At 40.2% G+C, this 72,089-nt stretch overlaps 4 protein-coding genes and 1 long non-coding RNA gene across 8 annotated transcripts; 1 reads left to right on the forward strand and 4 right to left on the reverse strand.

The window, feature by feature from the left end:
* The first annotated feature begins 30,900 nt into the window (after positions 1–30,900).
* Positions 30,901–36,976, forward strand: LOC121970471. The gene is made up of 2 exons (XR_006108930.1): positions 30,901–31,162; positions 36,623–36,976. It is a non-coding gene; the product is annotated as an uncharacterized LOC121970471 (long non-coding RNA).
* On the reverse strand, positions 31,817–36,782 carry LOC121970468 (G-type lectin S-receptor-like serine/threonine-protein kinase RKS1). 4 transcript variants are annotated; one of them, XM_042521220.1, is made up of 8 exons: positions 36,660–36,782; positions 34,399–35,580; positions 33,628–33,768; positions 33,415–33,545; positions 33,101–33,311; positions 32,635–32,872; positions 32,376–32,526; positions 31,817–32,273 (listed from the first exon to the last, which is right to left on the reverse strand). In XM_042521220.1, exons 2-8 carry the CDS (start codon positions 35,573–35,575, stop codon positions 31,932–31,934), a joined length of 2,391 nt encoding a protein of 796 aa, XP_042377154.1. In that variant the 5' UTR covers positions 35,576–35,580; positions 36,660–36,782; the 3' UTR covers positions 31,817–31,931. The 4 variants fall into 4 exon arrangements, with proteins under 4 accessions (XP_042377154.1, XP_042377153.1, XP_042377152.1 ...); XM_042521219.1 differs by having other exon boundaries at positions 33,628–33,714; positions 36,620–36,774; XM_042521218.1 differs by having other exon boundaries at positions 36,620–36,774.
* A 2,656-nt stretch (positions 36,977–39,632) lies between the features above and the next one.
* Positions 39,633–44,834, reverse strand: LOC121972586 (putative receptor-like protein kinase At4g00960). Its single transcript, XM_042524238.1, has 8 exons — positions 44,641–44,834; positions 41,665–42,874; positions 41,317–41,457; positions 41,103–41,233; positions 40,798–41,008; positions 40,336–40,573; positions 40,077–40,227; positions 39,633–39,974 (listed from the first exon to the last, which is right to left on the reverse strand). Exons 2-8 carry the CDS (start codon positions 42,194–42,196, stop codon positions 39,633–39,635), a joined length of 1,746 nt encoding a protein of 581 aa, XP_042380172.1. The 5' UTR covers positions 42,197–42,874; positions 44,641–44,834.
* LOC121972587 (G-type lectin S-receptor-like serine/threonine-protein kinase At1g11280) lies at positions 42,210–42,866 on the reverse strand. Its single transcript, XM_042524239.1, has one exon. It carries the CDS (start codon positions 42,864–42,866, stop codon positions 42,210–42,212), a length of 657 nt encoding a protein of 218 aa, XP_042380173.1.
* Positions 44,835–55,343: 10,509 nt separating the features above from the next.
* Positions 55,344–59,820, reverse strand: LOC121970472 (G-type lectin S-receptor-like serine/threonine-protein kinase At4g27290). Its single transcript, XM_042521226.1, has 8 exons — positions 59,686–59,820; positions 57,533–58,741; positions 57,192–57,332; positions 56,973–57,103; positions 56,669–56,879; positions 56,207–56,444; positions 55,973–56,123; positions 55,344–55,871 (listed from the first exon to the last, which is right to left on the reverse strand). The coding sequence occupies exons 1-8, from the start codon at positions 59,771–59,773 to the stop codon at positions 55,530–55,532; spliced, it is 2,511 nt and encodes an 836-aa protein (XP_042377160.1). The 5' UTR covers positions 59,774–59,820; the 3' UTR covers positions 55,344–55,529.
* Between the last annotated feature and the right edge of the window lie 12,269 nt (positions 59,821–72,089).

A 72,089-nucleotide genomic window follows, 5' to 3' on the forward strand; every position in this document is an offset into this window, starting at 1 on the left:
AATTAAAATATTTTCCATTGGCGAACAACTATCTTTGATAGTCTCGACATACTCAAAAGCACTCGGGTCATGCTTGGTTGATTTTATTTGTTTAGCTTTCGAAGTTTTGGGTCGACCATGAGTGTGAGTGTTTACCTCTGGCACTTGCAGTGAGGTTGTTGTTGGATTAACAATCTCTCTCAAGCTCTTTAACATTAACAATCTCTGTGTGTAAAATACGGCAACAAAATAATAATTAAAAATAAGGTTATTTGACAAATAATCTTATTGGAATTTTTAGAAATTTTTTGAGGATTTTTCGGAACTTGTATGGCGTATTTTGAGGGGATAAAATTATAGGCTTTCTAAAAGGTCTATTTGGAATACCCAAATATGGGACTTGATTGAGAAATAAACATAGGTCTTAATTTTTCTTAATGTCACGCCCCAGAGGAGTCCCTGTCCGAGAAAATTTCGGCAGCATCTCCCCTGTATGGCGAACAATCTGAAACTTTTCTACATCCTCACATACCTCAACCACAGGCGGCTGGAATAATAACAATAAATATAACACACATATATATAACCATCACACGCAGTTAATAATAAACACACTATAACAATGAACATATGACTCAAAAATAACCCTACTCAACTACACTCGTAAATCTCAAATCCAACGATAAGATTAACTTACCTCTTCTGCCGTCCAGGCAGGCATGTAGTAGAACAAATCCAAACCATACAAAAATCCATCGATCATATGAATCCATACAATATCCAAATCCTCAAATAGAATAAGTCTAACACAGTCTAAATAAGAAACCCAAAAGATAAATACAGCTTGAGATCTGCAGGGGACTAGCAACTGGAACTCTCTCCTGACAGCATTAACCTGAAAAATAATAACAATGGAGGCGGGGTGAGTCCAACACTCAACAGGTACAGTTGATATGCAAAGTAAAGAAATAACACCTAGCACTAATCATGCGTACAGTCTCCTGATAAAAATAAAGATAAATGCAAACTGAAGTAGACAGGAGAGAATCTGTACTAACCAGGACCCGGTATAAGGACAAACAGTCCGAAAGGTATAGAAGACCTGTATGCATGTCAAACATAGGTATCCAAACAATATGCAGCATATAAATGCAGCAAACACAATCACAAACAATAAATGCATCATGCATATGATGCCAATGTCATGGTCACCCCTGACGCCAGTCAGCCAACTCACAACAAAAGTGGGACCAAGTGGGTAGGGCTGTGACAACCGTGCACTCTGCATCACTACCCCTGATGAGTGACCGAGTGGACGGGATGCTGTCGGAGTACACACGTACTCCTACCCCAAATCATAAATGGGGGAGCGCAATGCTCTCATCTCCCGGTACACTATGACGGGGAGGAATCTCTAACGTGCTACACGCTGCGTCACACTACCCATGAGCGGATCAACGGAGCACCGGAAGAGTCAAACTGACGTGCTACCAAGCTGTGTCACGCTACCCATGAGCGTCGCAACGGAGCACCGAACAGTGATGAAAACTGGCAAAGTGCTCGACAATAATGGAGCAATCTCTCACACAGCATGCAATCATGCGAATGGTGCATGTCACTAAGCATGGTAATATGCTAAATCAATCTCTGGACATATGATAATGTGCATCAAAGTAAATAAATCATATTAAGGTATACTGATCAATTAAGGTATCAAACCTAGGTCCTGACATGGTAAAACATGGTTATATCACTACCCATGAGCATGTGAAATCAGATAGGTATCAATACGAGATGCAAACAAACAATCAATCAAGCAGGCAACATGTATCGGGCAGTGATTAACCGAACAAATGAGAAAACACAATTAATGCAAATTGTTAATTTCATTACTAAGCATATCAAAGACAATAAGTCAAAAGTACCCGCCTCCGATAAGAAATGGTCCAATCCAATAATCGAGATACTCGTCTCGCGTCAAAATCCTGTGGTATCAAACATATCCGGATTTAGCTAATTACTATATGTATTCAGTAGCTAAATCAAATTCCTATTAAATCATGAACCCTAATTATCGATCAACCTTAACTGATCATCGATTAACTTATCCACATCAAGACCTAAATCCACAAACGTTAAACAAGAACATTACCTTTCATTGATCTTTGGTTCTGTCCGTATCACCAACACCTACAAGTATTCCAACCATCACAAGTATTCTAGTCGGAGCTACAAGGATCAGACAACAAGAGATTAAATCGAAGTTTTACCCTGACTCCGACAGTGAAGAGGAAGAGATCGTGGACTCCTCTTGTGTGAGATCTACAAATTCTTCCCGACTCCATAGAAAAGGGAAGGTTGGCCTAATCCCTTAAGCGATGCCCCTTCTCCTTACGATGACAGCACTGATCAACAGCGACAGTAACTGGACGATGGCCTTGCTGTGGCAAGGGAAACTAGGGCACTGGGCGACCTCTCCAATCACCTTCAGTCTAATTACGGCTAGAATGTGGCACCACCTGTCCTCCACGCTACGACCTCTCTGTGAAAAAGGGGCAGCCGACGCTAGGGCTAGCCCGTGAGTTGCTATGGTGGCGTCGGCTAGGGAAAAAATGATGGAGGAAGAGGAAAGAAGGACCGGCGCTAGGGCAGAGGCGACAGCGGCCACAGCGGCACTGGGTCGAACCGGTGACCGGCACAGAGGAGACAGCCGACGATATCACGAACCCAGGGAGGAGGAAGCAGGGTTGCGGCTTCGAGCGGCGGCGCGATGAAGAAGATGATGAGGGGAAGAATCGGGCTGAGGCAACTAGAGAAAGTGAGGAGAAGAAATGGGAAGTGATCGGGCGCGAGGGAAAGAAAAGAAAAAGGGAAGAGGCGCCGGTTAGGGCTCGGAGGAGAATCGAGCACGCGACGACTTTCGGCGAAGAAGAGAAGAAGAAAACAAATAAAGGAATAAAGCAAAAGAAATATAAAAGGAAAAGGAAATATAAACATTTCCTCACTTAAATAGGGTAGCCTAAACAGGCTTTTCCGGGTCCCGTTCTTGTCCCCGTTAACTCGTCCATACGAGCTCCGAAAAATTCCCGAAAAATTTCCAAAAATTCCGAAAAATTTCGAAAAATTCCCTTATTAATATTCACCTATTTTCCGGTATTTTACATTCTCCCCCACTAATAAAAATTTGGTCCCCAAATTTCATTATCTACCATCAGCAAGTACCAACAACAGATATAAAGCATAAATGCTGAACGGTAAACAAATCACATACCTCAAGTGAAAAGATGGGGATATCGAGCTCGGATAGTATCTTCGAGCTCCCAAGTAGCCTCCTCGTCCGAATGATGCTGCCATCCGACTTTAACAAGCCGGATAGTCTTGTTCCACAACTGACTCTCCTTCCGGTCTAAAATCTGTATCGGAATCTCCTCATAAGTGACGCCCGGCTGTACTGAAACTGAGATATCTGTCAGCACATGTGTCGGTTCGGGTACGTATCTCCTCAGCATAGATACGTGGAATACATCGTGCACTCCTGCCAAGGACGGTGGTAGTGCCAATCGGTAAGCTACCGCTCCAATCCTTTCCGAGATCTAGAAAGGTCCAATGTATCGTGGAGCTAGCTTACCTTTGAAGCCAAATCTCTTCACCCCTTTCGTGGGTGAAACTCGCAGAAATACATGGTCGCAAATAGAGAACTCTAAGAGTCTCCGACTCCGGTCAGCATAACTCTTCTGGCAGTCTTATCCCTCTGACATCCTCTGTCTGATAGTACGGACCAACTCTGCCTCATGCTGAGCTCTATGAGGTTCCAACAACTGGGCCTCCCCAACCTCATCCCAGAGGGTGGGTGTTCGACAAGGCCTACCATACAACGCTTCAAAACGGTGTCATCTGGATAACCGAATGAAAGCCGTTGTTGTAAGCGAACTGTACCAATGGCAAATAGTCCTCCCAACTGCCTCCAAAATCCAATTCACAAGGTCTCAACAAGTCCTCTAGAGTCTAAATGGTCCGCTCTGACTATTTATCTGTCTGAGGATGGAAAGCTGTATTGAATCGGAGCGGGGTGCTCAAGGCCTGCTGCAGACTCTGCCAGAAATGAGACGTGAACCGGGGGTCTCTATCTGAAATAATAGTCAACGAACCACCACGTGATATGATGATCTCCCGGCAAAACAGATCTACCAATCGATCCAGGAAATCAGTCTTCCGGATCGCTAACGAGTGCGCGGATTTGGTTAATCGGTCAATGATTACCCAAATCGCGTCATGGCATCGTCGTGTCCTCGGCAAACCTACCACAAAGTTCATGGTAATGTGATCCCACTTCCACTCAGGAATAGGAATCCACTGAAGTAATCCTGCAGGTCTCTGGTGTTCAGCCTTCACCTGCTGACAGACAAGACATCTAGCTACAAAATCCGCGATGTTTTTCTTCATGTCGTTCCACCAGTAGGAACGCCTCAAGTCTCGATACATACGGGTCCCGCCTGGATGAATCGCAAATCGAGAACGGTGTGCCTCCTGTAGTAGCTCCTGTAAGATCGGGTGAGACTGAGGTACGCATAATCTGTCTTGGAAGTATATAATACCCTCCTCGTCGCGTGTAAACTCGGTCTGCTGCCCAGAAGCTATCTGACTGCCAATAAATTGCAAATACTGATCACTGGCCTGGGCCTCTCGGATCTTCGTCCTGATCGACGACTGAGCAACCATGGTAACCAGAATACCCTGCTCTGTCGGTCCCTGCTCCTCAAGATCTAACTCAGAGAAACCCTGAATCAAGTCCGTGACTACAACTAGGTGGCAAGCTAAAGTCCCTCCGGACTTCCTGCTAAGCGTATCAGCAACCACATTAGCTCTCCCCGGGTGATAGCTAATGGTACAATCATAATCCTTCAGGAACTCCATCCATCTCCTCTGTTGGATATTAAGTTCCTTCTAAGTAAACAAATATTCGAGACTCTTATGGTCAGTGAGAATCTCAAATGTAACGCCATATGAATAATGTCGCCAAATCTTCATGGCAAAAATAATGGCGACTTACTCCAGATCATATACAAGTAGTTCTTCTCATGATCCTTCAACCGACGAGAAGCATAGGAGACTACTATATCGTGCTGCATCAGAACAGCGCTTAAACCCTGAATAGATGCGTCGGTGTAGAGGACATATCCGTCCTCTCCAGAAGGTAAAAATTCAAAATCGGAGCCGACACTAGTCTCCGCTTCAGCTCCTAGAAGCTGGTCTTGTCATCCTCAGTCCAAGTGAACTTCACGCCTTTCCAGGTCAGGCGTGTCAATGACATAGCTATCCGAGAGAAACCCTTAATGTATCTCCGGAAATATCGAGCCAAACAAAGGAAGTTGCGAGCCTCTTCTATAGACTCAGTCTACTTCCAACGGTAACAACCTCAATCACCTGTGAAACCACGGTATACTCCTACTGGTGACCGTGTGTCTCAAACATCTCACAGAAGACAATCAAAATACGCGCTACTGATCTTCACATCTAAACGTTTCCATCGAAACATCTCTAAAACTATGCAAAGATGATGTGCGTGATACACCTCAGATCAGGAATAAAACACCACGTCGTCAATAACGATAACGAATTCTGATCCAATATCATAGGGATACCCAAATCATCTAGTCCATGAAAACATCTAAGGCTCCACAAGCCCTAATGGTAAAACCAATACACATAATGTTCGTATCACAAATATTTCTAACCACAAGATCCTTGACAATAAGTCTGAAATATGATCACCAACAATACAAATCACCAAGAATAGATCCACCCGTGTGAGAGCAACGCTCCATCACAGAAAACACCACATATGTGGGAGCAACGCTCTACCACAAGAAATCCTCAATATGTAGGAATAACACTCCACTACAATAATCCATAACATGTATCTGCAGTAGATATGGGAGCAATGCTCCATCACAATCCAAAATATGTATATGTGGGAGCTCCGCTCCACCACAAACGATCCATAAGTGTCCAAGGCACCTAACTATCCAACAAGAGGCTGCACGAGATCACTCAACCACATATCACTGTGGGCAGCCAAAGGTATAAACAACCTAGTAAACAAATCAAATCCATAGTCAACTCTATCATCATCCTAGTGGGTTGGTCACCCACTAATAGGAGAATTAGTTGACAGGGTTATACGACCAATAACATAATGTAGACACTCAGCATTCTACATTCAACATAGGTAGAATCATCATGATGCTACCCACCATACACCTGGTACACATGCACACACAACATATGTATAATCGACATAATCCTCCAATTTGTACACACCAAACACACTCATAGCACAGGTATAAATCGGTGTGATACCTCCAACAATACCTATCAAACTCGTGTGCATATATCAACATAGGTATAATCAACAATACACCTCAACAACACTCACATGACATATGTACACCTATGCCAAGAGTATAATCAACGTAATACTTCCAACAAATCATAATCGACACGAGTATACTCTCAAAACAATCATATAATAAACATGATACCTCAAATATTACACCCAACACATCTGCACATATCACAACTCAGATTAGATCGATAAGATACATCCAATAAAACACTCAAACATATGTGCACATTCCACAACATAGTTTTTAATTGACAAATACCTCCAATAAACAATCAGACATGTATGTCTATCCACTCGGGTATAATCTACTAGAAACCCACAATAATCATATGTATAAATGTGTACGACCCAAAAGATAAAGTCAGAATTCAAGAACATCAAGACACTCTCATTTTTTATCCTCAAAAATATCAGCCCACATAATGTCAGATGAATAAGTCTCTACTCCTCATGAGAGCAAATTAATACTTCAAACATCAAATCATTATTTATCCACATAGTTCAATATCAGATGAAACAAATATCAATTTTAATCATCCTGTTATCTAACCACAACTAACCAAATTTATTAAAATTCATAGGCACACTCAACCGTAAATTCTCTAGCACCTGATCTATATCTGATCACCAACTATAATCATCAAATCTGTGAATATCATACATGACACTTACTATATCACCATCAATGACAACCCAAATAATAGATCATCATAATAGTTATCCACTAATAAATCATCAAAATAATATCTAGTAATAGATCATCCGACAACCACATAACATTTACTCTCATAAATAATTAGAAATCAACATATCACAATAACTGATCTCACAATATCCCTCAACCTCAAACCTTTCTCAACAATGATCAAACATGGTAACTCCCAATGAAACAATTTTCATCGTATCAGGTACCCTAATATCCAAAAGATATGAGTATAAAAACTCTACTGGCTAAGTCAACAGGAATATATAGGTATCATCCACTACCCATCAAACAATATCAGAGGTTGGTATGTGCCTCCATCTCCTACTAGTAGTAATAGAAGCTAAAACTACTACTGGTATGATATGAAAAATCACCAGAGACTATAATCCTTGATCTCTCTTAAGGTCAATCATGCTCAATGGCTAACCTATCACACGTAATGTGTGTTACAACAACTAGACAAGTACTAAAGATAAAGTGCTAATACATGTCATAACTATCATAAAATAAACATCATACCTATATGTCGTCCGAAGATGTTCCATCGCTGTCCAGTCCCCAACTTCTGACCTCAAAATTCCGAACGAGAAAATCGCTGGAAATCCATATAAATCTGAAACGCAAGTCCGAAACATAACATAACGGAAATCCGAAAATGCCCAGTTTGACTCGCAAACCTGGCTAACCCAAATATCCAGAATACCAACAACAGGTATCCGATAAATCTCCAGAATACCAAAAGCAGGTATCATAACCTGCTCTGATACTAATAAATTGGTATCAGATAAATCTCGAAAATCCATAATACAAAAATCCAACAAGTATCGCCAAACTTGGCGCTCTGATACCAAGTAAATAAATTGATATCAGGTTATCCCAAACATCCAAAATACGAAAACAAAAGATCGTATAACTGTGCTCTGATACCACTAAATTGTCACGCCCCAGAGGAGTCCCTGTCCGAGAAAATTTCGACAGCATCTCCCCTGTACGGCGGACAATCTGAAACTTTTCTACATCCTCACATACCTCAGCCACAGGCGGCTGGAATAATAACAATAAATATAACACACATATATATAACCATCACACGCAGTTAATAATAAACACACTATAACAATGAACATATGACTCAAAAACAACCCTACCCAACTACACTCGTAAATCTCAAATCCAACGATAAGATTAACTTACCTCTTTTGCCGTCCAGGCAGGCATGTAGTAGAACAAATCCAAACCATACAAAAATCCATCGATCATATGAATCCATACAATATCCAAATCCTCAAATAGAATAAGTCTAACACAGTCTAAATAAGAAACCCAAAAGATAAATACAACTTGAGATCTGCAGGGGACTAGCAACTGGAACTCTCTCCTGACAGCATTAACCTGAAAAATAATAACAATGGAGGCGGGGTGAGTCCAACACTCAGCAGGTACAGTTGATATGCAAAGTAAAGAAATAACACCTAGCACTAATCATGCGTACAGTCTCCTGATAAAAATAAAGATAAATGCAAACCGAAGTAGACAGGAGAGAATCTGTACTAACCAGGACCCGGTATAAGGACAAACAGTCCGAAAGGTATAGAAGACCTGTATGCATGTCAAACATAGGTATCCAAACAATATGCAGCATATAAATGCAGCAAACACAATCACAAACAATAAATGCATCATGCATATGATGCCAATGTCATGGTCACCCCTGATGCTAGTCAGCCAACTCACAACAAAAGTGGGACCAAGTGGGTAGGGCTGTGACAACCGTGCACTCTGCATCACTACCCCTGATGAGTGACCGAGTAGACGGGATGCTGTCGGAGTACACACGTACTCCTACCCCAAATCATAAATGGGGGAGCGCAATGCTCTCATCTCCCGGTACACTATGACGGGGAGGAATCTCTAACGTGCTACACGCTGCGTCACACTACCCATGAGCGGATCAACGGAGCACCGGAAGAATCAAACTGACGTGCTACCAAGCTGTGTCACGCTACCCATGAGCGTCGCAACGGAGCACCGAACAGTGATGAAAACTGGCAAAGTGCTCGACAATAATGGAGCAATCTCTCACACAGCATGCAATCATGCGAATGGTGCATGTCACTAAGCATGGTAATATGCTAAATCAATCTCTGGACATATGATAATGTGCACCAAAGTAAATAAATCATATCAAGGTATACTGATCAATTAAGGTATCAAACCTAGGTCCTGACATGGTAAAACATGGTTATATCACTACCCATGAGCATGTGAAATCAGATAGGTATCAATACGAGATGCAAACAAATAATCAATCAAGCAGACAACATGTATCGGGCAGTGATTAACCGAACAAATGAGAAAACACAATTAATGCAAATTGTTAATTTCATTACTAAGCATATCAAAGACAATAAGTCAAAAGTACCCGCCTCCGATAAGAAATGGTCCAATCCAATAATCGAGATACTCGTCTCGCGTCAAAATCCTATGGTATCAAACATATCCGGATTTAGCTAATTACTATATGTATTCAGTAGCTAAATCAAATTCCTATTAAATCATGAACCATAATTATCGATCAACCTTAACTGATCATCGATTAACTTATCCACATCAAGACCTAAATCCACAAACGTTAAACAAGAACATTACCTTTCATTGATCTCTGGTTGTGTCCGTATCACCAACACCTACAAGTATTCCAACCATCACAAGTATTCTAGTCGGAGCTACAAGGATCAGACAACAAGAGATTAAATCGAAGTTTTACCTTGACTCCGACAGTGAAGAGGAAGAGATCGTGGACTCCTCTTGTGTGAGATCTGCAAATTCTTCTCGACTCCACAGAAAAGGGAAGGTTGGCCTAATCCCTTAAGCGATGCCCCTTCTCCTTACGATGACAGTACTGATCAACAGCGACAGTAACTGGACGATGGCCTTGCTGTGGCAAGGGAAACTAGGGCACTGGGCGGCCTCTCCAATCATCTTCAGTCTAATTGCGGCTAGAATGTCGCACCACCTGTCCTCCACGCTACGACCTCTCTGTGAAAAAGGGGCAGCCGGCGCTAGGGCTCGCCCGTGAGTTGCTGTGGTGGCGTCCGCTAGGGCAAAAATGATGGAGGAAGAGGAAAGAAGGACAGGCGCTAGGGCAGAGGCGACAGCGACCACAGCGGCACTGGGTCGAACCGGTGACCGGCACAGAGGAGACAGCCGGCGATATCACAAACCCAGGGAGGAGGAAGCAGGGTTGCGACGTCGAGCGGCGGCACGATGAAGAAGATGATGAGGGGAAGAATCGGGCGGAGGCAACTAGAGAAAGTGAGGAGAAGAAATGGGAAGTGATCGGGCGCGAGGGAAAGAAAAGAAAAAGGGAAGAGGCGCCGGTTAGGGCTCGGAGGAGAATCGAGCACGCGAGGACTTTCGGCGAAGAAGAGAAGAAGAAAACAAATAAAGGAATAAAGCAATAGAAATATAAAAGGAAAAGGAAATATAAACATTTCCTCACTTAAATAGGGTAGCCTAAACAGGCTTTTCCGGGTCCCGTTCTTGTCCCCGTTAACTCGTCCATAAGAGCTCCGAAAAATTCCCGAAAAATTTCCAAAAATGCCGAAAAATTTCCTTATTAATATTCACCTATTTTCCGGTATTTTACACTTAAAGCTAAGTTTCGGTTATAAAAATCTAACCTAACCCTCCACTCCTCTCCGCCCCAATTACGCCGAATTCATCTCCTCCTCTCACGGCGCCGCACTCACCTTCTTCCCCTACCTTCCTCTCTTGCTCTTGACACCAACCTGCCGATCTCCTTCTTTCGTCTCCCTCTCACGTGTTCCCGCAACCGGAGCTGCCGGCCTCTTCTTCCTCTCGAGCCACAGTCGCCTGCAATCCTCCTCGCGCGGGCACCACAGCGACGCCGTTCCTGCCCTAGCGCCGGCCAGCCGAACCCTAGTTGTACTCGACACTGATCGCCACAGAGAGACCGCCGGCAGTAGTTTTCTTTCTGCCCTAGCTTCTTCCCTAGTCGCTGCATTCGTGCGCTACAGCTCCGGCCATGACTGCCTGCGCTGTTGTCCAACCGTTGGCCGAGACTTTCTCTCGATCCAGCAAGATGCTGCCCCGAATTGGTCGATCCCCTCTGTACCACCACCGATCCTCTTCTCTCCGTGTTGTGTCCTAGCTGATCTCGCAGGTAGTTTCCCCTTTTGTAGGTATGGATGAGCGTTTCTAGGGATTCAGATGTTATTCCTAGTTTTACCCGAAAGTGTGCTTGATTTTCTGTTTTATCGTGAGAAGTTTAATCGGGTTCTTAGATGTGGATAGAATGAGGTTTGATCGAAATGTTGCTCTGTTCGTCTTTAGGAATCAAGTTTTCTGGACGGAATCTCTTGACAATACTGTTCTTTTCTGCTTATTGAATTTCAGAATTTTGGTACAAGTTTTCAGTAGATACGGCTAGTTTGGATGATGTTTTTTCTTCTTCCTCCTAGTTTTGAAGGTTTGAACAGAGTAATGGGGTGTTAAGCTTTGACAAAGCTACTTTACTCTCCTGTCGTTATGGAATTGCTGAATTGAATTGATTAGTTGTGATTCCTCTTACTAGAAGTCTAGTTTCTCCATGACTGAATTCAGTATTGGTTTTCTAGGTTGGTTTGGTTCAATTAGGGTTTTATGTTTGAATTGGGTTTAGGTAACAAGTTGAGGTATGAGGGGTTTTGGTTGTAATCATATGATTTGTTGCAGGACACTGCTACGAGCCAAGTGTTCCGAAGTGGAGACAGCCTAGCACGATCGACAAGTAAAGGTGGGTACTTCTTGCTTTGTTTTCTTTTAGTACTTTGACCTTAGTGCATGAATTATTTTGGATAATGACTGTTTACCTTGACTCCACTCTTACTTTCCTGCGCTTGATACTTCCACGCAATCTTTGAGAAATTCGTTCCATATCTATACAGTCTCTTGTTGTTGTCCATGATCAGTAGCAGACACTAGATACCATGTTTGTATGCTTTGGCTGTTGTTTATTTATGTATTATATTGAGCATGCTGGCTTCATGTAGTAAACCTGTTTCTGTTTATATATATATATGATGACTGTTGTATTGTTCGCATCATATCATTGCATGCATGCCGCATCCTCGGCCACTCGAGAGAGTGGTAGCTGGAGTTGATGCCGCTTGTCCTGTCATGCCGCACTCGGCCACTCGTGTGAGTGGTAGCTGGAGTACAAGCAGCAGGGACCCTGTCGCAGATATATCTAGTTAGCTACTATGCAACTGTCCCCTCGACCACTCATGTGAGTGGTAGCTAGAGTGGTGTACAGTCTGTCACTGACCCGGCCTCTCGACCATATAGGGGTCATGGTGCAGAGAGGTGGGCGGTGTTAGGACCTTCGGATGGCTAGAGAGGGGGGGTGTGAATAGCCTCCACTAAAAACTCAATCAATTCCTCACAAAAATTTGTTAGCACAGCGGAAATAAACAAAAAGAACACTGATGCAAGGAAAGAAACACAACCCACATCTTACACAAATATGTACGAGGTTCGGGGATAACTTGCCCCTACTCCTCGGCGTGTCCGTAAGGTGGACGATCCCTTGATCGTTCGGTAGATCACACCCCGAACAAATTCCGGCTAAGTATTTCTCCTTCTCGGTGGAATAACCTCTCCACAAAAATCCCAGAATAGATTTGAAAATAAAGCACAATGACTTACAGAGTTCAGTGGCTAAAGGATTGAACAAATGAACTTACAGCCACGAAGCAAAATGCAAAGACAGAAGGAAGCCAAGAGCTCAACAACACAGCCTCTTGCTTGATCGAACGAGAGTTTTTTTTTTCAGAACCTTAGCAAGCCTCTCTTCTTCCTTCTTCTTATTCTGCTTTCCCACTGTCCCGAATCGCTGTCACTTGTATTGAATCACTGCAACCAACTCAGGCGTCGCCAATCACTCTTGCTCCTTATCTGGTTCTCTGAACTCACACCAATACCATCCATGGTCTCCTCTGGTGTCTCTGAGGTCGAACCAATGAGCAAGAGTCAAGCTGTTGCCACTGATCGCAACCAGTGAACGTTGATGCTTCAAATGCACCATTTGCAGTGAAACATAGAGAAAGATCACTTAGTCTTATTCTTCTGATGGAGTTTAATTTGAAATTAACCATTGGCACGACATCTGCAACCTGTAACTTAAAGATCTCACAGCAGATGATTTGATCAGTGAATCAAAAATCACAGAGAAACAACAGAAGACAAACGACATCGTTGTGGATCGGTCATCAGACCAATCCATAGCCTTCCGGACCGATCAGGACATATCCTGATCGGTCTGGCATGATTCTGATCGGTCTGTGGACCGATCAGCCTATAGGTGGATCGGTCCACAGACCGATCTCCCTATGGTTCTGAGTCTTCGTCGCTTGTTACTGATCGGTCACCAGACCGATCAGATAACCCACAGAAATCTTCTGTGTGGTTACTGATCGGTCCACCGACCGATCAGATACCTAAGGTATCACTGGATCGGTCGACAGAACCGATCCATACAACCAGAGTATCACTAGATCGGTCAACAGACCGATCCAATGCCTCTGTGTTAGTTTTAGAACTTCCTAGCCCTAAACCCTAACGTCTTCCTGGTCCAGAGAACGGGCTACCAAGCCCTCTCTGACCTAGTCTGGAGAACAAGCTACCGAGCTCTCTCTGACCTAGTCCGGAGAACGAGCTACCGAGCCCTCTCCTACTTCGTCCGATCCAGAGAACGAGCTACCGAGCCCTCTCCGACTTCGTCCGGTCCAGAGAACGAGCTACCGAGCCCTCTCTGACCTAGTCCGGAGAACGAGCTACCGAGCCCTCTCCGACTTCGTCCGATCCAGAGAACGAGCTACCGAGCCCTCTCTGACCTTGCGTGCCAAGTATCCGTACTTGGACTTTTCCTCTCCACATGATCAACCTTGATCATTAATCAGTCTGAGTTTAATTAATATCTGATACAAACTTAAATCAGTGTCAACATCAAAACAACAGCCAGGTCAGACTGTATCAACAATCTCCCCCTTTTTGTTGTTTGACAACACGATTTAAGTTTAGATCAGAAATGTTCATATTTCAATTTTAGGGGAATCAAGATCCTCCCCATAAAGTCAAACTTTCATTTATCTCTAAACTTAGTTATCTTCTCCCCCTTTGTCAAACACCGAAAATGTGCGAATTAGGTAAGAGAACGTTAAAGGACTCCCCCTCAACCCATACTGTCTTTTTCTTAATTCACCTAGAATGCCCTCTAATGTATTATAAGATAGTGAAAAAGAAATAAGAGACATACAAGACATGACATATGAACAACATATTAAAAGCCAATAAGAAGTGAAACAGAAAGAAAAACAAGAAAATGAACAGTATAAATAGATGAAATCAGTAAGTATCCAGGTCAAACATAAATATCCAACAAACAGTATCCAAAACATAGATACTCAAAATGACATCATAGAATAATGTGTATCAATCAGCCTCCTCATCATGAGGAGCATCAGCATCATCAACGGGAGGAGTGGGTCCCTGAGGTGGCATGCCGCTGCTCGAGGATGGATAGCCCGGGAAATCCTGCGGAGGTGGGTATCTGGCCATCCATCCCATAATCGCCTGATGTGTCGCCAACTGCTGACTGCGTAACTCATCGTAGCACTGGTCAATCCGGACGCGCAGCCCGTGGAGCTCAGCAACCAGCAGCTCATCGTGCCGATCAAAGTGACTCTCCAGCTCGGTGATCTGCCAGCGCAGATCAGGATCTGCCTCTCCATCGTCAGCAGCAGCAGTAGGAGGAGCAGCAACAGGAGCAGCGGCAACCTGTCGTGGAGGTCCCCGTGGTAACTCACCTAGAGCTCTCCCATCCTTCCACCGAACATCCCCATTTTGTCCTACGATGCCAGACTTGGAAAATGCCCGTTTCCCAAGTCTGCAATCCTACCTGACCATCTTGACTATTCTACCCTTGGAGACATCAATCTGAAGGGTCTCGAGCCAATCTGTAATTATATGCCCATAAGGCATATAAACAGTGAAGCTGTTTGGCTCGCTATAAGAGATGATCGAAGAATAGATGCTAGACATGATGTCAAAGTCGAGACGCCGACGCAGTCCATAAAGCATCAGGCAATGATATGGTCGGATCTCAGATAAGGGTTTAGATGTGATTGGTAGAAGGCAGTTTGTGACAATCTTAAAGAGAATGTAGTCTTGAGCAGATAATCTCAAGGCTGCAAAAGTAGGAAAATCAACATCTAATTCATTTAGCCCACCCGATCTAGGATGTCTGAAGAAATACTCATTAATAGAGTCAGGTGTGACATCAAAAGGTGAGGGTAAGGGATCTGGTAAGTCAGGATATATTGAGAAGACATTTCCGGAACATCTCCGGCAACCTAGACAGTCAAAGAAAGCTGAGAAACTGAAATCAAGAGTCTGCTTAGCAACTTTTGTTTTATAACTTACATCATTAGTTTGATGAAGATTATTATAAAACTTAGATACTAAGTCATAGTTGATATCTTGTTCTAAATAAACAAGTGAATCAAGTTTGTAGTAGGCAATGATTTCTGACTCTGTTGGACAAAATTCGTCCATGAATTTACGATCCACAGACCTACAAGGGAGTAATTTAAAGGTTCTTTGTTTAAAGGCTTCCTCAAAATGATGGTTTGGAAATCTCCCAGAGAAAGATGGTTGAGGTCGGGAGGGAGCCTTAGACTTAGACTTCTCAAGTGTCTTAGAGGTCCCCTCACCCACTTGTTTCTTCCTAAGGTGTAACAATGTGTCCAATAGGGCAAGTAAGTGAGCACTGGAGCCACCAACACCCGAAACAAAAAGCACAGATATGGTGAGAAATGAAACTGAAATGCCAAGTTCAAGAGAAGTATGGAGTTACCTTGGTGCCATTGAAGTATCTTTTGGCTAGGGCTTTGGCTAGGGTTTAGAGCTTCAGCGTCCAAAGAGAAGAGAGGAGTTGAGGTGTAGGGAAGAGTCGGCTAGGGCTTCCGCGTGAAAGGGGAAAAGAAAGGATCAGGAAGATTTAAGGGAGATGGGTGTACAGGTGTTGAAATGATCGGACGGCTGTCCGATCAGGAGGTATCAGGAATCTCCTGATCGGTCCCTAGACCGATCCAGGAACACCCTGATCGGTCTGTAGATCGATTAGGAGATGATCAGCAGTCGCTGATCGGTCCCTGGACCGATCAGGGAACCTTCTGATCGGTCTGTAGACCCATCAGAAGGCGATCAGTAGCCCTCTGTGTACCAGATTGACTTGATCGGTCCCCGGACCGATAAGGGAACTACCTGATCGGTCTGTAGACCGATCAGAAAATGATCAGTAGCGGGCTCTGCGTGCCAGGCTGACCTGATCAGTCCCCGGACCGATCAGATTACACACAGAAGGGTGGAGAGATCGGTCCGTAGACCGATCAGTGTCTGATACTTAAATTTTTCAGTAATTTCAGTAACTGAAGTTCGTAGAGATGTTCGATAATTCGTAGAAGTGTCTCCAGGAAAACTTCCAAGTTCAGTACCTAGAACCTGGAGGATCTACAAGCATAACTATTTCCTAAAAATTATGGTCTGAAATTGTTTATAGCCCGAAAATTTCAGACATTTAGAAAACAGGCAACTTAAGGCCTGAAAACTGAAATTTTCGACTTGTTATGTTCAGTTTCAAGTTTGTCAAAATATAACCAACTTGCTATCATTCTTTCAAGGACTTGTCCTAGTTTCAATCAAAATCATGAAAAGTATCGTTCAAATGTATCAAACAGTCCATCAACCAAAATTACATTATTTCTAGATAAAGGTCCAACCAAGTTTCCTTGGTTGGAATATATGAGTACGATCTAGGAACCAAATACACATGAATTATGTAATGGTCTTCCCCATACTCAATTTATGTCTCTTCAACCTAATTATTCAAGGGATGCATGATACATTTTGAATAATTCGGCTGATCCTAGCATCTCACCCCATTTCTAGCTAACAAAAATCATTTGTTAATCCTATAGTTTGTGTGAGATGTCCCCAAGTTGCCCAAATTAATTTCCCAATTTCTCTTGTTGTTTTAATTGTCCTTATTGATCATGATGGGGTCATAATGGCTTATTGAGCCAAACACATCCCCAATTCTCTCCTCAAATGACTAAATTCATTTTCCGAAAGAGGTTTGGTGAAAATATCGGCTAGGTTTGACTTGGACTCAACATATGTGAGTGCAATGTCTCCCCTAGCTACGTGATCTCTAATGAAGTGATGACACACTTCAATATGTTTGGTCCTTGAATGATGGACTGGATTTTTTGTTAGGTTTATTGTGCTGATGTTGTCACACAACACTTGCACTCTCTTATACGAAAGCCCATAATCTTCTAGGGTGTGTATCATCCACAACAATTGTGATACACTCTCTCCCATGGCAATGTATTCAGCCTCGGTTGTGGAGAGAGCAACGCAATGTTGCTTCGGACTTGACCAACTAACCAATGATGAATCTAAAAATTGGCAACCTCCACTAGTGCTTTTCCGATCCAATTTGCACCCAGCATAATCGGAGTCGGTATAGCCTATCAAGTCAAAAGACTCCGTACGAGGGTACCATAGACCTACTCGAATTGTGCCCTTAAGATATCTCAGAATCCTTTTAACTGCAATTAAATGAGATTCCTTGGCACATACTTGATATCTAGCGCATATGCCCACAGCAAAAAGTATGTCTGGTCGACTAGCTGTGAGATATAGAAGACTACCAATCATGCTTCTATATTGCGTTAAATCAACTGGTTTTCCATTCTCATCATTGTCAAGGCGAGTGTTAGTCGCCATTGGAGTGGATACTTCCTTAGAGTCACTCATTTTGAATTTCTTGAGCATCTCTTGAGTGTATTTTGTCTGATGGACATAAATGCCATCTCGAGTTTGTTTGATTTCAAGTCCAAGGAAAAATGTCAATTCTCCCACCAGACTCATTTCAAACTCATTTTCCATGTGAGTGATAAATTCATTCAAATAGCCCTTGTTATTCGAGCCACAAATTATGTCATCGACATACACCTGGGCTACAAATATGTTTTCACCATCTCTACGCAGAAATAGTGTTGGGTCTATTTGACCTCTTACAAAATCCTTTTCTAGTAAGTAAGTTGACAACCTTTCGTACTATGCTCGAGGTGCTTGTTTAAGCCCATAAAGAGCTTTCTTGAGCTTGTACACGTGGTTTGGAGCTTTGGTATTCACAAACCCCGGTGGTTGTTCAACATAGACCTCTTCTTTAATGAAACCATTTAAGAAGGCCGATTTAACGTCCATTTGATAGATCTTGAAGCCTCTATGTGCAGCAAAATCTAGCATTAAACTAATGGACTCTAATCGAGCCACGGGAGCATAAGTCTCATCATAATCGAGGCCTTCGACTTGACTATAGCCCTTGGCTACAAGTCTTGCCTTGTTTCTTATGACTTCTCCCTTTTGGTTTAACTTATTTTTGAAGACCCATTTGGTTCCAATAATGGTGGTCTTCTTAGTTCTAGGAACTAAGTCTCACACTTGGCTCCTTTCAAATTGACCTAACTCATCTTGCATAGCTATGATCCAATCAGGATCGTGCAATGCCTCATCAACTAATTTTGGTTCGATTTCTGAGATCAAAGCGACCTCATTAGACTCATTCCTAAAAAATGATCTAGTCCTAACCCCTTGTTGAATGTCTCCCACAATCTGGTCTTGGGGATGACTAGAGGCTATCCTAGATTGTCTTGGTGTTGGCGGTGCCTCATGAGTGATCTCACTAGACACAGGCAAGGGCTCAGTATCAGGTAAAGGATCAGATTGAGCCCTCTCTTGCCTTTGCTCATCGTCATCGGAGTCAACTTCGACTCTTTCTATGTTTTGATAATTTAAACTTAGATTTCTAAGTTCAAATTGAATTTCTCCTACATCCCTTGATTGATCATTTGATTTAGGAATTTCTTCAAATGCTACATCCGAGGACTCTTCAATCAATTTAATCCTATTGTTGTAGACTCGATAGGCTTTGCTGGTGAGAGAGTATCCGACTAGTATCCCTTCGTCAGCCTTAGCCGTGAACTTTCCAAGATGATCCTTGGTGTTCAAGATAAACACCTTACAACCAAACACCCTAAGATGTTTAATTGTAGGGGGTTTCGCAAACCAGAGTTCATGGGGAGTCTTTCCTAAAAACCTATGTATCAAGACTCGGTTTTGCACATAGCAAGCGGTATTTACCGCTTCAACCCATAAGTAGCTCGGTAGTGAGTACTCATTGACCATGCTTCGTGCAGCCTCTTGCAAGACTCGGTTCTTTCTCTCCACAACCCCATTTTGTTGTGGGGTCCTTGGAGTAGAGAACTCATGCCTATATCCTTTTTCTTGACAAAATTCTAAAAATCTATGGTTTTGAAATTCTCCACCATGATCACTTCTAATTGTTTTAATTATTGTTGATTTTTCATTTTCAGTTCTTCTAAAAAAGAAACAAAAACATCTATGGTTTGATCCTTATTTTTCAAAAAGAAAGTCCATGTATATCTAGTAAAATCATCAATGATCACTAAACAGTATCTACTCCCATTCAATGAAATAACATTACTACAATCAAACAAATCCATATGCAATAAATCTAAAGCAGTAGATGTACTTACAGCGCTTTTACCTTTATGAGACGCTTTAGTTTGCTTACCCTTTTGACATGCATCACATAATTTTGTCTTTTGATACTTGATGCTTGGTAAGTCTCGCACTAATCCTTTGTTGGCCAGCTTTCGAATATTCTTCATGTTTACGTGGGCCAACCTTCTATGCCACAACCATGATTCTTCTTCTTTTGACATGAAACACTTAGCAGAGGCATAGTAGCACTTTTAAAAGATACTTGGTAAATGTTATCTACCCTTGTGCCTACTAGTACCGTGTCAAGTGTGTCAATGTGTTTGACCAGACATTGACTTGAATGAAACTCAATTGTGTAACCCGTATTACACAATTGGCTGACACTTAGGAGATTAAAAGTCATCCCCTTGACTAGAAGAACATTTTTGATTTGGAGACATTCGGGTATTTGAATATCTCCAACTCCTATAACCTTAAGGCTACCATTATTACCAAAGGACACATTACCTCTATTTTTGTTTTGAAGGGTAGTAAAGAGTGACTTGTCCCCGGTCATGTGCTTGGAGCATCCACTATCAACAAACCAAGTTGATAGATGCTCCCCCTTGACAAATGCCTACAAGACACGAAAGATAGATATTTTAGGTACCCAAATCTTGGGACCTAATGCATCTACAATGAAAGACCTAGGAACCCATGCCTTGGTCACACCCTTCCTAGTTTCATGAACCCTAGAAGCATGTGATCTATGAAATTGGGTTCTAGACACTAAGGAAATGAAACTAGACTCCTTAGGTTGATATCCTAATCCAGCCTTGTTGTAGACCGCCCTTTGGGCATTTAGAATCATATCTAAGGTTTTAGAGCTAGTTGAGAATTTCTCAAGCATTTTCTTGAGTTTCTCAACTTCACTCTTTAAGGCTTTGTTTTCATCCTCAAGAAGCTCTTGATGAAGGTCATCAACCTCATCTTCCCTAAGAATCTTCAAGTGTTCTACTTCTTCTTTTAATGATTTGATTTCAGTTTTTGATTTCTTAAGCAAAGTTGATAAATGTGCAATAGTTTTATAGCATTTTTCTAAATGTGGAGAAGTTACCTCTTCATCATCCGAAGATGATGAAGCTGCGGCTGATGTATCACTTCCGGAATCCGATTCCTCCCTTGCCATGAGCGCTAATTGGCGAGTGCTTTTCTCCTTCTCTTCCTCCGATGAGCTTGAGGAGGATTCATCCCAAGAAGCTTTGAGAGCTTTCTTCTTCTTGGCCCTTTCTTCCTTCTTCTTGAGTTTTGGACACTCGCTCCGATAGTGTCCTTTCTTGCTACACTCATAACATGTAATATTAGTCTTATCAATATTTTGATCAATAGACTTACCTTTCCCTTTGTATCTCCGGCTCCTTCTTATGATTCTTCTCACGAAATTGGCCATCTCGCTTGATGATGATCCACCTTCATCATCGGACTCGGAGGAGGATGAGGATGTAAGAATTTCTTTCTCCTTCTTCTTTTCTTTCTTCCTTCTTCCATCCTTGCTCTTTTCTCCTGCAACTAAAGCAATACCTTTCTCTTTTTGACCCTTGTTAGCAAGTTCATGAAGTTCCATTTCACAAAAGAATTCATCTAACTTAACAATTGAAAGGTCCTTGGAGACCTTGTAGGCATCTACCATAGATGACCACAAGGCATTCCTCGGAAAGGCTTTGAGAGCATACCTTACAAGATCGCGATTTTCTACGCGTTCATCTACGGAGTGAAGACCATTGATGATCTCTTTGAACCTTCCGTGTAGTTCACTTACCATTTCGCTCTCCTTCATGGTGAGATTTTGTAGTTGGTTTAGGAACAAGTCTCTCTTGGCGATCCGAGAGTCTCGAGTTCCTTCTTGGAGCTCGATGAGCTTGTTCCACAAATCCTTTGCACTCACAAATGGACCTACCTTGACAAGTTGATCTTTGGCTATCCCACATTGTAGGGTGACCACCGCCTTGGCATCTGCTTGTCCTTTGCGAGTTTGCTCGGCGGACCACCTTGACGACTCTAGTTCCTTACCTTCTTCATCCTTCGGAGGTGTGAAACCTTCCTTGACCGAGAACTACATGGAGATGTCGGTCTTGAGATAATACTCCATACGGCTCTTCCAATATTGAAAGTCCGCTCCGTCGAAGTAGGGTGGATGATTGGTGCTAAAACCTTCCTTCATAGTCATCTTCTTGCTCTTTAGGGTGTTAATCCGGATGAAGAGCGCCTCGCTCTGATACCACTTGTTAGGACCTTCGGATGGCTAGAGAGGGGGGGTGTGAATAGCCTCCACTAAAAACTCAATCAATTCCTCACAAAAATTTGTTAGCACAGCGGAAATAAACAAAAAGAACACTGATGCAAGGAAAGAAACACAACCCACAGCTTACACAAGTATGTACGAGGTTTGGGGATAACTTGCCCCTACTCCTCGGCGTGTCCGTAAGGTGGACGATCCCTTGATCGTTCGGTAGATCACACCCCGGACAAATTCCGGCTAAGTATTTCTCCTTCTCGGTGGAGTAACCTCTCCACAAAAATCACAGAATAGATTTAAAAATAAAGTACAATGACTTACAGAGTTCAGTGGCTAAAGGATTGAACAAATGAACTTACAGCCACGAAGCAAAATGCAAAGACAGAAGGAAGCCAAGAGCTCAACAACACAGCCTCTTGCTTGATCGAACGAGAGTTTTTTTTTCAGAACCTTAGCAAGCCTCTCTTCTTCCTTCTTCTTATTTTGCTTTCCCACTGTCCCGAATCACTGCCACTTGTATCGAATCACTGCAACCAACTCAGGCGTCGCCAATCACTCTTGCTCCTCATCTGGTTCTCTGAACTCACACCAATACCATCCATGGTCTCCTCTGGTGTCTCTGAGCTCGAACCAATGAGCAAGAGTCAAGCTGTTGCCACTGATTGCAGCCAGTGAACGTTGATGCTTCAAATGCACCATTTACAGCGAAACACAGAGAAAGATCACTTGGTCTTATTCTTCTGATGGAGTTTAATTTGAAATTAACCATTGGCACGACACCTGCAACCTGTAACTTAAAGATCTCATAGCAGATGATTTGATCATTGAATCAGAAATCAAAGAGAAATAGCAGAAGACAAACGACATCGTTGTGGATCGGTCATCAGACCGATCCATAGCCTTCCGGACCGATCAGGACATATCCTGATCGGTCTGGCATGATTCTGATCGGTCTGTGGACCGATCAGCCTATAGGTGGATCGGTCCACAGACCGATCCCCCTATGGTTCTGAGTCTTCGTCGCTTGTTATTGATCGGTCACCAGACCGATCAGATAACCCACAGAAATCTTCTGTGTGGTTACTGATCAGTCCACCGACAGATCAGATACCTAAGGTATCACTGGATCGGTCGACAGACCGATCCATACAACCAGAGTATCACTGGATCGGTCAACAGACCGATCCAATGCCTCTGTGTTAGTTTTAGAACTTCCCAGCCCTAAACCCTAACGTCTTCCTGGTCCAGAGAACGAGCTACCAAGCCCTCTCTGACCTAGTCTGGAGAACAAGCTACCGAGCCCTCTCTGACCTAGTCCGGAGAACGAGCTACCGAGCCCTCTCTAACTTCGTCCGGTCCAGAGAACGAGCTACCGAGCCCTCTTTGACTTAGTCCGGAGAACGAGCTACCGAGCCCTCTCCGACTTCGTCCGGTCCAGAGAACGAGCTACCGAGCCCTCTCTGACCTTGCGTGCCAAGTATCCGTACTTGGACGTTTCCTCTCCACATGATCAACCTTGATCATTAATCAGTCTAAGTTTAATTAATATCTAATACAAACTTAAATCAGTGTCAACATCAAAACAACAGCCAGGTCAGACTGTATCAACAGGCGAGAGTGACCATCTGTGCATACGCTGTTATTATTATATTTGTTTTGGCTGCTGCTGTCTATATATTTTGTTATTGCTTACTTACTACTGTTGTTTACGTATGCTGATATGCTTACTTGTGTTGAGATATATTCTTATGGTAGATGTTTAGTCATTGGAAATTTGTATATACCTTGCTTATTACCTCTGTAGTTATGAGAAGTACTGTAGCAGATTAGTACCAGTTCTAACCTACTATACCTAGCCTAGGATATGGTTTCAGGTATGAGCATTTGTTTGGACTCTATTTTAGTATCTGCTATTTCTTCTTATGAGACTGTATACTTTTGGCACTTTCTATCTGTATATTATGTTCATGCACTATCTTATCTTTATCTGCTGAGTTCCAATACTCACCACCCCACAAAATGATTTTCTTTCGCCAAGTAACAGGTAGATGAGTCATGGATGCTTGGAGAGATGTCGGCCGCCAGTCCTGGGTCCCACGTCACACTCGAGAATAGTTCTTGTTTTTTTGGGTTTTGTTATCGTTTGGGTGGTATGTTGATTTTGTGTATTTTTGCTTTTCAATAAGTCGATGTGAACTTTGGAGTCAAGTCTGGTGATTTCAGGTATTTTTTGTTAGTGTCGTTGTTGGTTTTACGTTCGTATTATTTTGTGTCTTCCGTTGTGCATGTTTCCAGCCGTGTGAGCTATTGTTAACTGTGTGGTTGTTTTTATTCATTTATGTCCAGCCGAGTAGGCTGTGTATATCAATTGCGTGGTTATATTATTTCTATTGTGTATATATTCCAACTGAGTGTGGCTGATGTATATTTTGTATGTATTAATGTTTCAGATTGTCACCCGTACAGGGGAGATGCTGTCGAAATTTCTTCAGACAGGCACTCCTCTGGGGTGTGACAGTCTAGTGGTATCAGAGCCAGGTTCGATCTTGTTTTGATTTATGATTTTTGAGTTAATCTGATACCAATTTAGTGGTATCAGAGCCAGGTTCGATCTTATTTTGATTTATGATTTTTGAGTTAATCTGATACCAATTTAGTGGTATCAGAGCCAGGTTCGATCTTGTTTTGATTTATGATTTTTGAGTTAATCTGATACCAATTTAGTGGTATCAGAGTAGGTTCGATCTTGTTTTGATTTATGATTTTTGAGTTAATCTGATACCAATTTAGTGGTATCATAGCAGTTTCGATCTTGTTTCGATTTATGATTATTTTCGAGTTAATCTGATACCAATTTTATGGTATCAGAGCCATAGGTTTATGAGTCTCATTTTCAGTGTTTCAGATTTTGATCTTGTTCGATTTATGATTTTCGGTGTTCCGATTGTTTTGTTCTCCCTTTGTAAGTGACCTCTTGATGTGATTCTCGAGTTGTGGAACCGGGCAGCGGCAGGATATCTCCGAGCTATAGGAAGTAAGGTATATCTCTAGTTTGTTATATCTTTTGGATTCATTACTTAGTGTAGGTTATTGTTAGCAAGTTGAATGTCATAGTAATTAAGATTTGTGTAAATAACTTCTAATCTGATGATTTTGGGTTCTGTTTGATTTATGGTACTAAGTAATTCTTTTCTTAGCTACCCTAAATTTGAATATATTTAGTAACTTTAAAGTACAAGAGATTTACAAAGGTGTAGATATTGTAGATATCGTAGTTAGATGTAACTTAATTAAATACTCATGACAAGTTGATTGATCATATCCGTTCAGAAGTAGAAAATTTGATGGACTTTAATGGTTTCTTGGGAGAAATAAGTTTTTTAATTGCCGTCACAATTCTAGAATTTAATTACATATTTTATGACGATTCTCTTCTTGAGAAATAATTATGCGTTTTTGATACATAGAAAAAAAAAATCCCTTTGAACCTTGGCATTCCAACGTATGACTATTTCTTTGCCAATTTATCTTATTGAAGATAAGAAGGAATTGCAACACAATGAAAAGGAACGTTTTGTGTAGGGAATGAGTAATCTTGGTACCTTCAACATAGAACAATAGTGTGTATTTATCATGACAGATCTGGTGCCTTTGTCACCTTCATGTAGGAGTATGGGTTTCTGAGGTAAGAAGGGATATGTAGCAATCGTTTTGATTTAGTAAATAATAAGTGGCAATTTATTGTCAACCTTATCTACATTTAGTGAGTCCTCTGCAGTGTCACTTTCTTTTCTTCCCTCTGGGTTTTTCTTTGTTGGTTAGTGCAGGGTTGTGCCTCACTCAGTTCTACTAAGTCTAGTTGTTCTTTTCCCATAATTGGTGGATTATATGATGCCTTGATATTTATGGAGTTGGTGATTTTAGTTAAATATTAGATTACATACTTTGTGCCAGTGATATTATTTTTGGGTATGTTTGTTGTACGGACATGAGGAGTCCTTGTTATTACTATTTAGGTTTACAGCGCCCTAGATATTTTTATGGACCCGATGTATAGAGTATTGATTTACTCGCATTGGTTTGGTTAGTAGAGGATTGATTTACTCTTATTAGCTTGATTAGTAGGAGATCGACTTACCTTTTCATAGGTCTAAGGCTCCTTGTATATATAGCAATTATGGAAAGGGAAAATGCAGAGGATGATATTGTGAACTTTGAAGTCTGATTCTCTGTGTGTCAACAAGTGAAGGCAGAATATCAGAGTGGTGCAATGGAAGCAAGATGAGTCCATAACCCACAGAAGCATCCTTTTCGGTTAAGGATTTGATCATGAGACTATGATGGACTAGTATATGGGTGTGTTATTTGGTTGTTATCCTTAGATGAGGATTCCTAAGTTAGTAGTAAATTTGGGGACCAAATTTTTATTAGTGGGGGAGAATGTAAAATACGGCAACAAAATAATAATTAAAAATAGGGTTATTTGACAAATAATCATATTGGAATTTTTTGGAATTTTTAAAAATTTTTTGAGGATTTTTCGGAACTTGTATGGCGTATTTTGAGGGGATAAAATTATAGGCTTTGTAAAAGGTCTATTTGGAATACCCAAATATGGGAGTTGATTGAGAAATAAACTTAGGTCTTAATTTTTCTTAAAGCTAAGTTTCGGTTATAAAAATCTAACCTAACCCTCCACTCCTCTCCGCCCCAATTATGCCAAATTCATCTCCTCCCCTCACGACGCCGAACTCACCTTCTTCCCCTACCTTCCTCTCTTGCTCTCGACACCAACCTGCCGATCTCCTTCTTTCGTCTCCTTGTCACGTGTTCCTGCAACCGGAGCTGCCGGCCTCTTCTTCCTCTCGAGCCACAGTCGCCTGCAATCCTCCTCACGCGGCACCACAGCGCCGCCGTTCCTGCCCTAGCGTCGGCCAGTCGAACCCTAGTTGTACTCAACACTGATCGCCACAGAGAGACCGCCGGCAGCCGTTTTCTTTCTGCCCTAGCTTCTTCCCTAGTCGCTGCATTCGTGCGCTACAGCTCCGGCCACGACTGCCTGCGCTGTTGTCCAACCGTTGGCCGAGACTTTCTCTCGATCCAGCAAGATGCTGCCCCGAATTGGCCGATCCCCTCTATACCACCACCGATCCTCTTCTCTCCATGTCGTGCCCTAGCTGATCTCGCAGGTAGTTTCCCCTTTTGTAGGTATGGATGAGCGTTTCTAGGGATTCAGATGTTATTCCTAGTTTTACCCGAAAGTGTGCTTGATTTTCTGTTTTATCGCGAGAAGTTTAATCGGGTTCTTAGATGTGGATAGAATGAGGTTTGATCGAAATGTTGCTCTGTTCGTCTTTAGGAATCAAGTTTTCTGGACGGAATCTCTTGACAGTACTGTTCTTTTCTGCTTATTGAATTTCAGAATTTTGGTACAAGTTTTTAGTAGATACGGCTAGTTTGGATGATGTTTTTTCTTCTTCCTCCTAGTTTTGAAGGTTTGAACAGAGTAATGGGGTGTTAAGCTTTGACAAAGGTACTTTACTCTCCTGTCGTTATGGAATTGCTGAATTGAATTGATTAGTTGTGATTCCTCTAACTAGAAGTCTAGTTTCTCCATGACTGAATTCAGTATTGGTTTTCTAGGTTGGTTTGGTTCAATTAGGGTTTTATGTTTGAATTGGGTTTAGGTAACAAGTTGAGGTATGAGGGGTTTTGGTTGTAATCATATGATTTGTTGCAGGACACTGCTACGAGCCAAGTGTTCCGAAGTGGAGACAGCATAGCACGATCGACAAGTAAAGGCGGGTACTTCTTGCTTTGTTTTCTTTTAGTACTTTGACCTTAGTGCATGAATTATTTTGGATAAGGACTGTTTACCTTGACTCCACTCTTACTTTCCTGCACTTGATACTTCCACGCAATGTTTGAGAAATTCATTCCATATCTATACAATCTCTTGTTGTTGTCCATGATCAGTAGCAGACACTAGATACCATGTTTGTATGCTTTGGCTGTTGTTTATTTATGTACTATATTGAGCATGCTGGCTTCATGTAGTAAACCTGTTTCTGTTTATATATATAGATGATGACTGTTGCATTGTTCGCATCATATCATTGCATGCATGCCGCATCCTCGGCCACTCGAGAGAGTGGTAGCTGGAGTTGATGGTGCTTGTCCTGTCGTGCCGCACTCGGCCACTCATGTGAGTGGTAGCTGGAGTACGAGCAGCAGGGACCCTATCATAGATGTAGCTAGTTAGCTACTATGCAACTGTCCCCTCGGCCACTCGTGTGAGTGGTAGCTGGAGTGGTGTACAGTCTGTCACTGACCTGACCTCTCGACCATACAGGGGTCATGGTGCGGAGAGGTGGGCGGGAGTGACCATCTGTGCATACGCTGTTATTATTATATTTGTTTTGGCTGCTGCTGTCTATATATTTTGTTATTGCTTACTTACTACTGTTGTTCACGTATGCTGATATGCTTACTTGTGTTGAGATATATTCTCATGGTAGATGTTTAGTCATTGGAAATTTGTATATACCTTGCTTATTACCTCTGTAGTTATGAGCAGTACTGTAGCAGATTAGTACCAGTTCTAACCTACTATACCTAGCCTAGGATATGGTTTCAGGTATGAGCATTTGTTTGGACTCTATTTTAGTATCTGCTATTTTTTCTTATGAGACTGTATACTTTTGGCACTTTCTATCTGTATATTATGTTCATGCACTATCTTATCTTTATCCGCTGAGTTCCAATACTCACCACCCCACAAAATAGTTTTCTTTCGCCAGGTAACAGGTAGATGAGTCATGGATGCTTGGAGAGATGTCGGCCGCCAGTCCTGGGTCCCACGTCACACTCGAGAATAGTTCTTGTTTTTTTGGGTTTTGTTATCGTTTGGATGGTATGTTGATTTTGTGTATTTTTGCTTTTCAATAAGTCGATGTGAACTTTGGAGTCAAGTCTGGTGATTTCAGGTATTTTTTTTTAGTGCCGTTGTTGGTTTTACGTTCGTATTATTTTGTGTCTTCCGCTGTGCATGTTTCCAGCCGTGTGAGCTGTTGTTAACTGTGTGGTTGTTTTTATTCATTTATGTCCAGCCGTGTAGGCTGTGTATATCAATTGCGTGGTTATATTATTTCTATTGTGTATATATTTCAGCCGAGTGTGGCTGATGTATATTTTGTATGTAGTAATGTTTCAGATTGTCACTCGTACAGGGGAGATGTTGTCGAAATTTCTTCAGACAGGCACTCATCTGGGGCGTGACACTGTGAATCATTCGCCATTGAAAAAATCATGTTAACATCACCAACCGCCTCAGACTATCGACTACCAATGTCATCCCTAACATCAATCACCTTACTCACATCCATATCTAGCTTTCTCCAAAACTTGTCAACACTATCTAATGGGATTGGCATGCCCACTCGAATATATTCAGCAAGCTCATTTGCACAAGGTAAACCACATGTCTTCCCCAATACACAACCACACAACAAAGGATTTATGCCAATCGCACTTATACCCTTCATTTCATCAAAAATCTTGCCCAAAGCTGTAATTGAAACTACACCTCGCAAAAACTTGAACACGGATGGTTTGTATCGATGTTGGACTACATTAATACTCTTTTCAAATGAATCTTTGATTGCGGTGTGAGATAACTCAAGTAAAGAGTGGATTTTAGTCCAACGTGTCTTAAAATTACCCTAGCTCGATCCAAGTTGCCTCTTCAATTTTACATGTGCACTCTCGACCATATTTGTTGTTGTGTTGACAAAATGCATGACATTATTTGTTGAATAAGACACAAATCATTCTTTGAAAGGATGAATCCATTGATTTGTTATATATTGAACAACATCTGAATGGTCTGAATAATCTTGTTGGAATATCCTAAGCAACTCATAAAATGTAGTTTCATTTTCAGCAAACATCAATACATTCCACGAAGATATAAAAGAATTCCATTTCTCCTTGGTGCGAAATCCTTTTTTGCAATTTGCCAATATATTCCTATTTATATGTCACCGACACAATAAATGTTTTGAAGTGGGAAAAGTACTTTCGATCACGTTCATCAATTCAATCTCTCGATCGGTTATAATTACGTTGGGTAAAGATGAGTCATCCATCAACGACCTCAAGATATGCAATGACCATAAATAGTTATCTTCACACTCAACCATAAATAGTTATCTTCACACTCAGACTCCAAATACACGCAAGCAACGAAAAATGTCAAGTCTGTTGACGTCACACCAACTATTTCAAATAGTGGTAACCTATATCGATTTGTCTTGTCTGTACAATCCATCAACAATGCACTTGGAAAAGCACGCAACAGGTCAATACTTTTCGGGTGAGTAGAGAAAATATCTTTCACCGTATTAATTTTCTCGCACCGCCTGTGATGGTAGAAATAGTTATACTCCTTTAACTTTACCATAAGGTATTGTATTTGTGATCGACCTCTATGCTCGATTATTTTCTGCTTTTGTCGTGCATTGTAAATAGTCTTCATTGTCGACTTATTTTCAGAAAATCTCTCATTTAACACGCTCAATATGTCTTTCAATTGACTGTGGCTCTCTGACAAGTCAACCACCAACTCCTCCTCAGCACATGATAAACGTTCAACAAATGAGTGACCTTCTAAATATAACATGCAAGGATGATTATGCACGCTGTAAATAACATTCAAAACTCATGGCCTATCAATAGATATTTGCATGGGATCCATGGGATATGGATAGTTGCTTCCAATTGTATATAAAGAGAAATACTTTATACAATTTTTAAAAAACATACACAATTTCTTTATAGAGTTTGTTTAAAAAAATTGTATAAAAAGAAATACTTTTCTCTTCGTGTAGTGGAAAGAAAGGGAGGCGTGTTAGTCTTCCCTAGAACCCTAGAAGAAAAAGGTGTGATTTTTTCTGCAGCCGTTCGTCGAGAAGGATCATTTCGTGCACATGTATTTCCTCCCACAGGAGTACGCTATGTTGTTTCCTGTATTTGCTGGTGTTCTGACCAGTTTCTTGTGCGTGTTCGTTGGGTGCGTCTTCATTGGGTTCATGTCCAACAACAAGAAGAAATCTGCTTGAAGGAATGCCAAAGAGGTCAGGTTCGTGCTGCTATTTGGGGCGATCTTTTCTCTTGCCGTAATCTGTTTTGATGTTTAATTATCTTCTTTTTATTTTGTTTCTGCTACATTGAAATATATGCTCTGCTGTTTTTCCTACTGGCCTCCTGATGAAAGTCAAAGAACATTTCCTTGATTTCTTGTACAACCCAATCACAAAAAAACAAGTATACCTATCTGCCCTGTGGAGATTTTGTTGTTGCTTAATACTAAGCTTATGGGGTGCTCTTGATCATTCAACAGGATCCAGTTATCAAAAAGTTAAACAATGGACAGATAAGATAATATCTCTTGTCAAAGCTGCAAAACTAATATTCTTTATCATGATTAATCAAGTGCATGACTCAATCAATGGCAGCTGATCACTTCACTGATAGACTTTCAAAGTGCCTTCTCCTCCTGCAGAAATGACGCTGTTGAAATCAGAATGCAAATATCCTGCCTTTGAGGTCGAGATCATTTATAAAATAGGGTTAATCCTCCTTATTGGTTGATTCCTTAACATTGAGAATATCTTTGGTCGACTCCTTAGCTACCTGATGTGCCCTTGTGTTGGATTCTGATGCAATCTAGGCATTAGTTTAAGCAAGCAACATAGTTTCTTCTGGCCTTTTAACGACGAATCACTCCATAAACTAGATCAAATACATATTAGAATAAACCTGAAGCTAAACATTCAGTTAAACTTTACATAAATAGGCATATATATATATATATATATATATATATAAACATGAAATGAACTTTCCTACTACCTAGGCTCTAATGCAGAGATTGAAACATTATTGTCAGAAATTTTCATTAGAATTCCCTTGCTTCCGTTGGAGCTCTCTCTCCGTGGAACATCATTTGCTTCACTGGTGGGATTACGATTACTGAGAAATGCTGGTGCTGAAGGAGTGGGAAGGCTGATAAAGAGGTTGTTGAGCATAAGCACAACATTGGCCATGGTGGGTCTTTGAATTGGATCTTCTTGCACGCACAGTAACCCTATATGTATGCACCTTAATATTTGGGGAGCTTGACATTGTTCAACTAGATCATGATCAATCACTTGCAGGGCACTTCCTTGAGCCCAATGGCGCCAGACCACCTTAAGTGAGATGATAGCATGTGTAGTTAAGAACTTTACTTTATTTGAAAAAAATGTGTATCAAATTCCTAACAATCAATCCAAGAGAGGATTAATACTTACATGAGTAACAAGTTCAATTGGATATTCGGATCCTCGGTGACAAATATTCTTCTGACTAGTTAGGATCTCTAAGACTAACACACCATAGCTATACACATCTGATTTAACTGAGAAGAGCCCATGAAGGGCATATTCCGGTGCCATATATCCACTGTCATTAATAAGAAAAACACATTGAGACTTTCGCTATTATTTGAAACTTTCTATTCATTTGAAGTGGTAAATTTGGTCAACAATGTTAAATAGAGTGTTTGCTTACAATGTTCCGGCAATTCTTCTAGTGTTTCCTTGGGTTTCATCTACACCAAAAAGCTTCGCAAGACCGAAATCTGAAATTTTGGGATCCATGTTTGCATCTAACAAGATGTTACTGGCTTTTAAGTCCCGATGAATGATCTTCAATGGTGAATCTTCATGAAGATAAAGAAGTCCTCGACTAATGCCCTCAATGATCTTAAACCTTCTTGCCCAATCCAACTGCTTTCTTTTTGAATTATCTGCACCATCCATATGTAATTTTTGGTTACTAATTTTGACGATGTTGGTGTGTGCAATAGAGGACCAAACTATTCATGTAATCTTATACATAACCAATCTTGGAACATATATTCGAGAATGGAATTGAACAAGTACAGTACTAAATACTGTATTAGATTAGCAAACTACTAGATAATCAATTCCATGGATTGAGGATGTTGTCATGCAAAATGAAGACCGAACTATACCAAACAAAAACTTGTCAAGACTTGTATTAGCAAGGTAATTGTAAATGAGTAGTTTCTCCTCTGAATCTAAGCAACAGCCCAATAGCCGCACAAGGTTTCTGTGTTGAAGTTTGGCAACCAGAAACACTTCATTCTTCAACTCATCTAGTCCTTGCCCTGAGCTTTTTGAAAGTCTTTTTACTGCTACATGCTCTCCGTTTTCCAGTGTTCCCTGTTGTCAAGTGTCACTAGAATTAATGCTCATTTATCAAGTTTTATCAAGTGGAAGAATCATCTACAGTTATATAATACATTTCTCAAATCTTAGGATTGACCTTATAAACAGTCCCAAATCCTCCTTCTCCCAGCTTGTTTCTATTAGAGAAGTTGTCCGTAGCTATTCTAATAGCCTCCAGATCAAACAATAGAGATTCTGCACCTCTTATTTCATATTGATCTTTATTGTCTGTTCAAAAGATAATTTTCCTAGTAAAAATAAGCACGTTTATATGTTCAAATACCATATAATAATAGTTCAGTAGCCATACTGAATTTTGCTGCAAGTGGGTTCCCTCTTCGTATCGTTGCTTTTTTTCTTCGACGGTAAATAAAAATGGCACAAAGGAATAACAATGCTGCAGCAATAGAGACGACAATAAATAGGATTCTTCTCCCAGTGCTGTTTTTTCCTAAGAAAACATGAAAATAATATACAAATTTCATTGGATGTTTCAAAGAGAAATTGTAACATGGTACGAGTTATTGCAGATAATAAAGCATAATCTTATTTGATTCATCTTGCAAAAGAAAAATAACTGATTATTAAGGAATTGAATTGAATTTCATTATGAATTGAATTCCATAAGGAATTGAATTCAATTCTCATGTTTGGAATGAATTACAACTTAAGTTATGGAATTCTTATGTTTTATCATTTTATCCTTCTCTCTTTTTTTTTTTTCTTTTTTTACAAAGAAAAGAAAATGAGGGCACAATGGACATAATATGGAGAATTGAATTCCCTATCTAAAATCACACATAAAGAGGTGTGATTTACTTTTGTCTTATTTGATGGAATTGGAATTGAATTCCATATCAATCCTTAGTTAAAAAATCATTCCAAAGTATGGAATTCAATTCCAAAATTCAATTCCAATTCTAAAAGGAATTGAATTCCATATTATTCCAAACAAGCTGTAAGTGCTAAAGGGTTAGTGAAAAAACAAGTTCAAGGATAAATTGGATTAATTAGTGAAAAAAAGGCAGATGTTCGATTAATTGTACTTTGTTAATCCAATTCTGTGGATAATTTAGATTACCTGCGAGCCGAACGTATAAATCCTCTCCTTCATCGACAAAAGTTCTGAGATCCAACAGATCACCACGCCAAGTTACGCATTCAGAAGCCCCTTTGATGCCCGCATACGCCACGCAGGAGCAATCATTCAAGCACAAATTCTTGCAGTCATCGAGACTTATGTTTCCTCGTGGTGTAGCGTTCTCAGTGTCGGGCAACTTCACGTTCGGCACCTTGGAAAACTGGTTTGACGAGCAATTCAAAGGCTTCTCCCTCTTGCACCCGTCCTCGCTTCCATTCTCCACAATCTTTACGAACCCGTCCAAGCAATTGCAGTTCTCCACAACCACGTTCCAGGTGCACACCTTGTTGCGGCCGCAGCGATTGTACTTATCGCACTCGTCCGCCGGAATCGACCACAGAAGTTGCCACTCTCTCTTGTCACCCCTGTCAAGCAACCAACCCTGGAAGGTTCCATTGGCCCACAATATTGACCGTATCAGCACCGGCGTCGGCCAGGCTGTGTAATTAACCGTAGCATAGCTCTCATTCTCATTGGACACAAACATGCCATTTAGTGGGTTGGCCTCCAGACTGCTGCTCGCCATCGATGGATAGCTGACCAACCGATATCCGTTCCATAGGCCGATGCGATGGTATTTGGTGGATCCCTTCAACGTGACAAAATCCGGTATAGGTAGAACACGAATCATCTGGATGCATTCTCCCGGAGAAGGATCCGTGGAGTTTTTCCATGACACTCGCCGCCATGAAGTGTTGGTTTGTTTGTTAAATCCGAGCTTCATGCCAGGGACACTCGTGCCGCTGCCATTCGGGGAGTCAAAGCTCTGCCATAGAATCCAGTCGCCGACAGTCAGCACGAGGTTTCCAGAATCTAAAAGTTGCAAGCGTGCAGAATTGAGTCCTGTGGATCTCGTTCCCGTCGACCAAACATTTCTGTCTTCCTCAAATAAGATTAGATTTCCATCGGAAGTGAGGTTGAAGGATGCCATGGATGTGTTGACAGACTTGTTCCGATTGGCGATCCATATTATAGTGCCTTCCTGTGGTGTGAAATTGCAGTACCAGATTCCTAAGTATCCCTTCGCTGGACTATTATCTAGACTGAAGAAGCCCAACTGGAAGTCTCGTGTCGATGTCAACGTCTGGCCATTCGTAAGTGAGCTGTTCTGGATCATTGTATCTTTGCACAAGCCATAAATTTATAAATACAATATTTTACTAAAGGTTGCTACTAATTTCACAAAGAAAAATTTACCATAAGATATTGTTAGTTTCTAGAATCCCCATCCGCCATTTGTTATCCACCCTAGCCGGTGGTCTACCAACAGCTCTAAAAGTCTTAGATTCGTGTAGTAATATTGGACTTCTAGTGTTCTAAGTTTGTCTATATTTATTTTTTTGTTTTTGTTTTACAATTCTTGGATTCAAATTAAACACCATTGCATTTGTATTATTCCCCTAAAGTATGTTCATAATTATTTTTCATGATTTTAAACACTTATCTGCCAAAGTGTCTGATGACTCTTTTTTGTGTCGAATAAATATCATTATTCTCCTAGTATTTTCCTGAGTTAATCATATTTATTTTTCTTGATTTAAAGTTTCAGAACCGTTTAAACATTTTTTTCTGTTAAAAATAACTCGAGTGCTTCTAATTTATTGGAATAACATATAGTCCAATGAAATCACATTCACTGTTGGCCATTAAATACTTTTAATGAAAAATGAGTATCGTTGCACTCTTAAGCTCTTTTGAATATATTTTGTACATGTCCATTTTTTCTGATTTTAAGTTTTATAAGATCATCAAACACTTTTTTTTTTATTTTATTCAAAAGTGTTTCAGGACACTAGAAGTCTCATACTCATGCCCAATGTGCAATATCACAATTTTAATATTCTCTTGATCTATCCATGCTATTTTTTCTTAATTTTTTTATCCTATACAACTGTTAAACACTATTAGATAAAAGATTTTGACAATTATTAATTGATTTTAATCTACTGAAATTATTTTTAGGCAACTGACTAATTAACTGCGGATTTGAGTGATAACAAGTCAAAAGAAGCAGCTAGTTGAGCAAAAAAAAATCATTTTTTGGATGTATTTTTTAAATCTTTAATAAAATTAAATGCATAAATTATGGAAAAAAAATAAATTAATCAATCTTATGGTGTTATAATTTATTTCTGGACTAAGATTTCTTTTTTAAACGTACCAGAAGAAGATGAGGATGGAACAAGAAGGAAAAGCGTTACTGCTATTGTTTCCAGGAATAGAGAAAGAAAGAGCTGCATCTGTCCAGTGGAAGCTTAAGCTCTCAATAATTTGCGCTGCTTGCACCTGCACTCCAATCTGCTACTGTATTGCCTTTTAAAAATCTCAATTTAACACCTTTAACAAATTTGATGGCAGAGCAGCAAGTCTAATCGACGTTCTTGTCTGTATTAGAAAGATTCGAAGAATTGTGTGTAGGTAATTAATTTGGAGACTGCAGGATGACTGACTTTAAGTCCACAGTTTGGCAATATCGGATTAGAATATGGAGTCACTGTCGATTGATTTCATTCATTAATAGTGGGCACAAAAATTCATTTCTTTTTTATTTGGATGAATCCAGTATATGAGAATAACAGGTGCTGCTGCTAGCGTTTCTAGGAACTGAAAGACTTCATCTCCGCCATCTGTTTTTCCTCGCTTGCTCCTGCATTCTTATCTACAGCTACCTTTTTTTTCTGCGTCAACATCTTAATTTAACACCTTAATTTGTTTCGGCAGAAAAACAGTTTTCTGATGGTAGAACAGGAAATCTAGTCAATGGACTTGGCTGTGTTTGGAAGATTGAGAGGATTGCGTCTGCGTGACTAAGTGGGAGAGATGGGAATGATTGACTAATTTAACAAATTGTCGACATCGGATAAGAAAAATAAATGAAAACAATATGGCGTCGACGAACCAGTTCCCGTAACGCCGATAATAACTGGTTTAATTAAAATATTTTTATGGAGAAAAAACACACTTAAAAAAAAAGACTTTTCATCGGCCAACCCTTCAGCTACCCCTACAAAAGTACCCTTATTATTTTTAATGAAATTATTAAATTTTCTTCCTCTTGTTCTTTTATCTCCTCTTAGAACTCTGTTTTAGATCAAATTATTATATTTTCTTCTCGCAGCTCTTCTTCTTTAGCTCTTTAAAGGTTTTGGAGAACACGTCTTGTCACAAAGCAGCAATTCCTCCCTTCTGTGGAACTAATAATGTTAAGTTTGCTTTGGAAAGCCAAATCAAAACCAATTGAAAACCGTATTAATTTGGTCAAAAGTAATTACATCAAATTATTGGTACAAGTTGATTTTTTTGGTGTAACTGAATATTAAACACCCTAACTTTAAATGATAGTATTTGAGTCGACATGATTGATTTATCTATTTACTAGAGAAGTTTATACCAAATTGCATCGGCATTGTAAAAAAATTTCAAACCCAAGTTGATCCGAACCAAAATTGATAAGCTTTCAAACCAAACTTGAAATGAAAATAATATATATATATATATATGTTTTTTTTATACCAAAGACTCATCAAATAATATATTAGTTTTACCATTTTTAAATATATGGCCGTATGATCTAAAATGGAAACAAAATCCAAGAAATCATTTTTTTTTCATATCTCTTTTGTTTGATTTGATTTAATTATGTTTGTCTTTTCTATTCTTTTTCTGGATGATCAACCCTAGATATTATTAAATATTCTAGTTTTGAAGAATGGTTAACTCTAACCATTTTAACTATAACACACTTATTCGCGAATCCAGGAAATTATACAAGCAAATTTTGTGAGCATTGCATAATTATTGAAAGGGATTGAAAATAATTTTGTGCCTTTTCAGTTCCATTTTTTTCAATCTGATAATAGATATTGTTGACTTTTTTATTTCTAAAGAAAGTCAACAACCTGTGAAAAAATGCTACCGACTTAAGAATTCTATTTCCACATTAGTTACGTAGAACAGGGACAAGTTTGTGACTTAGAGACTTCTTTATAGAACTTGAGCAACTTTGTGAAACAAACCCAGAAGTAGATTGTGTTGGATTCAAATGCGATTTGAGAAATTTATGGCATTAAGAATCCAAATATATTAAGTGATCTAATTTGGATTTTGACTATTCACAAGTAGAATTTTATTGATAGAGTAATCAATTTTGATTATAAAATTAATACACTTAATATTATTTTAGACTTCATACGTTAACATGGCTCCAATAAAATAATAAATTTACTTCACAATATTTATTGTATAAAATAATAAATTTTAAAATAAAATTTATAATTTTAAATACTGAAATAATAAATTCAAATCATTTAAAATATTTATTTCTTCAAAAAATAAATTAAACCGGTTAATATTTTTCCACCCGCGACTTTGCTACTTTTCCCCGACGCACTTTACTGATCGAGCGCCTCTTTTTTCAGCCCCATCGAGGAATCCCGTCGAGGATTCTCCCACTCGGTTCATTTTCCAGCCATGATTGCCATCGCTGCCCGCTCGTATTCTCCTCTATGTCCGATTTCTTCCATTGGCGTTCTTCATCTTCCTCGAGACTAGGTGGAAGCCCACTCGATTCATGCCCGTGCGCGATCTCAACCATCTGCCAAGAATGCCTACTCACTCATGGTTAGCTTCTCACAATATTTTTGGTCAAGTAGATGCGATTTCTGGCTTTGGTCTCGAATATGGTATCTTTTGCATCATTCGTACCCAATCCATCAAGAAAATTCGATTTTGGATTTTTTATGATTCCATGACCTAAGCTATTTAGTGAAAAGAATGATGAACTTGCTCATGTATGGGTACCAACTGTTACTCATGTACTTAGGGCCGTTTTCATCCTTCCATGACAAATTTTGGTATCTACAAATGTTTTGTTGTTAATCGAAGCTATCTGATGTGTCTTTGTGCTCGATTCTTTTACAATATAGGCATTTGGATGCTAACATTTGTCTTTTATTTTTGTCCCTTGATCCTCAATTACTTTAAGCAAGCAAAATAGTTTCGTCTGGCCTTTTAACTACAAATCACTTCATAAACTAGATCAAATACATATTAGAAGCTAAACATTCAGTTAAACTTTATATATATAGGCATAAACTTAAAACATAATATTGTCAATTCAATCAAGACTTTTATATATCTATATCTATATCTATAAATATAAGTGAACTTTCCTACTATCTAGGTTCCAATGCAGAAATTGAAAGATTATTTTCAGAATTTTTCATGAAAATTCCCATGCTTCTTTTGGAGTTCCCTCGCTTTGAAATGCCATTCGATTCACTGGTGGTATTATGAATATTGAGAAATGCTGGTGCTGAAGGAGTGGGAAGGCCGACAAAATGACTATTAAGCATAAGAACAACATGGGCCATGGTGGGTCTTTGAGTAGGAACTTCTTGAACGCATAGTAACCCTATATGTATGCACCTTAATACTTGTTGAGCTTGACATTGTTCAACTAGATCTTGATCGATCACTTGCAGGGCTCTTCCTTGGGTCCAATGGCGCCAGACCACCTAAAGTGAGATGATAGCGTGTGTAGTTAAGAACATTACTTCATTTGAATAAAATGTGTATTAAATTCATATTACTCAATAAATGGGAGGATTAATACTTACATGAGTAACAAGTTCAATTGGATATTCGGATCCTCGGTGACCACTATTCTTCTGACCAGTTAGGATTTCCAAGACTAACACACCATAGCTATACACATCTGATTTAATTGAAAAAAGCCCTTGAAAGACATATTCAGGTGACATATATCCACTGCAATTAATAAGAAAAACACTTTGAGACTTTCTCTATTCTTCAAAACTTCCTATTCATTTGAAGTGTAAAATTTGGCTAGCAATGATAAATAGAATGTTTGCATACAATGTTCCGGCAATTCTTTTAGTGTTTCCTTGGGTTTCATCTGCACCAAAAAGCTTTGCAAGACCAAAATCTGAAATTTTGGGATTCATATTTGCATCTAACAAGATGTTACTTGCTTTTAAGTCCCGATGAATGATCTTCAATGGTGAATCTTCATGAAGATAAAGAACTCCTCGACTGATGCCCTCAATGATCTTAAACCTTCTTGTCCAATCCAATTGCTTTCTCTTTGAATTATCTGCATCATCCATATATAATATTTGGTTACAAATTTTGATGATCATGGTGTGTGCAATGAAGGACAAAACTATTCATGTAATCTTAAACCATTGTATATAGCACAATCAATCTCAGAACATATATTGGAGAATGGATTTGAATAAAACTGTATTAGATTAGCAAACTACTAGATAACCATCAATTGAGGACGTTGTCATGCAAAAACAGAGACTGAAACTATACCAAACAAAAACTTGTCAAGGCTTGTATTAGCAAGATAATTGTAAACAAGTAGTTTCTCCTCTGATTCCAAGCAACAGCCCAACAACCTCACAAGGTTTCTGTGCCGAAGTTTGGCTACCAGGAACACTTCATTTTTCAACTCATCTAGTCCTTGTCCTGAGCTTCTTGAAAGTCTTTTTACTGCTACATGCTCTCCATTCTCCAGTGTTCCCTATTTTCAATTGTCACCAAAATTATTACTCATTTTATCAAGTCGAAGAATCATCCACAGTTATATATAACATTCCTCAAATCTTAAGATTGACCTTATAAACAGGCCCAAATCCTCCTTCTCCTAGCTTGTTTCTATCAGAGAAGTTGTCCGTAGCTATCCTAATAGCCTCCAGATCAAATAATAGAGATTCTGTACCTGTTATTTCATGCTGATCTTTGTGATCTGTTCAAAAGATATTTTTCGTAGTAAAGAATAAGCAGGTATACATGTTCAAACACCATATAATAATAGTTCAGTAGTCATCCCGAATGTTTTTGCAAGTCGTTTCCGTCTTGGTCTTGTTCCTGTTGTTCTTCGACGGTAAATAAAAATGGCACAAAGAAATAATAGTGCTGCAGCAATAGAGATGACAATAAATAGAATTCTTCTCCCAGTGCTGTTTTTTCCTATGCCAACATGAAAAAAATATACAAATTTCATTGGAGGTCTCAAAGAGAAATTGTAACATGGTACGAGTAAATAGCAGATAATAAAGCAAATTTCTTATTTGATTTGTCTTGCAAAAGGGGGAAAAAAGAAAAAAAAAACTGACTGGTAAGTGCTAAAGGTTAGATAAAGTAGTGAAAAAAAGCCAGATGTTTGATTAATCATACTTGGGTGATCCAATTCTCCTGCGATCCGAACGTATAAATCATCTCCTTCATCGACCAAAGTTCTGAGATCCAACAGATCACCAGGCCAAGTTATGCATCCATAAGATCCACTGATTACCGCATACGCCATGCAGGAGCAATCATTCAAGCACAAATTCTTGCAGTCATCGAGACTCAAGTTTCCTCGTGCTGTAGCATTCTCAGTGTCTGGCACCTTCACGTTCTGCACCTTGGAAAACTGGTTCGACGAGCAATTCAAAGGCTTCTTCCTCTCGCATCCAACCTCGCTTCCCTTCTCCGTAATATTTATGAACCCGTCCAAGCACTGGCACTCGACAGCAACGTATATCTTGGTGCACACTCTGTTGCGGCCGCAGCGATTGTACTCATCGCACTCGTCGGCCGGAGTGGACGACAGATATTGCCACTCTCTCTTGCCAGCCCTATCAAGAAACCAACGCTGGAAGGTTCCATAGGCCCACAACACTGAACGTATCAGCACCGGCGTCGGCGAAGTTTTGTAATTAGTCATAAAATAGCTCTCATTATCGTTGGACACAAACGTGATAGTTACTGAGTTGGCCACCTGGCTGCTTATCGTCAACGGATGGCCGACGAACCAATATCCGTTCCATAGGCCACCGCGATGGTATTTGGCGGATCCTTTCAACGTGACCAAATCTGGTATAGGTAGAGCACGAATCCTTTGGATGTAGTCTCCCGGAGAAGGATCCGCGGAGTTTTTCCACGACACTTGCCGCCATGAAGTGTTGGTACTTGGTATGGTTGACAAATCCGAACTTCATGCCAGGAAGCTGCGTGTCGCTGTCATTCGATTGCTCAAAGCTCTGCCATAGAATCGATTTGCTGTCGTTCAGCACGAGGTTTCCAGAATCTAAAAGCTGCAAGCGTGCAGAATTGAGTTTAATGGATCTCGTTTCCGTCGACCAAACGACTTTGTCTTCCTCGAATAAGATTAGATTTCCATCGGAAGTGAGATTGAAGGATGCCATGGATGTGCTGACAGGTGGGTTCCTATTGGCGATCCATACTACAGTGCCTTCTTGCGGTGTGAGATTGCAATACCAGATTCCTAAGTATCCCTTGGCTGAACTATTATCCAGATTGAAGAAGCCCAGTTGGAACAAGTCTCCTGTCGATGCCAAGGTCTGGCCATTTATAAGCGAGATGTTCTGGTACATTGTATCTCCTATACCAAAGTCATGAATGAATGAATGAATAAATAAATAAATAAATTTGATTGAAGGATGCAACAACATTTAAATTTTAAAATTTACTAAACAATTTTATTTCTCAAAATGCTTATTCGCCCAGCTTTGCTCGAGATATTATTGCTAACTGGCCAGTCAACGTATATTTCAAATGAGTAGCATTGTAGAGACCTCAGATTTGTATCAAATGGAAAGCTATTCCTCTAAATATGTTCACATTCATTTGTAACCTTGTATTCTTTATGGCTGTCAAGTAGTTTTATTCTATAAAGGTAAAATTTATCATCTTGATGGCCCTCCCCATGACTGTTACACTATTAGGAAAGAGTAAATCAGGAAATCGAAGTAAACCACCATGTGAGAGAATATTTCTATGGATTTAGAGAATTAACCTTTGCTCAATTTTGTAAATCTACCACGTGATGATAAGCTCGGCTATACCCTGAGGCGACTGTCAAGTAGCTTTAGCTAAAAGATTTTGATGACTATCAATTGGTTGTCAAATCATTTAACTAAATCCATAAATCCTTGTCGTCGTAAAAATATCATAAATTTAGATTTGGGATGATCTTTTTTTTGCAAATCTTTGAAATATTTTTTTTTGGGAGGAATCCAGATTCGTCCCAAATTTGGGGCGAATCTGAATTCTTCCCAAATTTGGGACGAATTGTTAGAGATTTGGGACAAAATATGTTTTCGTTGTAAATCTGTGAAGATAATTTTTTAGCCGAGCTTCTTCGCACATTTTTGTTGACTAAAATTTAGATTTGAATTCAAATTCGTCGTAGATTTGCCACGAATCTAGAATTTTGTCACAAATCTATGATGAAAAATGAGCTTTTTGCTTGCATATATTTGCAATTATGCAATGTTTTTTGAGATGAAAAAAAATTATCAATATGCGACGAAAATATATGTTTATCACATATTTAAGATTATGAAATTTACAATGAATTATTTTTCATTGCATATTTGCAACGAAATCTGTGACAAAGAGTAAAATTTGTCGTAAAATTTTGTGATGATTTTTCATATTTTCATCGCAAAAGTTTGCAATGACAGTTTAGTAACAAATTTTTTTTTGTCGCAAAATTTTTTACAACGAATTTTTTTTAAAAAAATTGTCCTAGAAATCCTATTTTTTTAGTGAATAAAAAAGATATATTATCATCATCATTAAAAGAGTGTATTAAAACAACACAACCAATAATCTTTTGCCAAAAATCTTAATTTATATCTTTTAACTTGAGCTATTTTTGACCAAAATAGTTTTACCTTAAAATTATTGAGAGCTATCTTAAAATTGTTTTGGCAATCAAAATTTCATCTTTGAATTTTTTTGACTCAGCTTCTATCTAAATTGTTTCAAACAAACTTGCTAGAAGTCTCATATTCATGCCCAATGTGAAATATCACAATTTCAATATTCTCTTAATTTTATCCATGCTATTTTTTCTTAATTTTTTTATCCTATACAATTGTTAAACACTATTAGATAAAAGTTTTTCACAAATATTAATTGATTCTAATCTATTGAAATTATTTTTAGGCAACTGGCTAATTAACTGCGGATTTGAGTGATAACAAGTCAAACGAAGCAGCTGGTTGAGCAAAAAAGCATTTTTTGGATGTATTTTTTAAATCTTTAATAAAATTAAATGCATAAATTATCAAAAAAAATAAATTAATCAATCCTATGATGCTATAATTTATTTCTGGACTAAGACTTCTTTTTTAAACGTACCAGAAAATGAGGATTGGACAAGAACGAAGAGCGTCACTAGTATTATTTCCAGGAATAGAGAAAGAAAGAGCTGCATCTGTCTAGTGGAAGCTTAAGCTCTCAATAATTTGTGCTGCTTGCACCTGCACTCTAATCTGCTGCTGTATTGCCTTTTAAAAGTCTAAAGTTGTTGATGGCAGAGTAGGAAGTCTAATCGACGTTCTTGTCTGAATTAGAAAGATTCAAAGAATTGTGTGTATGTAATTAATTTGGAGACGGCAGCATGACTGACTTCAAGTCCACAGTTTGGCAATATCGGATTAGAATATGGAGTCACTGTGATTGATTTCATTCATTAATAGTATATGATCTGTGATATTAAAAAATGCAAAGAAAAGTAGCTCTTATGTTCTAAAAAATATCTAAATAAGCTACGTTATATTTTTATTTATTTTTATATAACTAAGGTTCATTATTTACATATAATCCAGTATAAGAATAATAGGTGCTGCTGCTGCTAGCGTTTCTAGGAACTGAAAGACTTCATCTCCGGCATCTTTTTTTCCTCGCTTGCTCCTGCATTCTTATCTACAGCTACCTTTTTTTTCTGCGTCAACATATTAATTTAACACCTTAATTTGTTTTGGCAGAAAAGCAGTTTTAAAATTAAATCTGATGGTAGAACAGGAAGTCTAGTCAATGGAGTGGGCTGTGTTTGGAAGATTGAAAGGATGCGTGTGCGTGACTAAGTGAGAGTGATGAGAATGATTGACTAATTTAACAAATCGTCAACATCGGATTATAAATATAAAATGAAAACAAAATACAAGAAATCATTTTTTTCATATCTCTTTTGTTTGATTTGATTTAGTTCTATTTGCCTTTTCTATTTTTTTCCTGGATGATCAACCCTAGATGTTATTGAATATTCTAGTTTTGAATGATTAACTCTGAACCATTTTAACTATAACACACTTATTCTTGTCTTTGATCTTGCTATGCTATCGCGAATCCAGGAAATTACACCAGCATGATTTTGTGAGCATTGCATAATTATTGAAAGGGATTGAAAATAATTTTATGCCTTTTAAGTTCCATTTTTTTCAATCTGATAATAGATATTGACATATTGTTGATTTTTTTTTAATTTCTAAAGAAAGTCAACAACATGTGAAAAAATGCTATCGACTTAAGAATTCTATTTCCACATTAGTTACGTAAAACAGAGACAAGTTTGTGGATTAGAGACTTCTTAATAGAACTTGAGCAACTTTGTGAAACAAATGCAGAAGTAGATTGTGTTGGATTCACATGCGATTTGAGATGTGCGAATTTATGCCAAGTGATCTAACTTGAGTTAATTTGGATTTTGACTATGGACTAGTAGAATTTTATGGATAGACTTCGCTGAGATTACTTCGATGATTATTAATTATGAAATTATATATGATAATCAACTTCAATTATAAAACTAATACAGTAAATATCATTTTAGATTTCATATATTAAAAAACTAGGACTTCACTTTTAATTTTGAGCGACAATTTACTTTGTAATACTTATTTTATAAAATAATAAATTTCAAAATAAAATTTATAATTTTAAATATGGAAGTAATAAATATAAATTGGTTAAAATATTTATTTATTCAATAATAAACTCGTGAGGATTCTTCCCTTTGTGATCTGATGAAGGTGGACGCCCACTCGGTTCAATTTGTAGCCATAATTGCCTACATCAAGTTTGACCCTGAGGCATGTCACCGAGAGCGACGACCTTGGGCCCCCGATTTTTGGGGCTCCAAATTTGACACATATATATAATATATATTATATATAATTAGATTGGTTTAATAAAAAAACCTCAAAAAATATATTTTATTGGATTGATTTAATAAATGCCCAAAATATATATATTGTGTTAGGACGCTCGGCGGCCTGCTAGAGGGGGACCTTTCTCGGACAAATAACTTGATTAAAAAAACACTTGCATATAAAAAATAATAAAGAAATTGAAAGGAAGAGGCACAGAGATTTTACTTGGTTACAATCGGAGAGGTCGTTAATCCAAGGAAGTTATAGCGCGCTAAAATTCTCCTTCAAGAGAAGAAGTCTCTTACAACATTCAAAGCTCACAAGATAAAGCTAAACAATAACTAGGAAGTGTACAAGTGTTATTTCAAACTATTCTTCGTTCTTCTTTGCTTCTGGGAGCAGGGTTGTTTATATAGCCCTGCTCGTGGCGCCTGGAAGGGTTCCAAGCACTTGGAATGGGATAGAATTCTATCCCCAACACAATAGTCAAACACCACGTCGAAATGACTAAAACTTGGGTTCTAAGAGCTTGGAAGGGTTTCGGACGCCCGGACTGCTTTGGTCACCCCGGACTTGGTCCGGGTGCCTCGAGCAGGTCCGGGCGCCTGGACCACTAAAAGTCAGCCTTTTGTTGACTTTTGGTCTAGGCCTCCTTCTTCAGTTTTGCTCGCCTCGGTCTGGGTCTTCCGCTCCAGCTCCGCTCGCTTGGGTGATTTCGGCCATTCGAAATAGGGCTCACCCGAACCCAACTTCCGGCCTTCTCGAGCAGGCTTCCACTCTAGCTTCTCGTCCCTCAGAATCGTCACGTGCTTCCTTCTCGTCCGCCAATGTACTCATCCGCAGCTCTTCGTCCCTCGGACGCACCGAGCCCGTCAACTCTCTCCTGTGCCGACCTTCTCGCTAGCTGCATCTCTTGCTCCTCGAGCAATCTTCCGCTCCGTCTTCTCGTCCCTCGGAAACACCGCACGCTTCCTTCTCGTCCGCCGATGTACTCTTCCGCAACGCCTTGTCCCTCAGATGCACCAAGCCTGTCGGCTCTCTCCCGTGTCGTCCTTCTCGCTAGCTGCGTCTTCCGCTCGACTTTCTGTGCTCCTAAGCTCCTGCACACTTAGACACAAGTTAAAATACCACAAGACCTAACTTAACTTGTTGATCACACCAAAACAATCTTAGGGTTCCAACACCTTGGGGTACCAAAAATCTCCCTCTTTTTGATGTGAGCAACCTAAGTTAAGTTAGGGTAAACTAACATAAAGTAAAAGCAATAAATTTGCAATTAAGGTGCAAAAATTGAAAATCCACCTCAAGAAGAGGTGACTAGTCCAAGGATCCACACACGACGACACTCACTCCACTATGAAAATACTCCTCAATGACTACCGGAGGTGGAGAAACCTCTTACAAACTCACACAACAAGATACAACTCTAAGCAAGAAGTAAATACTAAAGTGTACAAAACAAAAACCTCTTCTTGCTTGATCTCTTGTAGATGAAGATCTCTCTGGACTGGCTGGAAAGTGCAACAACACTTATCTTCCACCCTCGAACTCTAGCGAACAGTAGCAGTAAAGGATCGTGAGAGTTGGAGAAGAAGAGTTGCAACATTTGAACGCTTTGTTGCCTTTATATCTGCGCTTCTAGGGCTTCCAATCAATTGGGGCTCCTCCCAATCGGTTGCCATGTCAGATCCCAGTGATCTCGACCGTCCAAAACCTGCATCCTACGCAACGGTCGTATCCCAATCGATTGGGGAGGCTTGAATCGATCGACTAATCGATTCAGAACACTTCTGTGCTCTCGCTGGAAAAGCCTGAATCATTCAGCTGATCGATTCAGCCTTTATCGTGACGCGCGTGATTTCCAGCCCCCAATTGATCGGCTGATCGATTGGCGGTGCTCAATCGATCGACTGATCAATTGAGACCGTTCTATGCTCGCGATTCAAGCGCCTAATCGATCGGATGATCGATTGAGCTGCTATTTATCGTAACACTGTGCCTAATCGATCAATTGATCGATTGGGCTTGGTCAAATTTGATCACTTGATCAATTTAACCAACCCTAGCTCGCCCGAGTCACATCTAGGGCTCCCAAACCCAACATCCAGTCAACTGTAACCTGTTGGGACTCCTCGTGCCTAGCATCCGGTCAACCTTGACCTTCTGGGACTTCTTCACCAAGTGTCCAGTCAATCCTTTGCACTTAGACTTTTCTCCTCATGCCAAGTGTCCAGTCAACCTTGACCCACTTGGATTTACCGTCTCGTGACAAGTGTCCGGTCCACCATGACCCACTTGGACTTCTTTCTGTTGGAGCAATCCCAATGGTCCGCGGGACCATGTGTTTTGGTGTTTGGGCAAAGGGTTTAAGTTAGGTTTACCCTTGTTATTTGATATGTGTACTTGAGTTGTGCAGGACTGCAGGTGACACATGTGACTCAGGTTGACAGCTTCAGGTCCGGTGAAGGATGGAGCATCCAAGGGACCGTGGACAAGGCAGCAAGGACAATGGCCGAGGGAAGCGACTTCGAGGCATACGCGAAGGATGGCATTGGAGACAAGCCGCGGGCTTGGATGCATCCGAGGGACGAGAGCCAAAGGAAGTAGGCTTGAAGGTAAGAGGTCAAGGCTGCAAAGAAGAGTCAAATGAGTCGTGAGGGTACGAGTGCATGAGAGATTGTACTCGGAGTAAAATCCTAGTTTTAGGATTTTACTGTAGCGGCACTGTAGCAGTTACTGTAGCGCAGACTGATGCACTGTAGCAGAGAGCCGTTGAGATAGCCGTTGGGCTGGCATCAGTCGACTGGTGCATGGACCAGTCGACTGGTAACGGGCAAATCAGGTTCTGATTTGTTCCAAGCTCTATAAGAAGGAGCTTGGTATGGCCGGCCAAGGCGACGAAATTAGACTTGGTTAAGGTCTAATTAGTAGTCTACAAGTGCTCAAGTGTTTGTGGAATCCAAGAGGTCTTGGTGTGTTGTGGTGAGGTTTCTCCACCCACAAGGAGCGACTTGAGATAGCCGGAGTTTCCGGGGGCTAATCCACCGAAGGATCGGGATCGTCCACCTTACGGACAGCCGTGGAGTAGGAGCATCATCTCCGAACCACGTTAAACGAACGTGTATTGGTTTGCTAGTTCTTTTCTTTCTTTAGCTTTCGTATTCATTGCTTTAGTATTTGTATTTCCGCTGCGCAAGCTAACAATAGTGTAGCAAGCTAACGATTTGGGGGTGCCGTCTATCCAACCCCCCTTCAAGCCGGCCACCGATCCTCCAACAAGTGGTATCAGAGCGAGGACGCTCTCCGTTGGACTAACTGCCAAAGAAGCATAAGATGGCCGGGTTGATTGTCCCTCCAAAATTTGATGGAGGAAGCCTTGGGGACATCACCTATTGGATGAAGAAGATGGAGATCTTCTTCAACACGGATTGGGACACCATGATGGTGGTAAATGAACCGTTCAAAGTCCCAAAGGACAAGAAAGGAAAGAAGCTCCGAACACGACGTTGGACGGAGGAGCAAACCTCACGATCGGAGGCAAACTCAAAGGTAATAGCAATTTTAATTGATTTATTGCCTCCTAATGTGATAAGTGGTGCAAGTAAATATGAGAACGCCCATGAATTGTGGAGCAAAGTGAAGAAATTTCCATGGGAAGAATTCATGCCTACACAAGAAGAAAGAAAATCCGAAGAAAGTGATGAAGTGGTCCAAGAGGAGAAGAAGGACCAATCGGATGTGGAGCCCATTGAGATGGGTCTAGTTGCTCAAGTTGAAGAGGAGCAAACGGAAGTTGAGCCATGCTCAACATCCGAGGAGGATAAGGAAGATGAGACATCCTCTACAAAGGTTGAAGAACAATCCAAGACAAGTGAAGAAGAAGTCTTGGAGGTCAACCTAGTGAGCACCTCCACCGAAGCTAAGTCAAAGGACCACATTGTATGCTTCGGGTGCAATGAGAAGGGACACTACAAGAGTAGGTGTCCATTGGATAAGAAGAAGGTAACTCCTAAGCCCACTCAAATTATTTTAGATACTAATTTGGGTTGTAGGAATGATGGTGCCAAGAAGAAGAACGAGAAGAAGCACATTAGATGCTTCACTTGTGGTGAAATAGGGCACTACCACACCAAATGCCCAAGGAAGAGAGAGCTCAAAAGGTTGGGGCATTTAAGGATGTGGGAAAAGAAGTGGAGGAAGAATGGAGGCTCATGTCAAGGGGGAGCTCCAAAGGTAAAGGGTAAGGTAAACCCTAATTTAAATTTGAAGTCAAATTTAAATTCTTCCATGCATGCTAGGAAAAATAATGTTAATCATTATATGCCCATGCAAAATTTTGGTTTCAAATATCATGATCGGAATAGGGTAAATGTGGATCATAACCCTAGGAAATCTATGCATGATAAATTTAGAAATGGTAGACCTAAGGAGACTCAAGGCATTAATCCCAAGAAGGGGAGACATGTGCCTAGAAAGGGTAGGTCTAGGAATGTCCAAGGTGGACATGTTGACTCTAGGTTTAGGAACCTAGAAAGGGAGAATCAAGCTTTGAAGGCAAAGCTTGATGTTTTAGAGAAATTCCTTAAGAGATTCACTATTGGATCTAAGGGATTGAGTATGGTGCTGGGTAGCCAAAAACCCAACAATGATAGATCGGGCTTGGGATACCGATCTAATATCTCCAATGCTAAGGGAAAGTCTTATGCTAGGGTTGCATATGACTATAGCAAGGAGAAGCCAATAAATGGCAAGGGAAAGCCATTTAATGGTAAGGAGAAATTAACCAAGGACAAAGTGTCCAAGGTTAAGAAAGTTACGTTTGTAGGCCAAGTGTCACCGGGGGTGGACCGATGTGGCCTAGCCATTGTGGATGAGTCACCTAGGGAGGTGACTAAGGTTAAGAGCTCTAGGGGGAGCTCAAAGAGTCAATTTGGGACCCATGGCCAATGGATCTCAGGTGGGTTCTACTTGGGGGTCTAGAGGAGCCATGGAGTGTGCCAAGTGGTTTAGAGATGGACTTGAGTCTCAAGCCTAGGGATTTGGCACACATGGTTTGTGTTTCATGCAAGAAATATGACATTTGGGGTCATATAGCATGATAATTGGTTTTGGATGTATAGATGTCATATAAACCAATTCTAGGGATGCATTGTGGGTTGGTATGGGCAAATACATCAAAAGGAAGCCAAAACTAGGACTTTAGGTCAAGTTTCAATTGAACCATTTAGCTAGTTTTGGATTTTGTGTCAATCTTGGGATTGGTAATAGATACATTTTGTAATGTATTTTTCCCAAGTAGACACTGGTACAATAGACCTCTCCACAAAATTTGGGAATTTTTGGAGGTCTAGGGAATTATTGGTGCATTTCTGAAGTTGGCCTGAAAAGGCTGATTTTTTCAGAAATAGGGTACCAGTCGACTGGTACAGATACCAGTGTTTTTCGACCACAGAATGCTTCTGTAAGGTTGTGTCGAAGGGGGCAGTCGACTGGCACTTAGGGCAGTCGACTGATACCAGTCTGAAATTGTTTTCAGCATTGGTTTGTGACCATGTCAACTTGCTTAGATGTATGGGATCCAAGGGGGATTAATACATGAGTTTAGGGTCAGTTTGGATGATAAATTTTCAACAATTGGGATATTGTTGGAGAACTTTTTGGATGTTAGGCAAAGGGGGAGAATTAAGGTTTAGTTGGGAAAACCTTTAGTGTCTTTGCATAGGGGGAGCCTTGGGATAGGTTCTTAAAAAGCCCTGTGATAAAATCCTAGCTCAATGGGGAGCATAGGTGTAGGGGGAGCCTTATGATAGGTTCCAATACATGTTTATATTTTGTTTCGGCGGTTGCCAAGTGTGTAGCCTTGGCTACGTAAGTCCATTCGGCGGTTGCCAAGTGTGTAGCCTTGGCAATGTAAGTCCATTCGGCGGTTGCCAAGTATGTAGCCTTGGCAACGTAAGTCCATTCGACGGTTACCAAGTGTGTAGCCTTGGCAACGTAAGTCCATTCGGCGGTTGCCAAGTGTGTAGCCTTGGCAACGTAAGTCCATTCGGCGGTTGCCAAGTGTGTAGCCTTGGCAACGTAAGTCCATTCGGCGGAGTAAGTCCAAGTGTGTAGCCTTGGCATCGTAAGTCCATTGTTTTAGCATATTGTTTTGCTATTTGTTTTCCCTAACTTAAACGTATTGCCAAACACCAAAAAGGGGGAGATTGTTGGAGCAATCCCAATGGTCCGCGGGACCATGTGTTTTGGTGTTTGGGCAAAGGGTTTAAGTTAGGTTTACCCTTGTTATTTGATATGTGTACTTGAGTTGTGCAGGACTGCAGGTGACACATGTGACTCAGGTTGACAGCTTCAGGTCCGGTGAAGGATGGAGCATCCGTGGACAAGGCAGCAAGGACAATGGCCGAGGGAAGCGACTTTGAGGCATACGCGAAGGATGGAATTGGAGACAAGCCGCGGGCTTGGATGCATCCGAGGGACGAGAGCCAAAGGAAGTAGGCTTGAAGGCAAGAGGTCAAGGCTGCAAAGAAGAGTCAAATGAGTCGTGAGGGTACGAGTGCATGAGAGATTGTACTCGGAGTAAAATCCTAGTTTTAGGATTTTACTGTAGCAGCACTGTAGCAGTCGACTGGTGTATGGACCAGTCGACTGATGCATTGTAGCAGATAGCCGTTGGGCTGACATCAGTCGACTGGTGCAAGGACCAGTCGACTGGTAACGGGCAAATCAGGTTCTGATTTGTTCCAAGCTCTATAAGAAGGAGCTTGGTATGGCCGGCCAAGGCGACGAAATTAGACTTGGTTAAGGTCTAATTAGTAGTCTACAAGTGCTCAAGTGTTTGTGGAATCCAAGAGGTCTTGGTGTGTTGTGGTGAGGTTTCTCCACCCACAAGGAGCGACTTGAGATAGCCGGAGTTTCCGGGGGCTAATCCACCGAAGGATCGGGATCGTCCACCTTACGGACAGCCGTGGAGTAGGAGCATCATCTCCGAACCACGTTAAACGAACGTGTATTGGTTTGCTAGTTCTTTTCTTTCTTTAGCTTTCGTATTCATTGCTTTAGTATTTGTATTTTCGCTGCGCAAGCTAACAATAGTGCAGCAAGCTAACGATTTGGGGGTGCCGTCTATCCAACCCCCCTTCAAGCCGGCCACCGATCCTCCAACACTTCCCACCAGATGTCCGGTCACTCTTGACCCATCTAGATTTCCTTATGCTAAGTATCTAGTCACTCCTTTGACCTACTTGGACTTCCCAACACCAGGTGTCCGGTCAACTTTGACTCTCTTGGATCTCCACGTGTCCGGCTTCACTCATCATGACTTTTCATCTGCCTAGCTTCACTCACTAGGGCTTTCTATCTGCCTGGCTTCACTCACCAGGACTTCTCATCTGCCTAGCTTCACTCACTAGGACTTTCCTCTGCCTGACTTTACTCACTAAGACTTTCCATCTGCCTAGCTTCACTCACTAGGACTTTCCTTCGTCTGACTTCACTCACTAGGATTTTCACCTAGTTTCACTCACTAGGATTTTCACCTAGTTTCACTCACTAGGATTTTCACCTAGTTTCACTCACCAGGATTTTTTCATTGCCCGGCTTTACTCACTGGGACTTTCATATGCCTGGCCTCCAGTTAAGACTTTCCCCAGTCAAGTATTCGGTCAACCCTTTGACCTACTTGACTCTTCTTCATATCTAACTGGTCAGACCTTGACCAGAGGAGAATTACACCAACAATCTCCCCAAATAGACGATTGCATCTGCAATCTCCATATATATATTGTCAAACATCGAAATCCAAACATCAAGACTCAAATTTGAGCCAACTCAAGCTTAGTCAACCCTTTGACCTACTTTACTCTTTTTCACATATAACTGGTCAGACCTTGACCAGAGGGGAATTACACCAACAATCTCTCCAAATAGATGATTGCATCTGCAATCTCCATATATTGTCAAATATTGAAACCCAAACATCAAGACTCAAACTTGAGCCAACTCAAACTTAGTCAACCTGGTCAACCTTGACCCAAAGGATATTGCACCAACATAGTCTTCTCCTTTATTACTTCGCATGACTGATGTCGGTGCCATATCCGACCGGGCGGGTGGTCTGCTCGAACTGATTTCCCATCGGCTGGGCAACATCATTCCGATCGGCTGATGTTGTTACTCCTGCTCGGATTAGCCTTGCTTGAACCTTGGTGTTGACCGCTTTGACCTTTGACCGACACTGTGGCTATTGACCTACATCACGTAAGCTCTTATCATCACATCAATATATTTGTTCAATTTTGATGGTAACAAATGCAGTAATATATTGTCAGTGCCAGCAACGCAGATCATTAAACTTCATTGGCCAAGATGCAGCTCTTTCTTTTCGTGTTGCTGGAAATAAAAGCAGCAACAGCTTGGGTTGTTCTTGGTCAGTCTTCATCTGGTATGTATCGAAAGAAATCTTAATTAATCCATAATTAAACTATAAAAATGATAGGATCTTTCTAGCTTGCCATTTTCATTTATTTGGTTTGAGTCATTCAACACAATCCAGTTATTAGAACTTTAAACAAAGGACAGATCAGATAATCTCTAGTCAAATAAAGCTAGAAAACTAGTATTCTTTATCATGACTACTCAAGTACATTACTCAATCAAAGGCAGCTGATCACTTCACTGATAGCTATTCAAAGTGGCTTCTCCTCCCCTTCAGATATGACCTTACCTGCCTTCGAGGTGGAGATCATGTATAAAATAGGGTTAATCTTTCTTATTGGTTGGTTCCATAACATTGAGAATATCTTTGGTCGACTCCTTAGCTACCTGATGTGTCCTTGTGCTGGATTCTTATGCAATCTAGGCATTTCAATGCAGACATTTGATCCTCAACAAGTTTAAGTAAGCAAAATAGTTTCTTTTGGCCTTTTAACTGCGAATCACTACATAAACTAGATAGAATACATTTTAGAATAAACCTGAAGCTGAACATTCAGTTAAACTTTACATAAATAAGCATAAACTTGAAACATAATATTGGCAATTCAATCCAGATTCAGTTATATATATATATATATAAACATGAAGTGAACTTTCCTACTATCTAGGCTCCAACGTAGAGATTGAGACATTATTTTCAGAAATTTTCATTAGAATTCCCTTTCTTCTACTGGAATTCTCTCTCCTTGGAACGCCATTTGATTCAATGGTGGTATTACAATTACTGAGAAATGCTGGTGCTAAAGGTGTGGGAAGGCCGACAAAGTGATTGTTGAGCATAAGCACAACATTGGCCATGGTGGGTCTTTGAATTGGATCATCTTGCACACATAGTAACCCTATATGTATGCACCTTAATATTTGTTGAGTTTGACATTGTTCAATTAGATCTTGATCAATCACTTGAAAGACACTTCCTTGAGTCCAATGGCGCCAGACTACCTAAAATGAGATGATAGGATTTGTAGTTAAGAAGTTACTTCATTTGAATAAATTGTGTATCAAATTCATATCACTCAATCAAAGGGAGAATTAATACTTACATGAGTAACAAGTTCAATTGGATATTCGGATCCTTGGTAACCACTATTCTTCCGACCAATTAAGATCTCCAAAACTAACACACCATAGCTATACACATCTGATTTAACTGAGAAGAGCCCATGAATGCCATATTCTGGTGCCATATATCCACTGTCATTAATAAGAAAAACACAGTAAGACTTTCTTTGTTCTTCGAAACTTTCTATTCATTTGAAGTGTTAAATTTGGCATACAATGTTCCGGCAATTCTTTTAGTGTTTCCTTGTGTTTGATCTGCATCAAAAAGTTTCGCAAGACCAAAATCTGAAATCTTGGGATCCATGTTTGCATCTAATAAGATGTTACTGGCTTTTAAGTCCCGATGAATGATCTTCAATGGCGAATCTTCATGAAGATAAAGAAGTCCTCGACTTATGCCCTCAATAATCTTAAACCTTCTTGCCCAATCCAAGTGCTTTCTCTTTGAATTATCTGCATCATCCATATGTAATATTTGGTTACAAATTTTTGACGATCATGGTGTGTGCAATGAAGGACAAAGCTATTTATGTAATCTTAAAACATTGTATATAACACAATCAATCTCAGAACATATATTGGAGAATGGATTTGAATAATACTGTATTAGATTAGCAAACTACTAGATAACCATCAATTGAGGATGTTGTCATGCAAAACAGAGACTGAAACTATACCAAACAAAAACTTGTCAAGGCTTGTATTAGCAAGATAATTGTAAACAAGTAGTTTCTCCTCTGATTCCAAGCAACAGCCCAACAACCTCACTAGGTTTCTGTGCCGAAGTTTGGCTACCAGGAACACTTCATTTTTCAACTCATCTAGTCCTTGTCCTGAGCTTCTTGAAAGTCTTTTTACTGCTACATGCTCTCCGTTCTCCAGTGTTCCCTATTTTCAAGTGTCACCAAAATTATTACTCATTTATCAAGTCGAAGAATCATGCACAGTTATATATAACATTCCTCAAATCTTAAGATTGACCTTATAAACAGGCCCAAATCCTCCTTCTCCCAACTTATTTCTATCAGAGAAGTTGTCTGTAGCTATCCTAATAGCCTCCAAATCAAACAATAGTGATTCTGTACCTCTTATTTCATGTTGATCTGTATGATCTGTTAAAAAAAATATTTTCCATAGTAAAGAATAAGCAGGTATATATATATGTTCAAACACCATATAATAATAGTTCAGTAGTCATACCGAATGTTTTTGCAAGTCGTTTCCGTCTTGGTCTTGTTGCTTTTGTTCTTCGACGGTAAATAAAAATGGCACAAAGAAATAATAGTGCTGCAGCAATAGAGATGACAATAAATAGAATTCTTCTCCCAGTGCTGTTTTTTCCTATGCCAACATGAAAAATAGATACAAATTTCATTGGAGGTCTCAAAGAGAAATTGTAACATGGTACGAGTAAATAGCAGATAATAAAGCAAATTTCTTATTTGATTTGTTTTGCAAAAGGAAAAAAAAAAACTGACTGGTAAGTGCTAAAGGGTTAGATAAAGTAGTGAAAAAAAAGACGGATGTTTGATTAATCATACTTGGGTGATCCAATTCTCCTGCGATCCGAACGTATAAATCATCTCCTTCATCGACCAAAGTTCTGAGATCCAACAGATCACCAGGCCAAGTTATGCATCCATAAGATCCACTGATTACCGCATACGCCATGCAGGAGCAATCATTCAAGCACAAATTCTTGCAGTCATCGAGACTCATGTTTCCTCGTGGTGTAGCATTCTCAGTGTCTGGCACCTTCACGTTCTGCACCTTGGAAAACTCGTTCGACGAGCAATTCAAAGGCTTATTCCTCTCGCATCCAACCTCGCTTCCGTTCTCCGTAATATTTATGAACCCGTCCAAGCACTGGCACTCAACAGCAACGTATTTCTTGGTGCACACTCTGTTGCGGCCGCAGCGATTGTACTCATCGCACTCGTCTGCCGGAGTCGACAACAGAAGTTGCCACTCTCTCTTGCCACTCCTGTCAAGAAACCAACGCTGCAAGGTTCCATTGGCCCTCAACATTGTCCGTATCAGCACCGGCGTCGGCGATGCTGTGTAATTAGCCATAAAATAGGTCTCATTCTCATTGGAAACAAACGTGACGACAAAATAGTTGGCCCCCTGGCTGCTCGTCATAAATGGATGGCCGACGAACCCATCATATCCGTTCCTTGGGCCGCTGCGATAGTATTTGGCGGATCCCTTCAACGTGACCAAGTCCGGTATTGGTAGAGCACGAATCATCTGGATGTAGTCTCCCGGAGAAGGATCCGTGGAGTTTTTCCATGAAACTCGCCGCCATGAAGTGTTGGTCTGGAAGTCAAATCCGAGCTTCATGCCAGGGAGATACGTGTCGCTGTCGCTTGGGTGGTCGAAGGTCTCCCATAGAATCGAGTTGCTGTCCTTCAGCACGAGGTTTCCAGATTCTAAAAGCTGCAATTGTGCAGAATTGAGTCCTGTGGATCTCGTTCCCGTCGACCAAACAGTTTGGTCATCCTCAAATAATATTAGATTTCCATCGGAAGTGAGGTTGAAGGATGCCATGGATGTGTTGACAGACTTGTTTCTATTGGCAATCCATACTACAATGCCTTCTTGTAGTGTGAAATTGCAGTACCAGATTCCTAAGTATCCCTTCGCTGAACTACTATTATCCAGACTGAAGAAGCCCAGTTGGAACAAATCTCCTGTCGATGTCAAGGTCTGGCCATTTATAAGTGAGGTGTTCTGGATCATTGTATCTCCTATACCAAAGTCATAAATTAATAAATAGATAAAGTTTATTGAAGGATGCCACTAACATTTATATTTTAAACTTTACTAAACAATTTGATTTCTCAAAATGCTTATCTGCCGCATCAGCTTTGCTCGAGATATTATCGCTCAACAGGCCCCAGTCAACTGATATTTCAAATTAATAAATAAATAAATAAATAAATAAACCCATTAAAAATTTCTACAAATTCGTTAGAGCCCCGGGGCAGCTGATATTTCAAATGAGTAGCATTGTAGAGACGTCAGATTTGTATCAAATGGAAATGAATATTCCTCTAAATATCTCCACATTCATTTGTAACCTTGTATTCTTTATGACTGTCAAGTAGTTTTAGCTAAAAGATTTTGACGACTCATCCAACGACGGAAATTATTTTTAGCAACTAACTAATTGACTGCCACTTTGAGCTATCACAGGTTAAGGGTCGAGGGATAATTAAAAATAAATAAATTCATTCTTTGATAAATTTTAAAGGGGAGGAAAATTAAGAAGGCATATTATCATCATCGTTAAAAGAGTGTATCAAAACAACACACAACCAATAATAATCTTTTGCCGAAAATACTTTATATGTGTTGCCTTGGAGCTATTTTGACCAAAATAGAGAGTTTTGGCAAAAAAAAACTCATCTTAGAATTTTTTAATTTGACTCAGCTTTTATCAAAATAGTTTCAAGCAAGATGTTTTGATTCAGTTTTGGTTAAAATAGCACTACTTGTTTTGTATAAAAAAACTTTAAATTAGAGTATAGAGGGGTATTTAAATAAAAAATTATAAATGGAAAAAGATGTGTTGTTTGATATGAAGGATAAAAAGAAGCTATTTTAACTTAAAATTTCTACCCTGGTAAATATTTGATAAAATTACCGATATAAATAAATAGAATCTTGTGTAATACTTTCTTAAACATACCAGAAGATGAGGGCTGGGCAAGAAAGAAGAGCGTTATTAGTGCTACTATTTCCGGGAAGCGAAAAAGAAAGAGCTGCATCTTGCCCATGGAAGCTTTAAGCTTTCCGCTGCTTGCGCCTGTAATCTATTGTTGTGTTGCCTTGTAGAGTTGCTACAACTTATTACAAAAGATTCAATTTTAATTTAACACCTTAAATTTAAAAAATTTGATGGTAGAGTAGGAATTCTAGTCAATAAACGTGGCTGTATTCGAGAGACTGAAAGAATTGTGCGGATGCAGTTAATTTGGAGACTGTAGAATGGCTAGATAAGTCAACATCCGATTAGAAAATTAATGAACGAAACAACATGGAGATTGCTGTCCATTTCTTTCACAAAACATGAGTTCTTTCATAATACATGAGTTCTTTCCCCAAAATCCAGTTGCTGTGACATTTCTGTTGTCACGAGTCTTTTTCATACTTCAGATATTAGCAGCAACTTTTAAAATTCTTTTTCTAGTGAGATTCCAAATTCATCAACATGCATGTGCCGGTGGAGAAGTTGGTGAGCGTGCTAGTAGTCCCTTCCATTGACGTTGAATATGTAAAATGACATCTTGGAAGCAAGTACAATGCCCCGTGACATTTCTGTATGTAAGCAAAAAAAAAAAAAAAAAAAAAAAAATTGTAGCACATTGACCGATCCACGTGGGTATATCATACCATGACCGATCCGATGCGAATACTAGTGTTTATCATTTTCTTTTTAATTGTGTTTGACTTGATACGACTCCAAATGGGCTATGCCAAACACAGTTCGATAGTTTATTTGCCTAATTGCTTGATGTATAGGTTATTTGTTATGTATACATCTATTTTGCCTACTGCGTGGGTCACTAATAATTACTGAAAAAGATTGTTAGCCATGGGATTTTCTAGAAAGATCTATTATGTTTACAATTTATTATTCATTCTGCTGTGTTGTGTATACGTTTATTCAACTGAAAAAGATATGTCATGTATATGTTTATTCTACAGAAAAAGATGGGTCATGTATACATTTATTTTGCCTACTCGGTGGTCACTTGGATTCATTTTTCCTGCCATGTTGTGTAAGCCATTCTCCTCTCTATTTCTTCTGCTATATTTTTGGGGTTTTCTCCTCTGCTGTATTCTCGATTATAGAGGTGTTAAAAGTAGTCCATATTTTAAAATTTATGGTTTTCATATTTTGAGTAGTTTGAGGGACAATTGTCGGCAACATTAAACATTTAAATGAATTGATGTGAGGATTCAATCCTCATCTCAATTTTAAAATGGCCTAAAAGGGTACACTATCAAAATAAATGTGTCAACTACTTTAAGAGGTGTCAATTAAGGCCAACAACTATATTTTCAAGAAGATTAGGCATGTACCCCTCTGAGTATGGTGTGATGATAAAAGATAGGATGAGTTTTCATGCAACATGAGGGTTCAAATTTCTCACCGGACATATCATATGTTGTAGTGTTTGAACCACTTGTGATATTGAGCCGTTCGTTAGGATCTATCTGTGCTTCCTGTATTTATCCTAGTAGCCAGTGAAAAATTTTTATGAGATCTATTGATCACCTCCAAAATTAATCGATTCGAAGAGATAAATATCTCAATTAACACGCACAATAAAAGGCATCTTGACTTCCCCAAGGGGGGCATTAAGTACTTAGAGAATCGTTGTCTACGTGAATAGGGTCATTTGTCAAGATGTATTTATCTAAAGATGTGCCTACACTAAAAGGATCATTGACCTAAAGTAATGCTTTTAGGGGTGTAAACGAGTCAATCCCCTTGCGGGCTATTCAAGTCTTGGTTCAAAAAAAGTTCGTTCAAATTCGTTCGATTAAGTTAATGAGTCTGATTTCAAGCTCGAAAATATTATCGAGTCGAGCTCGAGCTAAATAGTATTTGGTTCGTGAGCTCGCGAACATATTCATTTAGATGCTATTAACAGTCCGTGATTCGTTTTTTTTAAAATTTAGGTCGGGGCGCTTGGAATGAATCCAAGCGCCCCGATTCTTCTTCTTTTTTATTTTTTTTTTCTAATTTTTAAAAATAAAAATTCCTTAAAACATTCATATATATATATATATATATATATCCTATGATAATGTAAACTTTTTTATCTTGAACATTATAATGTAAGAGGGAAGCTTGAATCCTAGAAAGAAAATCTTATTAGTTTAAATTCATTATAATTCAACCCCTAAATCCTAAATACATATAATATATTCCATGAGCATCTAAAATTTTTAATTTTGAACACTATAACCCAAGAGGAAAGTTTGAACCCTAAAACAAAAATCTTATTGATTCAAACCTATTATAACCCAACTCTTAAATCTTAAAATTTGAAACCTTAAATACATATAAAATATACCTAAAAAAAAAATTAAGATATGAATCCAGACGCCTGGATTCATTCCAAGCGCCTGCACCAGTTCACACATGGGTGAATTATAAATATAATAATATTTTAATAATTATTATAACTAAATATCTTAAACGAGTTCAAATTAAGCTCATTTAACTTTTAAACGAGCTATTTTCGAACCGATCTTGAGCTATTTGTGAGCTATTTAATTTTATTACGAACTAACTTAAGTTTAAAAATTAAAACTCGAATCAAACTTGAGCGTCAGATTTTTCGGCTCAGCTAAGTTCAATTACACCCTAGATGCCTTCAGTACCCAAAAGGGTAGTTCACTAGGAAGGGAGTCCACTTTGATATTGTTTACCATGATGCCAAACTACCAAGAAAAAATCAAAGAGTTTATCACTTGGAAAAAAATTTTGAAAAGCAAAATAATATTATTTTGTTATTTGTTTTAAAAGTCCGGTCATTGTCTGGGATGTAGCTGGTGTTTAATTATCATGGAGCCAAAGTAGGAAGCAGACACTAAGCAATTTTAGACATCAAATAATCCTTTTCTATATTTACAAGTGTTGGGCTCCGTGGTTGTTTTGATGTGATCAACCAAGTTAGGTTAGGTCCTGCTTGTTATTTGATCCCTGTGTCTAAGTGTACATGAGTTTAAAAGCGCAGGAAGTCGAGCGGAAGACGCAGCTAGTGAGAAGGATGGCATGGGAAAGGAGCCGACGTGCTTGGTGCGCTCGAAAGACAAGAGAACTGCGGAAGAGTACACCGGTGGACGAGAAGAACGTGTGCGGCGTTCGAGGGACGAGAAGCCGGGTTGGAAGTCTGCTCAAGGAGAAGGCCGGAAATTGGGTTCGGGTGAGCCATATTTCGGTTTGCCGCAATCACCCAAGCAATCGGAGCTTCCGAAGAAGAAAAGGAGTTAAAAGGAGCTGAAAAAGTTAGCTGGAGGCGCCTTCAATGAAGTGCTGAAGGTGCCTGCGCTAACTGCAGTCTTGGAGGCGCCTCCATTACCCTGAAGGCGCATCAACCTTGTCCGAGGCGCCTCAAGGGCATTGGAGGTGCCTCAGACCCAATCTAGATGGCCGTTTGCGAAGCAGATAAGGTTTTATCCGGTCAAATCCATTGGAGGCACCCTCAACCCTCTTGGAGGCACCTTCAAGACCCAAGATAGAATTTTCAGGAGCTATATAAAGACCCCTGGAGCTAGGAATAAATAAATCAACTCTGTATTAAGTTCCTAGCAACTTCTGAGCGTTCTTAGTGTGTAAAAAAGGCTTCTCCTCCTACAGTGAAAGAGACATTCTAGTAGAGATGCTCGACTGCCTTGGATTAACAATCTCCTAGGTTGTAACCAAGTTAAATTTCTTGTCTCTCTTTTATTACTACTATTTTCTATTTAAGTGTTGCTATTATTTTTTGAGTTGAAAAGTCTTGAGGAGGGTATTCTTAATTTGCAGGCAATTCATGTTGGTGCAAGCTGCACCAGAATCAAATCTAAGTTTTGATGTTGTCAAAGGTTCAAGTTAAGTCTTGTTGTGATCTAACAAGTTTACTGAGTGTGCAGAATGTTTACTCAACCGGGAAAGACCTAGTTAGAGGCTAGGTAGGGGAAATCTTAGCAGATCGTGGAACCCAGGTGAAAGTCCAAGAAGGTCGAGGGGAGACGAAGCTTGGCAGTGTGATCGAGAGGTCTGAAGGACCGAAGATCAAAGGAAAAGTTCTGGGGAGCCGATCAAGGCTGAGTGAGAAGTCCAAACTAGATCTGGAGGATCAAAGTTTGGCAGGTAGGTTGAGGTAAGCAAACTGGAGGAGCGACAGTGAGGTCGGGTTCCCGGAGGGAACAACCTTAGGTCGCTGATCCAACTGAAGAAACCGGGAAGGTTTCCAAGTTGAGATTGGTAATGGTCAATCATCAAATTAACAATTTAATATTGAAAACTCTCTATTCATAAAAACGATGATGTAGTACGAGTCCCAAGTCGAATCTCACAAGGAAACTAATAGTGGAATGTTTGATCTTAGACTAGAATTATTATTTTTTTTAGGTTTTCTCCTGATAAAATGAAGGTGTTTAGTGTTGTTTCAAATCCTAACTTAAGAATTCAAATGCAGCTAATAACCTGATCCTAAGTAATGGTTAAATCCTAGCTTAAGAGAACTAACATACTCTATGATTTAGAAACTTAAAGAGATACATCAGAATTTAAATTGCAGAAATGAATTTGTGCAGGAACTTGACACAACTACAATTGCAGCGATGGAAAGTGCAAAAACAAAATAAAGATACCCAACTAGAGAAACAAGAGAAACAGAATTTAATTGCAGAAATGACATCTAAAGGAACAAAACTAGAACTACTCGTTCAGATTTAAAGAAACAACAAATTCGATGACAAAATCTAAAGAAAACAAAGATGCAAAAACAATGAACTGCAGAATTCTCATGACTAAAATCTGAAGAGAAGTAAAATAAAACTAAGCAATTCTCTAAAATTGTCAACTACTCCAGATTAAAACGATTCAAGTAATTCTAAACAAGCAAAAACAATTGCAATCAAACAACAACTACTCTTTAATGATAAAACGATAACATTCTTTTCTGAAACAAAGTTAGAAACTAATTACACTAAAAGAAATCTGTTGAAATTGCTGTATCAACGAACACAAATAGAAACTAACTAATCCAACATAAACTACTGAAATTACTGCATCTAAAACAAGGATTGTAAACTACTTTCATTAAAAGAAACATGCTGGAAATTCTGCAGCAAAGAACAGGGATTAAAATCTGCAGCAAATATAAAATCAGCAACTCATTACACTAAACAGATTCTATAAATTAGTGCATCAAATTCAAAGATTGAAAACTGATTACACTATCAGAAACTTGATGGTATTTCTGCATTACAGAACATGGATTGAAAGCAAAATTCTGGAAAGAAACTAATCTATGCAATAAACTGTGCTACAAACGAGATCTAGATGTAGCTAAGAACAGTAATGAAATGCAGGATTAAAACTAAACCAATTCCAATCACAACCAATTCTTGAATCACAACTCTTGTCGTCACACAAGAGTCCTCACTTGAAACCTCAAATGCGAAATCCAGAAAAGCAGAAAAAGAACGCAGCTGATCTGTTTTCAGATCCGAACTCCGCTGATCTTGACCAAAGAAACCTCTCTGGAAGAGTACAGGTTCAGATCTGTGTGGAATTGTCGAAATCTGGATCTGGGATTCAGTTCTGTGCTCAGCAACGGCTTGTTGCAGGATGGTGGATGGTGGATGGCGGACTGATGTAAGTCGAAATCCATCAGAGAAACCTCTCTGATGTTCCCCGAATACAGAGGATGAACTCCTGCTATTATCACCGTTCAAACAGGAGTGGAGATGAAGATCGAATCCCAGCAAAGTTTGCCGTCGAGACCTCTCCGGCGAACTTCCAGCTTCAGGAAAAATAGGTCAGCAGCTTCCTTGCATCTTCCTCTATGGATCTGTAGCTCAAGATGAGATTATCACTAGAATCGGGGGCTTGCGCGCGCGCTAACGGAGAAGAAATCGCCGATGGCACGATGAACAGTAGACGCAGCCACTGTTCATCCGCGATTCTTTTGGGTTTTATACCAAGGTTTGAACCGGGATTTGCATTTGGTTTAGGGCTTAGTTTAGGAGGAAAATTAGGGATTTGATGAGAAGGTTTGACATGGGTTAGCTCAAGAGGAAAGCTCCATTTAATGGATCGGGCCCAATCCAAATTCTTGTAGTCCAATAAGCCTATTCCTTCAAAACAAATAAAATACTATTGTTAGATAGGATTCCTCAAGAAATATATAGAAAATGCAATAAAGCTCTAAATAATTCTCGACTCATAAGATATAAGATAAAACAAGAATTCATCATATGAGGAGATGCAAAATACTCAATTAAAGAGCCAAATTTACGCACAAAAATACTAACTATCAGAGATCAAGAGCAGTTCTACTGTTCTTTTATTACTCATGCATTATTATACTGTTATGCTAACATTTGTGTTGCAGGGTGTTTTTTGTTCTAACACTGTTTTGCAGGTCTAGGCAGATCGGTCGACCGAACCAGAGGACCAGTCGACCGAACCAAGTAAGATCAGCACAGAAGTCAGTCCAGATGAGAACTGAGCCAGAGTCCGGTCAAAACTTGATCGGTCGACCGAAAAGTAAGATCGGTCGACCGAACCTGTTGACTCAGCAAGCCAGTTCATCAGCACCGAATCAGCAAGCAAAGGAAAGAAGGGCTGATCGGTCAATCGAACAAGAGGATCGGTCGACCGATCCAATCAACATTTAATCAGCATTAAAGGGTGATCTCGGCAGATTTCAGCGAACAAGGAAAACCTTGTTCGGTCGACCGATAAAAGGATTCGGTCGACCGAACCATTTAAGGCAAATTAAAGCACAATTATGAGCTAGCGTCAGATTGCCAGCTGGAGGTGATCGAAGCTGGTTCGGTTGACCGAACAGGGGATCGGTCGACCAAACCCTCAATACTCCTATAAAACCAGGCTCGAAGACAGAGGCGGTAACAACTTTTCTGATCAACTCTTGTGCTCATTTGCAATCTGTCCACGCTACAAGTCTTCATCAAATTTGCAAGCGACTTCATCCGATTGCCGACCGAGCTACGACTTAAATTCTGCAATTGTCGGTATAACTTTATTTTTGTACTGCACTTTAATTCTGTAAGATAGTAGAAGTGTTACTATCTTACATATCTGTACTTGTACGATTCACTTCTTTCCGAGGAGTTCGGAAAGAAGGATTATAGTGTTTTTCCCATCGGTGCAGTCAAGGACCGCGGGCCTTCGAGTAGGAGTCGAGCTAGGCTCCGAACGAAGTAAACGATTGTGTCTCCTTTCCTATTTTCCGCTGCACGATTCTGACTTAAAAAAGAAAAGAATAGTTTTAAAAAGAAGCGATATTCACCCCCCTCTATCGCGCTACTTGATCCTATCAATTCACCCCTCCTCTCTTGCCGGCCACGCTGCACCAATAAGTGATATCAGAGCCCGACCACCTCAGAAGGACTAACCGTCGACTGAAGTACAAAGATCAAGACGATGGTCGGAACAAGCATTCATCCCCCAAAATTCGACGGAGACTTCATTACATGGAGACGAAGAATGGCGGTATTTTTTAAAACAGATTTTGACATTCTTCTAACTATGAAATTAGGTTTTACAGCTCCAAAAGACAAAGAAGAGTATCAGTGGACGAAAAAGGAGCAAGCCGATTTCGTGGCCAATGGAAAGGCGGAATTTCACCTGCTCAGTGTTCTACCTCCCTAGGAGGTAAGTCGGATCAGAAGCTATGACTCCGCCAAAGACCTCTGGGAAAAATTCCTGGAGCTCCACGAAGACACTTCAGAAGCGAAGTTAGTAAGACGGGACATCCTTCAGACTCAGCTGACAAACCTCGGGATGAACCTAGGCGAAAAAGTAACGCAACTTCAAACAAGAATTAAGGAGTTGATAACGCAACTGAACAACCTTGGAGAATCGGTAACAAACCGAGACTCGATCTGGTATGCGCTCAACGCCTTCCCAAGGTCTTCAGAATGGGCGTCCTTAGTAGATGCATACTACATCTCTAAGGACTTTGAGATAAGTACTTTAGAAAATTTATTTTCTACATTTGAACTTCACGAGTCTAAAATTACAGAGCCTAAACAAGTAGAGAAGCCAAATCTCAATATTGCCCTACAGGCCAAAAAGGATGATCCCGACTCTGAAGTGTCGATCGATGAAACTTAAGTGGCGCTATTGGTAAGGAAGTTAAATAAATTTATTAAAACTAATAAATTTAGATCGCAGTCGAGGAAACAACAACGCAATAGAAGGACGGTCCGATGCTACAACTGCAACGAAGAAGGGCACATCAAGGACGATTGCCCAAAACTAAAGAAAAGGGACAAGGAGAAGTCTCAAAAGCCGACGTCCTCGAAGCGCAAGAGTCTGAAGGCTACATGGGATGAATCGTCATCCTCGGAATCAGAAGTCGAAGCATTCTCGTGATTAGCACTGATGGCCAACCATTTTTTCGAAGAAACTAGAACGGAGATGAGCATAGATGAAGGGGGAGGATCATCAGAAGAAGAAAGCTGCGATGAAGGGGAAGCATCAAGAATAGAGGTAAGTAAGGTACATAATATGACTCCCAAGCAGTCCTTTCAATTCATAAAAGTTCTCACTAAAGACTTAATTAAATTAGAAAAGGAGATTAATGAGTTGAAGTTAAACTTAACAAAAACATGTCCACTAGAAATGTACGATAATTTAAAATTAGAAAATGAGAAATTGAAAAATTGAAAAATGATTATGCATGCTTAGATAAATTTCCAAAATCAAAACTCAAGTTATATGGAAAATTAAACTGGTACATTAGAAAACAGCAGGGACAACTTAGGAAAGTTCCTAAAAGTTATGTACCCCCTAAGTTCTTGATTAATCTAGTAGGAAGGAACCTTTACTGGGTTCCAAAATATTTTCTAGATAATTTTTTTTGTTAAAAGCTTTCAGCGAGAAAATTAAACGTTAAAATTTCTTTATGAAGCTTTGTCTAAGGAAGTGGTTGTTGCGCCAATAACCAAGAAGGCCTAGTGCCTCATCACGACCTGGAAGCCAAAATATTGAAATAAAATATTTAATTAACTTTCTGGTAAAGCATTAAAATTAGAATTAAATAATGCTTTAAAAAGTTTTTCAAACATTTTTTAAACAATTTTTTCAAAAATATTTTTATACTTAGAAAAATGTTTCATGCATAAAATTTTTTACTTAGAAAAAATTCTAAACTAATATTTCCTAACGTAAAATTTCTTCTGAAATTAGAAATTTTTGCTTAATTTTTTTTTGAAAATTATCTTACCTAAGTTTAACTTAGAAAATTTTTTAAAAAAATTCTCAAAATTGTTTAAAATGATTTCTTTTAAAACTTGAACTATTCTTTAGAAAACTTCTACTTGATAGTTATGACCCCCATTTTTTGTTGTGATCAAAGGGGGAGAGATAGGAACAAGTTAGGGAGAGTTAGAAATTAAAAAATTTCTTTTATCTTAGTGTTGCAAATTCTATTATTGCAATATTTATGCTTAAACTGTTAATTTAGTAATTTCTATAAATTACTGTTTGTCTATTTTTTTCCTAACTTGAACGTGGGTTGATGCACATCAAAAAGGGGGAGATTATTGGGCCCCGTGGTTGTTTTGATGTGATCAACCAAGTTAGGTTAGGTCCTGCTTATTATTTGATTCCTGTGTCTAAGTGTGCAAGAGTTTAGGAGCACAGGAAGTCGAGCGGAAGATGCAGCTAGCGAGAAGGACGACACGAGAAAGGAGCCGACGGGCTCGGTGCGTCTGAAGGATGAGAGAGCTGCGGAAGAGTACACCGGTGGACGAGAAGAACGTATGCGGCGTTCGAGGGACAAGAAGCCGGGTCGGAAGCCTGCTCGAGGAGAAGGCTGGAAATTGGGTTCGGGTGAGCCCTATTTCAGTTGGCCGCAATCACCCAAGCAATAAGAGCTTCGGAAGAAGAAAAGGAGTCAAAAGGAGCTGAAAAAGCTAGCTGGAGGCACCTTCAACGAAGTACTGAAGGCGCCTACACTGACTGTAGTCTTGGAGGTGCCCCCATTACCTTGAAGATGCCTCAACCTTATCCGAGGCGCCTCAAGGGCATTGGAGGCACCTCAGGCCCAATCTAGATGGTCGTTTGCGAAGCAGATAAGGTTTTATCCGGTCAAATCCATTGGAGACGCACTCAACCCTCTTGGAGGTGCCTTCAAGACCCGAGATAGAATTTTCAGGAGCTATATAAAGGTCCCTAGAGTTAGGAATAAATAAATCTGTAACGACCCGACCCCTCGGCCTTGGGCGGCCCAACTGGCGGCCCATTTGGCGGTCCCTTGGGCGGCCCAACTGGCGGCCCAAATTGGCGACCCCATATGTCATCGACCGACGACCCTCGGCAGTACCGTTACTCACTAGGACTTTCCACCCCTGGCCAGTAGATTTTTACCTTCCCCAGGATTCGAACTCTAGACTTCCAGAATAAGTACTAGAGTTCAATCTCGGGAAGGTAAAACCACCGCCGAGTGGAAGTCCTAGTGAGTAACCAGGCACCGAGGGTCATCGACCGCCGACATAAGGGGTCACTGGCCGTCGGACCGCCATAACCAAATGGGCCGCCATTGCCAAGGGGCCGAGGGGCCGGATCGTTACAATAAAAAAGGTGTCTTTTTAATGTAACGACCCGACCCCTCGGCCCCTTGGGCGGTCCAACTGGCGGCCCATTTGGCGGTCCCTTGGGCGGCCCAACTGGCGACCCCTTATGTCGTCGACTGACGACCATCGGGCGTGTGCCGTTACTCATAAGGACTTCCCACCCCTAGCCAGTGGATTTTTGCCTTCCCCAGGATTCGAACTCTAGACCTCTAGGCTAAGTATAGCCTGGAGGTCTAGAGTTCGAATCCTGGGGAAGGCAAAAATCCACTGGCCAGAGGTGGGAAGTCCTAGTGAGTAACAGCACGGCCGAGGGTCGTCGTTCGATGACATAAGGGGTCGCCAATTTGGGCTGCCAGTTGGGCCGCCCAAGGGGCCGAGGGGCCGGGTCGTTACAAAATCAACTCTGTATTAAGTTCCTAGCAACTTCTGAGCGTTCTTAGTGTGTAAAAAAGGCTTCTCCACCTACAGTGAAGGTGATATTCTAGTAGAGATGTTCGACTGCTTTGGATTAACAACCCCTTGGGTTGTAACCAAGTTAAATTTCTTATCTCTCTTTTATTACTGCTATTTTCTATTTTAGTGTTGCTATTATTTTTTGAGTTGAAAAGTCTTGAGGAGGGTATTCTTAATTTGCAGGCAATTCACCCCTCCCCTCTTGCCGACCACGCTGCACCAACAACAAGGGAACCATGCAATAGGTAAATAAAGACAAATTGGTATATGCATAATTACCAATGACCTACCCAGTGGGATAAAATTTAGTTGTTGTGGTACAAGCGACCTGTCCAGAATTTCTAATGGTCCAGTGAATTGAATAATACACATTTGATGGACCTACTTAAACTCATTTCGCTGGTAGTTAAATCTCTCTCATTACTAATTAGGTAATAGAAGGTTGAACAAGGAATTGGACCTCATTTGTCAATGATCCTGTCTAAAAAATATGGAGATGGTGCACTGGGCATGTGGCGCTACTGCTAACTAGGAGAAGACTCCGAACTGGAGAAGAGGTTGTGAACTAGACCAAAAATGACTCCTGGTACCTCATTCTTCTCTGTGCACATGAAAGAGAGAATGTTGGGACCGAAATGTAGCTAGAGGGGGAGGGGGGTGAATAGCTCGGCGCGATCTCGTGCTCGTCGTTGCTTGCTTCTTGTGATGAATATTGCAGCGGAAAATACAAAGAAACAACATGCAACGCTAACGCTAGGGATTTACTTGGTATCCACCTCAAGAAAAGGTGACTAATCCAAGGATCCACACACTCATGCACCCTCCACTAATAAAACACTCCTTTACGGTAACTACCGAAGGTAGAGAAGCCCTGCAACACTCTCAATACAAGAAGAAAACAAGGAAAGCCAAATACAAGAAATATCTTATAAGATATGCAATCAAAACCCTAGCTTCTTCTTGTTGTTGAAACTCGCCTCTTGACTTGGACGTGCACCAGCACTAGCCTCCAAGAATCTTCAAGATCTAGCAAAGAGATTTGGAGAGGATCACAGTGTCGCGTGGAGAGGGATCGAGGAAGAACTACTGTGGGAAACGCTCGCCAACAACTATATCCTGCGCCAACGGTCAAATCCTAATCGATCGGATTGCTCCCAATCGATTGGGGAGGCTTTGGATTGATTAGATCCAGAGTGCCTCTGTGCTCCTGGGAATTGCCTGGATCGATCGGTTGATCGATCCAGGGCTTATCGCGTAAAATTGCAGCTCTCAATCGATCGACTGATAGATTGGGAGGCTTTCTGT

Source organism: Zingiber officinale, chromosome 4A, assembly GCF_018446385.1.
Source record: "Zingiber officinale cultivar Zhangliang chromosome 4A, Zo_v1.1, whole genome shotgun sequence".
In the NCBI taxonomy this organism is placed as follows: Eukaryota; Viridiplantae; Streptophyta; class Magnoliopsida; order Zingiberales; family Zingiberaceae; genus Zingiber; species Zingiber officinale.

Coding starts and splice junctions, on each gene's coding strand:
- LOC121970472 (XM_042521226.1), bottom strand. CDS start 59,773: ATGGGCAAGATGCAGCTCTTTCTTTTTCGCTTCCCGGAAATAGTAGCA. Junction 57,333..57,532: donor AGGAGAATTGGATCACCCAA/GTATGATTAATC, acceptor ATGTTGGCATAG/GAAAAAACAGCACTGGGAGA. Junction 55,872..55,972: donor CAATTGAACTTGTTACTCAT/GTAAGTATTAAT, acceptor ATCTCATTTTAG/GTAGTCTGGCGCCATTGGAC.
- LOC121972587 (XM_042524239.1), bottom strand. CDS start 42,866: ATGTACCAGAACATCTCGCTTATAAATGGCCAGACCTTGGCATCGACA.
- LOC121970468 (XM_042521218.1), bottom strand. CDS start 36,698: ATGCAGCTCTTTCTTTCTCTATTCCTGGAAACAATAGCAGTAACGCTT. Junction 33,312..33,414: donor GATTTGGGACTGTTTATAAG/GTCAATCCTAAG, acceptor ACTTGACAACAG/GGAACACTGGAAAACGGAGA. Junction 32,274..32,375: donor CAATTGAACTTGTTACTCAT/GTAAGTATTAAT, acceptor ATCTCACTTAAG/GTGGTCTGGCGCCATTGGGC.
- LOC121972586 (XM_042524238.1), bottom strand. CDS start 42,196: ATGACTAATTACAAAACTTCGCCGACGCCGGTGCTGATACGTTCAGTG. Junction 41,458..41,664: donor AGGAGAATTGGATCACCCAA/GTATGATTAATC, acceptor ATGTTGGCATAG/GAAAAAACAGCACTGGGAGA. Junction 39,975..40,076: donor CAATTGAACTTGTTACTCAT/GTAAGTATTAAT, acceptor ATCTCACTTTAG/GTGGTCTGGCGCCATTGGAC.